This window comes from Sander lucioperca, chromosome 14, assembly GCF_008315115.2.
Source record: "Sander lucioperca isolate FBNREF2018 chromosome 14, SLUC_FBN_1.2, whole genome shotgun sequence".
NCBI lineage: Eukaryota > Metazoa > Chordata > Actinopteri > Perciformes > Percidae > Sander > Sander lucioperca.
In genome coordinates this window covers 16,502,452-16,574,540 of record NC_050186.1, presented here as the reverse complement: position 1 = coordinate 16,574,540, position 72,089 = coordinate 16,502,452, and the positions used below count along the sequence as shown (strand labels likewise).

General features: G+C 39.3%; 3 long non-coding RNA genes across 3 annotated transcripts in view; 1 reads left to right on the top strand and 2 right to left on the bottom strand.

Annotated features, from left to right (window-relative positions):
* Nucleotides 1-27,466: 27,466 nt before the first annotated feature.
* LOC116047295 lies at nucleotides 27,467-44,257 on the top strand. The gene is made up of 3 exons (XR_004895094.1): nucleotides 27,467-27,646; nucleotides 31,988-31,989; nucleotides 44,247-44,257. It is a non-coding gene; the product is annotated as an uncharacterized LOC116047295 (long non-coding RNA).
* LOC116047296 lies at nucleotides 36,550-37,162 on the bottom strand. The gene is made up of 3 exons (XR_004104366.2): nucleotides 37,150-37,162; nucleotides 36,988-37,020; nucleotides 36,550-36,630 (listed from the first exon to the last, which is right to left on the bottom strand). It is a non-coding gene; the product is annotated as an uncharacterized LOC116047296 (long non-coding RNA).
* Nucleotides 44,258-66,668: 22,411 nt separating the features above from the next.
* Nucleotides 66,669-72,089, bottom strand: part of LOC116047511 — a 21,636-nt gene continuing 16,215 nt past the window's right edge. Inside the window, exon 3 of the long non-coding RNA XR_004104398.1 lies at nucleotides 66,669-66,804. This is a non-coding gene — a long non-coding RNA (uncharacterized LOC116047511). The remainder of the gene's footprint in view (nucleotides 66,805-72,089) is intronic.

Sequence of the window (72,089 nt, the reverse complement as noted above, 5' to 3'; positions counted from 1 at the left end):
AGCGTTAGCAAATTACCTTCAAAGTTGTAAAGAAATGACGAAACGTAAAATTTGAAGCCTTTATTTAATTTGCTACATGGTGTTGTACTGGATGGCCAGACGACCCTCCGTATATCATTAACAGATACTTTAGGCAACTCCAGCAAACACCTTGTAAACTTCATCTCTGCCATCATAACGGTCTACTGTCACTGTCTAATGTTTTCTTCCGGTAACCGGGAATGTCCAAACATCCTTACGCCAATGCGTGCATAGAGCTGTGAAGTTTGCCGGTGCTCGCGCAAGCGTAGAACTGATCAGGCAGTGCACAGAACGGATTTTACAGGCGGTACGGATCGGGTACTGACAAAGAAATAAGATTTATACACACATTTTAATTTCCGAGTTCCATCTACAAATACATCAAAGACAATCGGATAATGAGATTGTTTTTCGTTTTCCGTTTTTTAATATCAAAACAAAAAACGAATAATGGGTTGTTTTCCGTTTTTTGTTTTCCTATTTACTAATGGTAATTGGGAAACTGGCCGTTTTTCGTTTTTGTTTTTTTCCTTTCAAAACGAAAATCCGTTGGCCACCAAGTACACGGACCAGCTTCATTAATCCAGCAGAGCATGGCTTTCACGTTCCTGCTGTTCACTTGCCTTTCTGTCTCACCAAGCATACCTTTTTTTCAGGGATATGTGCGTCATAAGACCTGTGTGAGGCTAAGCTCTCTGCAGTAACATTCTCACCTCAATCAGGTGGAGTCACCAGGTTCTTATGACTAACTCATATTCTGCATCTCAGTGTGAATGAAAGACGCAGACTGAAATGAAATATTTACAGGTGAAAAACATATTCTGTAATATATATATATATATATATACATACAGAAAAGGATTTCTGGTTCTCACATGTCAGTTGTTGCCCTCTGCAAAGGTGCCATGACATTACCTGAAAAATTGAAAATCCACCAGTTGCCTCAAGCATATGATCATCACACAACCTGGCAGAGTGCCAAACACACGTACACATCCTTGGCCTCTGGAGGTTTTCTCCATCATTTGGACAGACTCATTCGCTCTGTAAACACCACCACCCCTGTTTTCTCAGATCTCAGTCAGTGACTGCAGAAAGGCAAAGATGAGAAACGTATTGGTGCAATCGCAGACAGGTGGTATCGATCAATTCAAACCAAATCACAGAGGGCGATCAGAGACGATGTAAAGAATACAAAACTTCGTGATCCCCACTTCCTGCAGAGTGAGTAATGAGTGCAGTTTTACTGACATACTTTTGTGAATTTCATTGATCACCTCTCGGTGTAGATTTCATATAGTAGTGTTTAAATTCCCTCTGCATTTGAGAATTCAATAAATCTTTCATTTTGTTTCACCGTCTTTGTCTTTCCCTCTCTCTTATAACCATCAGTGTTCAATGATGTCTGTTTCCTTTTAAATCTGTTGAAGTGCTGTCATTCATATTGTCAACTGCAATCAGCCCTTTCTCTCTCTCTGTGCTGTATATGTGCGTGATTGTGCATGCATGCATGCATGGTTAATTTGTGTCTGACTAGGAATGGAAAGGGTCTGGGAGAAATTGAGGCTGGTCTGGGTTTCTTTTTTCATTTTTTTTTTTTTTTTTACTTCAATGACGTCAGTGACATTTTAAGGGAGACAGCAACCACAGAAAATTAGCACCTACAGCAATCATTTTCTTGGTATCCGCTCACCTAGGCAATTAGAATGAAGTGTTAAATGCTTGGACCAGACCTTTTTAGAAGAAATTAACAGAAGGCTTTTCCGGACATCAACACCTTTGGGTGACTTTCCTTTGGTTAAAGGATTTCCTGTATGCAAGGTAGTACCCTGCTGTCATTCATCTTTGTCAGACACAGAAAGCATTTCACCAGCTTCTCTGCTTCCAGATCGAGCCCCTAACTTGTTGCACATTATTTGAAACTAAACTATTTGAAATAAGCATGTTTGTCCATGCTTGTTTTGTTCAAATGAATTTAATAACAAACAAGGTATTGTCTGTGAGCCAGTCTCAGCAGAAAACGTACTCACACTTACTGCAAACATGCAGTTACGCCCCCGTTTGCAAGAATGTGGTCTATTTAAAGTTGTAATTCTTAAGATTTAAATCCTGGTTCATTTGGTGACACCTGTGGCAAACACACAGCAAACACTCCTTGAGCAGCTTCTTAAAACATCAACTGGTGTATATGTTTACAGTGTAGCCAAACAAACTCACATAGTTTTAATAAAAGTCAATCTGATTTCATGCTGCACACACGGTGCAAGGGTAGTACAGTTAGTTACCTTGCTAAGAAGTTGGAACCTGCACTGTGGCTGCTCCTTCTTGTTCCATTACTCACTTGCAAAAATTTACAAAAAATGCTTTAATATGATATATTTTTGATGAACAATCACAGTTATTGCTAACCTTTAATTTTCTGTGACTGCATCACAATAAAAGCCACCCCATGTTTCACCACTTGAATGTTTTTAATGTAAAGCATGACTAAATACAGCTCTTTGCTCTGTAGGATAGGAAACAGGAAACAGTGAGACTGATATTGATGAATACCTCGTTTTAATCCAGAGTGGGAATGGTGGACTCCGCCACAAACATCAAAAAGTAATACTGTATAGAGAGAGGTAATTATTTAATCTAAATATACTGAAGAGTATTGCTGAAGAAATGCCAACCACAAATCATATCAAAAACAGGGTGTGATTTCATGAACCTCTTAGAAATCATGACTTAGCAATTTCAATCCACTGCTGCCTTTTTGTTCCCCTATGTTGCTGTTTCACTGCTAAATTTGCAAACACTGCTGCTAATTCTGCTGCACATATTATTAGGGAGCTCACCTGCCCACAAGTCAGCTCATCATGACACTTCAGAAGAGATCCCTTTATTAGGGCCCGAGCGCTGACAGCGGCGAAGGCCCTATTGAAACTGAAGGAATTCTTCCTTTCCTTTCCTTTCCTTTCCTTTCTTCCGGCAAATGAATCGCCTTTTTGAGGGGCATAACATACTCAAAAACTCAAAATTTACATATTTTAAGGGTTTCGGGAATAGGCGCACAAAAATGTCTCGCTAGCGCCCCCTACAAAGTTAAACAAATTCAGCCCCTGCAGTACGTTTAACGTAGACTAACGAAACTTGGTACACATATGTATCATGTCAAGACATACAAAAAAGCTCATTGGAGCCATACCCTGAACCCAACAGGAAGTCTGCCATTTTGAATTGAAAGTTCAAAATTAGTGCGATTTTGGCCATTTCCACATGTCGTACTTTAACAAACTCCTCCTAGAGATTTCATCCGATCAACTTCAAATTTAGTCTGTGCCATCTTAAGACCTTAGCGATGAAAAGTCATTAAAAGAAAAACTTTTCGTCATAGGGCATGGCTGTAGCAGGGCGGCCATTTTGTGCGTTTCACCATCGAAACAGGAAGTGGGTGTAACTTGAGTGTACATTGTCTAATTGGCTCGAAACTTTTCAAGAATCATAAGTGTCCAACCCTGAGAACATATAAAGGCCGATATTGACTCAAAGTCATAGCGCCCCCTAATGTCAACAGGAAGTAGGCCTAAAAGTCAAGGTGCTATACTTTAACAAACTCCTCCTAGAGATTTCATCAGATCGACTTCAAATTCGGTCCGTGTCATCTAAAGACCTTAACGATGAAATGTTATTAAAAGCAAAACTTTTCGTCCAACGGTGTGAGCGTGGCGTAGCAGCCATTTTGAGCATTTATCAATGAACAAAGAAGTTGTTGTAACTTTATTGTACATTGTCTAATTTGGCCGAAATTTCTCACGATTGACAAGGGTCCAGGCCTGAGGACATTTATAGGCCATAATTTACTTTTGGTCATAGGAAATCAGCCTTATATGACAAACATCATCCGATTTACATTAAACTTATGTGTGGTCTACATGTGATACTGAGCCGCTCCCTATACTTTAACCATGCCCACATACTCTGGCCACGCCCCCTTTCACAACATTTGAACCGTTTAAGGTAGAGTCTTGTGTGAGGTGTCATTGAACTCAGCAGAGAGTTCCTTCTTCATTGGTGATGGTTTTGCCTGCCCCCTATGCTTAAGCCACACCCCCTTTCATAACATTTGAACCGTTTAAGGTAGACCCTTGTGTGAGGTATCATTGAACTCAGCAGAGAGTTCCTTCTTCATTGGTGATGGTTTGCCCCCCCCCCCCCCCATGCTTAAGCCACGCCCCCTTTCATAACTGGTGACCCGTTTAAGGTAGAGTCTTATGTGAGGTATCAGTGAACTCAGCAGAGACTTCCTTTTTTATTGGTAAAGGTTTGCCTCGACCCCTATGCTTTGGCCATGGCCCCTTTCACAGCTAATGAACTGTATGATGTAGAGTCTTGTGTGAGGTATCATTGAACTCAGCAGGAAGTTCCCTTTTCATTGGTGACGATTTGCAGTGTCTAAGTGTACAGCACGCAAATGCAGGGGTCACAAGGAGCGGCGTCTGCCAGTAACCCCGACATGCGCAGAGGCGCGAGGGCCCGTCCAACGCTGCTTGCAGATTTAATTTTTTTAATGAATTTTTATACAGTATGAACAAAGGTTAAAGTAATTACAAGATTGAGAGGGCACATTGCTATATACATAATACACAAATATAGTGTATGTGGTATGAGGTAAAAGTACTTCCTGCAAGTACATAATTATTTAATAGAACATGCATAGCAGATATTTTCTCTAAGATCTAAAAGCTGTGTCATTATTCATTCTTTCCGGTTTGGAAATATTTGCTGAAAAGAGCCTTAGGCTCCATTGGAAATGAAAACTGCATAGAAGGTCATTGCATTTTATACATATACAGTATATATGTTTTCAGGTTCATGCTTGTATTTTGTGTTTACACACTTTATGATCAAAATACTTTATTTATTTCATACTGCCCATTGCTGCTGCACCTGTATTCCTCCTCTGCCTGAGACGCTCTATTAGAGCGCCTGTCTCTTTTAGAGCGCCTGTCTCTTTTAGCTCCTTCCAAAACAATTCCTAAGCTGTGTTTGAAACCGTTCCCTATCGTGGAAATAGTGCACTCTATTAGACTAAGTCGATTTTCAGATAATGTGACACCCTTGGGCATTTTTGAGTAAAAGTTGGCAAACAGACTTTTCTAGAGGTATTTTTTCTGGGTTAGGGTTAGGGTCATTTTAGCTAAAATGCGAGAGTCACTTGTTTGGAGTCACATGCATACTATTGTCTTTGGATCAAAGTGTGTGAATTGAGTTCGGAGTTATCCAAGAGGTTTGTTATTCTACTTTCTATTTCTATTACTTTCTGCAGTTATTTCCACACATAGTATTTTTCATCACAATTAATTTCTATATCCAAAGAGCGACATGAACCGACACAAAATATTTCCAGTTGTGGAATTGTAGCCATGAAGTTGGTCAGATTATAAGATCACCATTATGGAAGCTGTGTTTTTTGAAGCCTGACTGGTCAATGTCATTGGATTCTTGCATTATATGCCAAGAATCCAAGAAAGATAAGCTATACAATGCGACAGAACAGGGCCTTTTGACACTAAAAGCAGCTGCACAAAGTAGAGGATAAGGAATACATATGACTTCATCAACCTAGAGCGGGAAATATTGCTTGTTCCAGTTGAATTTGGACATGTCCCTTTGACAACCCTGCTATCAGAACCTAAAGAACATTCACTGATACCAAAATACACGGCCCCTGAATGGTTCATGGAATTGATCCACGCTGCATTAAAACTGAGAAGTGACATACTTGCACAACCAGCATACAAAGGTTTTGTAGTAAGCGAAGAGGAAATGATATCATGCATTCCAGAGAGCTGCTTCATGTTCCTTCGCTTAATGTTTGGTGGACAGGGTCTCTTAAAAGTGGATCATGATGATGAAGCTGCTCAAAATAAAAAAAGACGACACTCAAAGAAAGGTTCTTAGTGTTTCTCAAGACCATCAGCACGTGTAGCACTTGCCAAGGACATTGCATTTTTTGTCAAATGGCAAGATGCAGATATTAAGACAGGTTGGACCAATTTCAATCAGACAATCGGCACGACCAACTCAGAGGTCACAAGTATTGGCTATATGCCAATTGTACAAGCTCCTGCCCATGAACTTGATACACTCAACACAGTAATACAGAGATGCAGGCACATTGCAACAGCACGTGGTCCTTACAGTTAACGAAGCACTTTACAGTAAGCTTATGGAACTCAAATGGGCAAAAGATGAATATCAGGATTTTCTGATCATCAGAATGGGTGGCCTGCACACATCTCTAACCTTCCTGAAGGTGATTAGCAAACACATGCAATTGTCTGGTTTGATGCAAGCATGGATTGAAAGTGGACTTTTTGGTCCAGGTACAGCAGAACAAGTCATCCTCGGCAAAGGGAAGTCTTACTCCAAGGCAATGCGTGCACATAAAATCACGATCCAAGCAATGTGGAGAATCCTAATTCCAAAACTCATGAACTTCATCCAAAATGAAAATCAGGCTCTGAAGCAGATGCTGGAAGATAAATCAAGCAGTGACATTGAAGATCTACTCACATTCCTGGCTACCAAAGAGTTCCTTAATATTCTGTCTTCTTTTGAGAAATCAAACATGTATCCGAACTTCAAGTTTTGGTGGAGCTACATGGAGATGGTGGCGATCTTGTTGATGTTCACTCGTGCTCAACAAGAAGGCAATTGGAAATTGCACTTGCATTCCTTCCAGCGAATGATTCCTTTCTTCATGACATACGGGCACACCAACTATGCTCGTTGGGGAACAATCTACATTAGCGAGATGCATCAACTCCCCCCAGAAGTCCAGGAAGAATTTGATGAAAAGAACTTTGTTGTAAAACGCACTGACCAACCATTCAATGAAGTGGACCTTGACCAGAGTCAAGAATGGCTGAACGGCCAACCAGTGGTGAAACGACTGGTTGCATCACTGGTTGGCCATCATTCTGTGTTCGCCATTTTTTAGTGGTGTTCGAATTCTCCACAGTAAATTTCATTCACTATTTTGTCCACTATAAAATACCAACAATGCACTGCTAATTTAAGTGTACATACCCTATGTTTTACTTCCGTATACCACAATGCAACGCGGCTGTGTTTTCCCAGAGGAGAAGAAGAAGTCAACTGAAAACTGAAAAGGAAAAATGGAGCCGACTTTCGTTTCTAAACAGTGTAAATGTAACATGCAACATATATACAACATTTTACTATTCTCCTGAGTGCTGTGTCTGTTTCAGGGATGTATTAGAAGTATTTTAGTTTTGGTTTGTTTACATGATGCTGGCTGCGCCTGCCTCTGTCCCACAAACAACGGGCGCATCTCCTGACGCAAGTCACGCAACAATGTGTTTTCAGTGATTGTCCGAAATCTTTGGTTGTTTGGTCGTTACCTAAATAGTTCACTATAAACACTAGGGAATAGTGAGTGAGTGAATGAGGGAGAGGTTTCGAACACAGCTATAGTGCTCTGACTGGTCAGCGTTTCCGGATCTCTGGAGTCTCCGCATCTGTGCTCTGCTGTATCTGCCTCTCGACAGTCTGTTGCAGCCGGAGAACAGAGTATACTTTTTTACCGTGAAAAATCACCAAGCAATGCTTCACATATTACACAACCAGACATGGTCCAGCAGGAATGTGATCCAAAATTGGGGAGAAAAATATAACTTTGGCAGTTTTTACAGTTTTCCCTGGCATTAGCATGTAGCTACATGTAGTTAGCAGTGGACACTGTAATGGAGTATAGCAGCACTTTTTTGCCATCATTGAGGCTTCTAAACCAAAAACTACAAAACCGGACATGTTAGCAGCAATGTGATCTGAAATTGGGGAAAAATAACAAAATCTGCAACCAAGATTACAGGTGTCCCTGGCGTTAGCATGTAGCTACATGTGGCACTGTCTGTAACATAAACACATGTCCATATACAGGCTACATTAGAACACAGGCTCGTTATGGCATCATACGGAGCAGAATGTCAAAAAAGGTTTATACCAGAACAGTGGGAAATCTGAGGTTTTGGCTCAGTAATGAATGAATGAAAAAAATCTATTTGAAATGGGTTCAATTTTAAATCTGCACAGTAGGTGAAATTCGCTCAGGGCTATACTGTCTACACAAACCGGCAGGTTAATGCCTGCGGCTTCGGTCGAAAGGTTTCAGTAGCCCATTATGATTGCTTACAATTTTCTGAACAGACTGCCTTGATCTCCTTCCACCTGCCTTTTTGTGTAACAGATAGGAAGCATCTGATGCTGTGTTGTCAAACAACTCCTGACTGAGCAGCTCTTTTCAGCTGCTAATGGTCACTTCCGCTGTGGAGAACCAAACCTTCACATGGTGATTTGCACATCTCACTCTTAACCCAGAGAATTCCTCTGGCCATCTGTCTCTCAAATCTGTTAACCTCACTTGTATTCCTTTAAAGGACACCAATTATACTTTTCCGTATTTTCTGTTGTATCTATAATTTTACAATGTTGGCACTTGGTGAAACGTCAAGGGATCACTTAAAGTTATTATAAATGATCCTGAGGGGAACACAAATGTCTGAACTAAATTTCATGACAATCTATGATATTGTTGTCAATACATTTCAATTAAAACCACAAATGTGTCTATTATGGAATTTGGCAAAAATAGACAACTCATCATGCAATAAAGCAATAAAGCTCAGTTATTCATTTAGTTAAACTATACATCAGATTCTTATTGCTATTTCCTAGAAAATGCCTGCACATGCATGTAATACATGCCAGCACTTTCCCTAAAATCCCAAGAATGCAAATTGACAGCTTTTTGCAAGAACATATCCTGGCTAATTTAGAGTACTCAGCTTGGCACATTTAAATTCTCATCCCAATAACTCATTGTCAGTGTTGCTGCCTGAAGCCAATCATTATCACAACAAACAGCGCAGAGCTACTGTGTTGGTTCATTTTAAAACAACCTTGCTGATTCAATCAACGTGTGCTTTCTGAACCTGGGCTTGACGTCAACAGCCTTATTGGATTTCTATTTGGGTTTTAGTGGACTGATATCTGTCACTGCCAGATGCTCTCACTTCCAGTGAAATGGAAACAAGTACACAGAAGCCCTGAAAAATAGAAAGAAATAAACCCACAGATATTTTTGATATTGTATATGCACTCAATGTATATGGCTATGCTTGGCTAAAATGATAAACAGCATATCTGTATTATGTTTTTCAGAAGGATCAAGGAAAGAAACCCTTTCTGCAAAAATAAATTGTGGAGTAGAGGCTAGTGGAACAGAAGCCTGGCTCCAGATGGGGCAGGATACTATTTAATTTTCATTTATTTACTATTTTTTCTTTTTTGGAACAAGCTCCTAAACATTGAACCAACAACACTAAGTTTTCACTTGACAATGCTTGCCCCATAACTTCTCAGAGGAACCGGAAATACATTTTACTATTCTGCCTGATTGCCCTATATTGGCATATTAATATGAATCTCCCCATCTCCTTGCAAGTGCCAATTAAACCTTTAATTATGCATTGCTAGATCTCATAATGAATATGGAGGAGATAGTGATGGGAAAGGCCTGTGAGTGTGCTCCTTCTTCAATCTTTCTTCTCAATCTTCCTCTTTTTCTTTGGGTTAGATTGAGGATTTAGGAGGTTGCAACTACTTGTGTACAGTTTGGATCAATGACACATGCGCCCACCTGATGGCTCTACAATAGCTGCCTACACACACATTCACACACGTATAAATGCGCACACACATGCACCTCAGGCGTAACTGACTCATTTTCAAATGTAAGAGCATGAATATACGGCGACATTATAACTGGTAGTATAATAGTAGTGGTAGTATAAAAGTAATAACTCATTTTGAATCTAAATCTCTGCTCAATTTGTTCAAGTCATCGGGTTTTGTAAATACAGTAGGTCTCGGAGCACAGTAGACCTACTATTGCTGAATCATAATGGAACTTATTTCAGGTTTTAATGAGGTCCAGATGGGACTTAGGACCATGTTTTTTCTCCTGCAGTAGTTGATATCACGCAACATATATTGTAACAAAGAGAGGGAACAACTAGCTAACATTTTACCATCAAAGGATGGATAACAACATTTTTGTTTTTCATCAAAGAAAGTGCGCTATGTTTAAAGCATCCATTGCTCTTGAGGCAACTGCTCAAAGCTTTGGCCAGTAGGTCTAAAGTGTCTGTCTTGGTGGCAAATCAAGAAACTGCTGGTAAACATCCAGTAATGGAGGAAGTGTTTTGGGTTTGGTCAGCTCAAGAGCTTCTGGAATCGACAGGCCAATAGGACAAAAACTTCTGTGGTGTGTGGTCACAAAAACAAAAACATGCTGCTCCAAGTGAGGGAGTTGAAGTACCTGGCCATCTTATTTATGGGTAAATGTAATGTCGTCAGTTACTTGCACATTTTAACAGCCAGACTGCATGTTGTGACACTCTCCAAGGTCCTGATTGGTCTGGTTAACCCCACCTGTCATTATAAAGCCTACGTTGTATATATGTGGCTGTCAGTGGTGGAAATTAACAAAGTGCATTTATTCAAGTACTGTACTCAAGTACAAATTGAAGGTACTTGTGAACTACTTGTTTACTTGTGAATTTTCGTTCATGCACTTTATACTCCACTACATCTCTGAGGAAAATGTTGTACTTTTTACTCCACTACATTTTTCTGACCGTTGTAGTTACTTAACAAATTAAGATTTTTGCACACTAAACATGTGACATATGGCATACACATATAACTTGTAAAATAGGATGTTTTTAATGTAGATTAGTTTAGTATATCTTAAACAATTAATGTAGGGAAAAGGAGACAGAGGGATTTTTATGTTATTGGCTAGGGTAATCTTTATAATCTAACCTAACCTAACCTTATATATAGGATCTGAACATGTCCTTCACCACTAGTGGGTGTATTAACCATTTAAAAATGTTTTGACCTGACAAAGATCTGACTGAGATTGAAACGTTAATCTAAATTAATTTATGGTTAGGAGTCAGTGTGCAGACATTATTTTTTTCATCAATATTCCAGGGAAGTATTTAGAAAAATGCATCAGTGCACATAGGGACCTTTAACCTACCATTTGCACAATCCCTACGGCGGCTTGTGTAATTGATTTAATGTTATGATTTCTGCGTTTTTTCTCGAAACTCTGCCGCTGACTTCAGAAACAGGTTTACCATAGTCAATTAACACTCACCGAATCCACAAACTCCAGTGGAATTAATTTAATGAAGTTGCTGATGGTTATTAATTAAGGTTAACTTGAATCAAGGTACAGTGCCTGTCTTACATGCAGTTCTACATATTAGTGGCCAGGTACTGTAATACAGAAAAAATAATTCCCATTGTACACACAGTATTGTGTACAGCACAAGTTCAATCTCTCAGCCTTAAAGAATGGGTTTGAACTATATTAAATGATGAGTGTCCACTGAAAAGAGGGTTTATAAACACATTAATAAAAGCAAGTCAGAAGAGGGCTTTTAGGCATGAACTCCTGCATTAATGACTTCAGTAGTTATACGGGTGCTTTTAACATGTTGGGTTGTCTAGGGTTCACTGGAGAATCCTTTCATTAATTGCCCATTAAATTGGATGGACCCTCAAAAGTGCATTTTAATTCTAATTCTAATTTGCTGAATAATACCTCTCATTTTGTACAAAATCAGGCTCAGGTAATGGATCAAATAAAGTTCAAAGTTTGAGACAAAATCAGTAAGTGATGTAGTAATGGAAATGTTGATAAATGTGTTCACAGTAAACATAAAATAAATATTACATTATCTCCTTTCCAAGGCTGTTCCAGCTCTGACTCACAAAACCTATGCAACCACTAATACGATAATAACCACTTCTCTTCCACGATGGACAATGGCACCAATTTCTCCTGCTTTCTCTGTAATTGACTACTTAGAAGGATATTGGTTCTAAAAAACATAATGATTATAGTTACTCAGAATTGTTTTAGGTTTTTGCTGTGCTGTCTGTAGGGACAGCTATGTCAGTTGATTTTTTTCTTTTTCCTTATTTCGTACAATTCTATTAGTGTGTAACTTTTTGATATTATTGTACGTCCGTTACATTCAAGCTATTGCCAAGTGAGTTTAGCTCCACACAACTCTCTCTGTATTTCTCAGTATGGCTATGTTCAGAAGATTGTGTCGTCCGGTGACTTTCCCGCACAGAAGCTTGAGTGAAGATAATTACCTCTTCTGAAGAGTGCATCATGTTTTTTTAATCCTCCGTGTCGTCTTTGGCTACTAGCAACTGGGGGGGAGGAGGGGTGGGGCGTGTGCACGATCACGGAAGGCTTGTATCATGTGGACGCATCGACAGTGTTGTTGTCATTATTTAGAATTCCTCATAGGGGTGACAGAAACTCTGCACTATAGCTTTAAATTAAAGGATACATGTCGACCCACATCCATTGTGGGTTTTCATTCAGTTTTTTCTTTTTTCATTAAAAATGCACATATAGGCTAAAACAGGTGGAGGGATTGAATCATAATGACTTTGAATCATAACTTTGAACTTTGAATCATAATGACTTTGGTGATCTCCTGCCTAATGCCACCCACAGGTCAAAATTTCCACTTGTCAAACACTTTAGTTCACAACAGGACACCTTTAATAACCAAATTCCTGTACTTTGCAAACATGCAAACCTAACTATGCTAATATGCTAAAATAGTAGTGGATGTATTAGGCTATAAGACCTGGATACAACACTCGGGGCAGAGCTCAGTGGCGCATACACCAAAAGGTTTTTAAGCTTCCGGGTTTACTTCTGTGACATGCGACCCACTGAATATGCACAGTAGTGTTTCTCCATGTGGCCCAGTCCACAAGTTTCCCCTCTGCCCATATAGACTTTACACTGTGGTGACGTCACAGGATTTTAAACCGCTTTTCTTGACTTGAGGGACGTTTTTTCAAATGTAAAAAGTCCATGGATTAAAAATTCAGAATAGGAAGAGTCATAACTGACATGATTTGCATTTTGAGGTGTCATGGCAATAGTTTACAGATGTCTCTTCTTACAATGGTGGCCTGTGGGAAAAAAATCCTCTCTTGGTCACAGAGGGATTTTCCGTTGCAATACCGCAAGTGGCCACTTGTCAAAATCAATGGAAAGGCTGAGTGCTGTTCCTGGGGGCTGAGAGGAACACACAATGGTGGGGTATTGACACACATCATCACTGGTTGAAGTCAGGATTACACCACTGTCCTGTTTCCCACCATCGCCAAGCGTCAACTTTCCAGAAACGCAACCATTTTATCACATTAGCTCCCCAAATCGGCAGATGCCATACGAGAATTCTAAGTAAGCTGGTCATAGCAAAGGACCTGGCAGGTTTTATCCCTTTGTTTTCAAATTTTGTGGCTACTCTTGTTTAAATTTGGTTCACGGTTGAACCTTTTAAGTGTGCCTGTAGCGAATGACTAAATGGGGCATAAATGGGGACCATGATAATTGTCTCCGCACCACGCTGTTCAGAAATGGTGCATCTCTCAATTAAAAATGTATGTATATATGACTATTGATTAATGACTATTTCATTACTTCAGTAAATTATATGTTCATGTTTATGTTACCTCATAAGTTGATGACAAATTAATTGCACAGCAACAATAAGAAAATAAATTGGATTCTTGTTATAATAGTAATTAATCAAAAGTTTTACCAATACATTTTGTTTGTCTTTTATTAATATATAAATAAGTTATGTTCCCAAAGCAGTTGTTTTTTTACAGACATTAAAAAGTTGGAAAATATATTCAATACTTTGAAACAAATGAGGATTTGGATTGTTCAAACATAACAAATACAGCATTATTAATATAAACTTACAAGGACATAAAGTGGAGATGTTTGAATTCAGTATATTTCTTTGCTTGCTTTTTATTTGTTTTTGTTTCTTCTGCAGTATCTTTGTTGCAGCCAAAGATGTTTTTCTTTATTAACAATAATTTACCCAGCCAACTCACACAGAATATTTCATTAGTGTGACTACAGAGTATGTGTTGATATTTATCATAGACTCTGAACTTGTAACTCTCTGCAACACAAACTTTAAGGTATACTGTTTGGTTTTCACTCCAAGCAAACACATTTTTTGACATTCAACAATTCTCAACTAAAGACATTCTTAAGACCAACAAATAATGATTGTATTGCCTCCCTTTTGTTGGCTTGTTATAGAGAACAGCAGAACAAGTTATTCGAGGACAAGGTTGGCTTTGTATGTATTGAGCGAAAGTTCATAGGGATTTAATGTTCTTGCTAACCACAGCATGTAGCCTGTTTTTTTATGATAGTTAATTCTCTCTCCAACTTTAAATATTGACATTTTGTTATTTTCTTCCATAAAACATTATAGCATAGGTCTACCTATCTAAACAATTTAATTGCTTCAAAATCATTGATTTGGACCTCATGGCCTCATCATTTTCAGCAAGTATCAGTAGGGATGTGGCAACATGAAGCACTCTAGGTGGATGTAACTTTCATAAGCCTCTGGGAGGGTTAGTGATGATCATTGCTGGGAGTAACTCATGCACACCAGTTTAAAAGCTTGATAAGCAAATACCCTGTTAGGTGACACAGCAGGACACTGAAAATCCATAGTTTTTGTGATGTGCGATCAATATTTTGATTGTGACAACTAGTGATCATGCCAGTGTTTCCATGTGTGGTGAGAGGTAGGAGGGAAGGCTTTGGAAATTATGACTTCTCTGGTATATAGACTTCTCTTTTCCCAGTATTCTTTGAATTTCTCGCCATAAATTAAGTTAGATTTTTAAAGGAATTGTTCGAGATTTTGGGAAATTTGATTGTCCACTATAAGGAAGATGAGGAGTTGGATGCCACTTATGTCGGTTAGGTAAATACAAAGCTACCGCCAGCTGGTTATTTTAGCTTAGCACAACAGTGTAAAACATGACATTGTTCTTTAATTCGGGGCTGTATTTATGTCTGCTTTACACACATTTCTACTTAACTAGTCCCCTTTCTCTGTAACCACCTGTTTTTTTGTTTTTAATTGATTATTTTTTGGGGCTTTTCCCTTTTATTTTGAAAGTGGATAGACATGAAAGGGGGAGAGATATGGGGGATGACACGCAGCAAAGGGCAGCAGGTTGGAGGCTCTTACTGGGTGAGCTAGAGGTCGCCTCCCTCTGTAACCACTTTGACATCAGTTTAAAATAGTTAGGTTTGGTGATCCAAACCTAACTATTACAAGTGATCCAGGCTAGACAAAAAAGTTTTAAAAATAAAGAAATAAAACAAAATAAGACTAACTGAACATAAGAACTATAATTGCCATTAGTATACAGTGTATTTCTCGTATTCAGGGAATCACTATGAGTAGGCAATTGAACCTGATGCAACTGAAGACTCTTTTTTTTCCCACAGCCCTTCTGGTTGCTGAGAGATAAAAAGCAATAATCCACTTCCCCCTCAGCCTTTGGAAACCAGAGCCAATAATGACAAACCACTAAGGAAGGTAGTGATTCACAGTCACCCCTGACCCCCTCCCTCAACAGAGGAGAGCTCCTCTGCTGGTGGCCCACAGTGAAATGGTGAGGGAATAACGTCATACACTGAAAAACGAGTTCATGCTGTCGTAGGTTGGAAAATGTGTTTATGCCTGTACGTGTGTAGATGTCTCTCTGCATGTCCATCTGTCTTTATGAGCTGGTGTTAATGCATTGTTGATCAAATTGTGTTTTAGTCGTGGTGGGGGGGTTGGGAGGGATACTCTTTCTGTGCCTCAAAGTCTGTTTGTGCAAACCCAGAGTCCTCTCTGTGGGTATGTGGGTGTGTGCTCCATGTGGCACATGACTTGTTAAGAATAGTCTTAACTGCACTGTATATATGCATTTGCATCATCGTGTACGTAAGAGCAAATTGTGCCAAGCCAAGTATTTCTGTACTCTGTGTACCCTCCCATTTAATCTAAAAACTGCAGCGTTATTTCTATTTCAGAATTTCTCACAGTGCATTTCTGCTCTCATTACGCATTCTATTATATGTGGTTAACAAGATTTTCATCACTAATATTTTATAATTTATATATATATTATTTATTAATATTTTTCCCACCTCCACTTGCCAAAAAGGCTCTGTCAACACAGGTTGTGTTCCATAATCTGAAACAGGAAACACATGTGGTATCAGCCTGACTATGTATGCTAGGGATAATGTATTTCACATTGTTTTGTTTACCAACTTTACTTTTGAAAAAGACTGAGCTTTAGTTTGTTGCAAAGTAACAAAGACACCAATAACAATGTGAAAGACCAGGCAACAGCACTGAATACTACACAAAACATTTATTGTAAAAGCAATAAACTAAATGGCACAAACCCTTACGGGGGTAATTGTACCAAAGAAATTGTTATACCAAACTGAAACATCCCTTCCAAACTAAATGAGTCTTGCAGACTTTGTAAAGGCTAGAGCAGGCTTTAATGAGGAACACAAACAAAATAAATGCTGATTCATCCACAAAGGAACTGAGGTCATTTGATGTGTCACTTCCTCTAGTAGATGAATTCAGAGTGAATAAAAGCAGTGATAAAGCAGTGTACTATATACTATACTGTACCAACCTCATCTTTGGTTCTGAAGACATAGATGAAATTAAACGCAGAAGGACATTTGACGCAAATTCTGTTAATCATTTTTGTTAATGTTGCAATATTAGTGCATGATTCACACAACAATTGCTTTGAAGGTTGGGAGTCTTTTTGGTTAAGGACTCTGACACACCTCTGGCATAATAATAAAAAAAGTGCCTGGAGGAAAATGAAGAAGAAATAATTGTGCAATTGATCCTTTTCACGTACACGTCTAGGTGGCAATTAAACTTTCCATGTAAGAGAAAACCGTGACACACCACAGCCATCAGCAGTACATGGTGAAATTCATTGCCCTCAATGCTATGTGAAAGTACAGGAAATTGATCCACCTCGTGATTGCGGCAGCACATTTACCTAGAGGCCATTTACCTCTGGGATGCTTCATCTCTGACCTTAAAATCAATTCATATGAATGATATGAGAGCACCTGTCAAGCTTAACACAAAAGATGGGTCTGAAACTTTATTTAAACTGAAACAGTGGTGTGTTGAACACTGTCTGCCTGTCTTTTACATACACGTTGCTGCTGATTGATTGGGTAACACCTTTGAGATAAAACACATTGTTTCGAGTAAACATGTCATACAACCTGTGGAAACCGTAGCAAAACGGTGCACATCGCTCTGAGATTGAACGTGCCCCTGTTCACGTTCCCAAATCACCCCTACCTGCTGACACACATGCCTCTCATTCTTTTCATCAGTGTATCACCAGCCCTTTTCCTTTTTCAATGGAAATAGTAAAAGCAGAGAGGTATACAGGCCATGCCAGCAATATGCATAACACATTCCACCTAAATCAAGGATTATGTAAAACAGCAACATTTTCCTTCAGGGCAGTTTGTAAAAGACCTATAAATGTATTCAAAGAAGGGAGTACTTCTGAGGTAATGAATGATTTTTGCAGCTCATTCAATGTCCAGGGTGCATGAAAACAGAAAACTGTTTTACCAAGCTCTGAGTGCACCTTTAAAAGAATCTGATTTGTAGATCTAGTGCTATAGTTGCTGGTATGAAAGGGTAGAAGGCTGGAGATTTAAGTAGGTTGTTTACCCAACAACGTCTTGGTAATTAATGGCAACATGTGCATTTTTCTCCTCTGGTACAGAGATGACCATCCTAAAGATTCATAAAAAATGCAATGGTGAGTGCATGAGCCTGTATTTGGTACAAAATGTAATGGTGTAATGGTGATATGCAGAATCCAGTTTTTTATGAAGTTGCATGTATGTTAATCACATCACCATAGTCTGTTACAGTATTGCAGTCAGTCTGTATTAGTTTGTATTTTTTTGGCCCAAGCTTTTTCAACAGATTAACAATATGCACCTGTGTTCCTGTTGTGAATCTTCCACCTGTGTTTTGACCTCCCTGCCTGCACTGCCCCTCTGGATTTGTTTGCTTGTTTGGACTGCCTTCTCATGCCTGACTGTAAGTCTGTTCATTTTAACATTGCTTTAGTAAAGTCCTTTTCTTCTTTGACCAGTTCTGCCTCGATTTGCATTTGGTCCTCAATCCTTTTGCCGGGTATACACAACTGTAACCTAAAGTCACTACTGTACTGTACGTGTACATTTGAACATTTCTGACTTTGGTGCCAGTGGCTGCAAGAAACATTTAAATTGGATCTGATTTCACCAAAGCATGAATAATATTGTAAGAAGTGAGCTCTAGCACATAGTAATATAATGCAGTGTATGTCTCCTGGTCAGTAAGTTCATTATTTTACATTTTTAAAGTAAATATCCTGTACAAATCCATCACATTTATCAACATAACATAATTCACATGCTGTAGGCAATATCAGGAGCAATTTAGCCTCAATCCTCCTGCTGTGCATTAATGTATGGGGAAAGTTTAGAGAAACCAGGAACAACTCTTTGAGAACATGCAAACTCCACACAGAACGCTTTGAAGTATTAGAACTCAAAGCAAAGTCCTTCTTACTTTGTTGTGAATTACAGAGCCACTACTGTATGTGCGCCTTATTAAGCAACACTATATATAAATCAAGAAAGATTCTGCCCACAGAAAACAAGAAGAACATTTCATCCTCCACAGTCTTTAAATAGCCTCTCTGTGAATCATGTTTCATTCATTAAGGATTGGGTCACTGTTTCTGTGACTGACAGGGTGACAGCAAAAAAACAGACAGATGACACATTTGAAGGCGGTGATGGAATATTATTGAATTGAAGTTTCCTTTTTGTTCTAAGTTGATCCCACTTGATGTGTCAAAATGAACTTGGAAAAACAACAACAAAGACAACTTGTGCTATAAAAAAGAATTCAATGTAAAACTGTTGAACCTCTTACATGTCTTTAGGAGCAAACATTACAGATTTTAAAGATACTACAATGATTTACTAGAAGGTAATATAACAGTGTATCATATGGGGTAGACACAATCAGAGATAGGGTAAATATGAGTAGTTTTTTGAGGTGGACGACGGTTCTGCGTAGGCAGCATGATCAACATATGTGGAGAATGCCACACTGAAAATGAAATTAAGGCCTGTGATCCAGTCTGATGCAGAGAGCAGCTACAGGATCATGTACAAGAAGAGAACAAAGAGACTGGTTGTCTTTAATGCCAGATGAAGAAGAGGAGAGCTGTTGTTTTGATTATTTTTGTTGTGTACTATTTTAGTAGTGTATGACCATGTATATACATAATGTAGATCGACAACTCCATAAATTCTGACCTCCAGACCTGGCTACAGAGTTCCAAAATATGTTTTTTTTTACCCAAGAGTATGATGAAAGGTTTTGGTTTATTAAAAAAACAAGATTGACAAAAAAAAAAAAAAGAGTACTTTAGCATCATCATTGCAATATCCAAGTAAAATGGGGTAAAACATAGTGTTTTGTATGGTTTTGATAGTTAATCAGCCATCTGAGCTGCAGAGTGTTGTTGCCATGGTGTCCAGAATCATTGAAATACACCAGTGGCCACTGACCTGAAATAATTTACTGTACACGTGAAATATGACAAAAACCTCACATCCTCCCAACATATTGGACCTTTGCTCCTAAGAATATCTATCTTGTCATGATGAAAAAAATCCCAATAAGCAACATGCAAAATAAAGAAACCAAAGCATTATCAATCAGACAATTTTCTTTTGCTGCATTTAAAACAATGCATATCAACAGAACTTTTTGTGTAATTGTTTTCTCTTGCAGAGTGCATCTGACAAAGCAGACTTGATTTTAAAAATGGGTATGCTCCTCTGAGCTTCATTAACTTTTATGGCAATGACTGCATTTCATGGTCCCAAGAGGGACAGAGGATGACGCTCCCCCGGTGTTCAGGATAGAAGAGGACGTCACAGACAGTCATACTCAGGCCTGCTTGTCAAAATTAAATGTGCAGAATAAATGAGAAACTCATAAACACCTACTAATGGATGACACGATTTAAGAGAATAATAGCATTTCTGCAACTGTAATAGAGACACTTTTGGAAGTGGAAGTTTATGTAACAAAGGTCAATGTTATGATGCTGGAAAAGATCATAAATCAAAAATATGATCTAGAACTGTCAGATAACAATGTTTGTGATGTTTTCCTGCAGTACATCCTGTTCAAATTGACCTTGAGAAAGATGCTGAAAAATGCATCACTTATTTCACACTGTAAATAAGAGTTCCAGAGTTCCAGCTACAGTGAATGTTTAAAAAAAACGTAAATGTAATCAGCCAATCACTGTCACTGAATGCAAATAAATACAGGAGAGAGAGAAAATCAGCGCTAATGAATAATATTTACAATAATCTTACAATGTAACAAGATGCTTTGATTGTGGCTTGCATGAAATCAAGCTAAAAAACCTGCGAGAACAGCTCTCAGTAGCTTATTCTTAGCTGATTATAGCTGATTATTCTTTTAGTGATCTTAGCATATACCACTGGCTTTAAAAAATAAAAATAAAAAGTCAAGATAGAGGCCTCTGAAACAGCACTCACAATTTAAAGAACTCTTCATTGAAACAGGCAAAAGAAAATTAGCTGGGCTACTCTGATTAGTCAGGGAAGAAGTATCAAGTATCTAAGTATCCTCTCTAGTGCAGAATGAGAGCTATTTCAATCCCATGGCAGCCGTTTCATAACACCTTCAAACCTGTCTATGTGATAGCAATGCAGATATTTATGTTGTGTGCAGAACACACACACAGATATACATCCGACGTCCGTGTAGTCAATGAAGTGTTGACTGACTGCGGTCTCCTCCTGCTGTAATCTGTTTGATTGTGGTGGTGATGTGGTCATGCAGAGTGAGAGGAGTCTGGGATTGAAGGACTGAATTTACGCTAAGCTTTTGTTGTCACTGTCATCATGCTTCATTTTTTTGAGCAGTCTTTTATAAACAACTAAAGCCAGCTCCGTGTTTTAAATTGTGCATTATACTAGCGCTACTCTATACAATTGGGCGATCTTATAACTCCTACGCTGCATTATGTGCATCTCCGACCTTTAATGCATTATTTCTCTTTATGATGGACAGTTGCACAGATTAGGACAGCAGATATCACTTCACTTCATTTCACTTCACTGACTAGACTGTGATGCTGGACATTACTATTTAAGGAATGGGAATTCTGTGTTTTCAATAACTTAAAATGCCCTTATTCTTATATACGTACTGTTGCCTGCAGCTGTAAATGTTCAGCAAGACGTAGTGATACAACCTGAGGGGGGAAAATGGATATAATAATAATAATTTAATAATGTTTGCAGTGGTTGCTGACTTCTGTTGAAGTTTATGGTCATTAAAGGAGAAACAAGTTGGTGTGCCAAAGATGAATCATGTACAAAGGACCCTTGAGGATGAAGAATGTTTGATGCTTGTCAGTCGTCTAGAAGATCCCTTATTTAAGAAATTCTTCTGCAAAGCCTTTCTGCAAGTGACCAGGCAATCAAAGCAATAGGCCTTTCTGTCACAGTCCTACTTTGTGGCCAGTGGTTTTAGACTTTTTTGTGTCAGTATGACAGTATGTCTTTAGTTGCCTTCATTCGAGTATCTATTTCTTGAGGGTTTGGGGTTTTCTGTTCATGTTCCTTGTTTCCTTCATTGTGTTATTTTGAGTTTTCTGTGCCTGGCCTGTGTGTTGTCTGTAGCCCTGCATGTCTTCTTTTGTACCTGTTGTTCCCTTGTATCTTGCACCCTAAATACCTGTTTTGAGTCTAGCCTTCTCAGCCTGCCTTTATGTTGCCACTGCTTGTTGTCTTTTTACCCAATCAGTGTTTCCCTCGTTATTCCTGTTCCCTGCCCACTCCAGCTGTGCCTTGTCTTGTGATTAGCTCCATGTGTATTTTTACCTGTCTGTTCTTTGAGTTCTTCGTTTGGTTTTTGCCAGTTTCTTTGTCATGTTTCCCTGTGTTGCTCCTTGTGTTCATTTTTTTAGTTGTACTATTTTAGTTTTCCAGTTTGTTTATCATTTTGGAGAATAAAATAGTTTGCTCTTCAGTTCCTGTGCCCTGTCTGTTGCTGTCTTGCCTGCTTTTGGGTCCAAATCTGCACCAACATTGACACTCTGAGGGAAGCAAGTCTTGATCCTTAACCAATTAGAACCACGTCTATGGAAATTAAATTTTCTTTTCTTTTTGAAAGAGCACAGAAAGAGATCTGAAGTTAAAAAAGAAATAAAAAAAAAAAAAATGAAACAAACTGCATGCTGTCATTTATTCTCACATCATACATTTGTATGGTAGCCAGGGAGATTATCAACAAATACAGAAAGCTGCCATTTCAAACCTTTTTGCAAGTTCAAGAGCCAAGATACAACACCAAACAAGAGGCATGGTAGCAGCAAATTTGGCAAAAAAAAAAAAAGACTGAGCAAACTTGATTGGCAGCAGAAAACAGAATTTAGCAGCAGCTGTTTCTATCGTCTTTTTTATACTTTTGTTCAGCTGTGAAAGCTTGAAGTGCAGTGTAATGACTTGAATTCAAGATAACTACAGTTGCTCTTCTTTGTAAAAGAGGAAGCCGTTACCTTACACAACCACCTTTCAAATCTGCAGGGGGTGAGCCTTTGCAAAGACAATTTTGAGTGGGGTATCTATTTAGTGTTTGTTGTATTTGTGCTACAGATGGATGAATAAAAACAATAACACATAAAAGTGAAAAAAGAAATGAAAAGAAAAAGATAAAAGCACATCATTTCTGTGTACCTATCAGCCATTACAGCTGTCCCTTTTGACATTTCTGCATGTGATAAAATCAGCTCAACAATGAATACTATATACTGTACAAATATGATAATTTCCTACTAATTAAAGTGTCAATTAGTGGGAATTCTTCTGCTTCAGAGCACAAATGATACTATTATTTGTTATTTGTTGACAGGATTACTACTGAATACCAACAGCTGTTTATCCTTACTGTGTTTGCTGGTGTTCAAAATGATTATATTCAATAAAAGAAAAAGAAAAATTTGTGTAGCCACATGACTTTTGTTTTGCATTTAACCAGTCAGTGAAAGCCTAAATGAATCAATTTTCATCTCCCAGGCTAAACATATTAGTTATATATTGACTTTCTCATCATTGATAAAATAAGGGCCAACTCCATAAGTATTGGTGGCGCATGGAGAGTTCAGCTAAGGAACAAATGCATTTGGGGTTTCTTTTTGGGATTACATGTAGGTCCAACCTCTCATACACTGAATGTATTTGAAGGAGATCTTAGGTATTAACGCTTTTAGACATCCAACAGTGGAGAGATAACAAGAAAGAGAGATGGGAAATGACATGCAACTGGCCTGACTTGAAGTTGTGGTTTATGGTCAATGCCTTAATCCTTGAACCACCAGGGTGCGCCAGCAGGCTCAAGATTTTAAACATTACAAATATCCTACAGTTCACATTTTAAAGCCATGTTTTAAAAAAAGTGAGTTCACATCTACTGGCTCTGTGAGGCTGTGCTTAGTCACGGCAGTGCTTTGAGCTAAATACTAAAATCAGCATGCTAACATTCTCACAATCACAATGCCAACATGCTGAAGTTTAGCATGTATACTATTTACCATGTTCACCATCTTAGTGTAGAGTGTTTTAGAGCATGTAAACATCTAGTTGCATTAAGATGAATACACATGTGGCTGATAGAAATGTTATTGGTATTAGACAAATTTGACCTGATGGTGGCGCTACATAAAAAGTTAGAGTAACACCAAAGTGATCTCATCCTGAGGGGGACATGAATGTCTGTAACACATTTCAGGGCATTTAATCCAACAGTTGTTGAGATATTTCATTTAAAATAAATTCTTTCTTATTTTAAAACCACCAGCCATGTGCACATAACATAATCTCCACAGAGGCAGGGAGTCTAATCTTCCATTAAACACTGCTACAACTTGACATGATTGAATTACTTGGCAGAGTGTGAGCACAATTGCCTTGTAACTTACTTGAACTTCAATATTAGTATGGATATCAACAATATTTACAGTTAATTAGTATGCAGGCTCCAAGTATCATATTTAACTTAAGTAACATACGTGAATGTATCTGATATTTCATTATATTCACGTTATTCCTACTATTTCTCTGTCTTTCTTCCTCTCTTTGTCTGTCCGTCTCATTACTTCATTTTATTTTCTTCTCCAGTGAATTGCAACACCATCCACCCACTACAGTCACCTTTCTTGCACACTCTCCATAAAGCAGATATTAGATCTATCTGTTGAAGTATACCTATATCAGCTAGGGAGGGGAGGAGGGATGTCATGATCCTGTGGATAGCTTCAACATGTGCAGTTTAGGACAATGAAGGAGCTGGTTGTGGATTCCCAACACAGCAAGACGCTGCTGACACCATCCAGGGCTAAGGAGGTGGAGATGATGCAGGAGCTACCAGTACCTGGGGATGCACATATGTAAGCAGCTAAGTATACCAGAGGGATTCACAAGTCAGAGCAGAATAAACTTTTCTTCAACTTTTTCCTCCCAGATCCTCTTGTTTATTTTACACACAACAACACCAAGCTGTTGTGCTTGACATGATGTCTGTTGTGTTTACAGAAGTCTGCTTATTGATGCAGCATGAGAGTGAGGCAGGCATGGAGGCTGCTCTGTCACTGTGCTGAGCCTGGAAACATCCACAGCACAGAAGGGAGGAAAGTAAACTCCATCTTAGAAAACACCTCCCACCCACTAAGCTAAGCTGATGCAGCTAAAGATCTCATCATCAGACTTGGCGTTATTCCCCTCAAGGTGCAACATGGAGTGCTTTAAGTATTCATTTGTGATGTAGATTGTGTAACACTTCCTGTACAGACAGCCTCAGCATGGATGAGTTATACTATGGATGTTGTACATTATATACTTTATATTCTCTTATTATTAATTAATTTAATTATTATTATTAAATTAGTTTATTTACTTAATGCTGAGTTTCTATGCATAATGGATTGAATATAAAATGTCTGCACATTGCACATCTACATGCACTGTACATATAGATGTGGATAGCACATTTTTAACATCCTTTAAATCCAGTGAACTGTTTATAAAAATGCATATATAGTCATTCTCATTTGTCTGCCTTAGTAAATCCAGTGATCCTGCTGCTGCTGTTTTTTTTGACCTTTTCAATTTCTATATGATCTTCCAGAGAATATTAGCTTTCATTCTGCTATGACAGCTGCATTTCCATGTGCACGCACAAATGTATGACTTTGGTAATCAAGTAAGATTATTTTACTGTTTTGCTTATTTAGCTCTGAAGTCCCTAAAATGTAAATCTATACAAAATATGACTTCCTTCTTAACCAACATTCAAGTCACACAATATAACCAAGTATCTATGTGCCTGTGTGTGCAGATGTCTCTTTAATAAAAAGCTGGGAAATTGAGAGAGGGAGGAGGACTGCACCACCAGAGGAATACAAAACATGAGGATAACCGGAAGTGTTGCTACTCCGAGTTCAGCCTGAGAGGGGCAGAAGAGAGCTGGAGATGACCTCTCTGAGCACACTGACTGAGGAAAGTATAGGTTGTGAGGTTACTACAGGACATCTCAGCTGTTTAGTCATATAACTACAATTCATGCATTGATTCTAGACTGAGTTTCCTCAGGTTTCTCTAAACTCTCATATAACAAAGGTGACTCAGCCTGTAATTAAGCAGACACTGAGACAGTGCAACATGGCTTTAAGTCTAAGTAATGCAGTTTAGTAAGTGAGAGTGAGAACTTTTTCATGCAGTGTACATATGTATTTTGTCTTCATTTGCACATGTGCTGTATGGACATGTGCAAACACACTTCATGACAGAGCTTCTGAGTAAAACATTCATACCAAGACACATATCTCTCCATATTGAGGATGACATCAATACTTTTAAGTCACATACTGGTCTGACAGTGATTCATCACATTAAGGGCTTCTCAATAATCAGAACAGAAGTGAAAACTAGATAAAAGGCTTTCTTTCAGCTTTCAATACCCTCCTACTGTGGTACTGTATGCTCAAGCAGTTCATCTAACTTGTTTAAATATAATAATCACTTGAATAAAACTTTAACTTTTACTGCATTGATCTGAATTTATTTAATTTTATCTTTGCAGATATCTGCCAGTTAATGTAAAATACCTGAACTGTTACACTCTTTTGGTAACATAGGCCTCTTTCCCTGCAGATAAACAAAGCTGGTTTTAACTTAAGAGGGCGGTAACAGTGTGGGGGAGTGAGTGTGTGATGGTGGTGAGTGTGCAAGGCTGCTCCGTCTTTGTGTGTGGGGGGGTGTGACAGTTTTTTGTTGGTTGGGCAGTATGTGGGACTCATTTTCAGCCCAAGAGCCTTGTGCTTCAGACCTGCCCATTCCACAGCCTACACCAGGGCTTGGGGTGGGAGTGGATGTTGTGTCAGTGGTTACTCATTCTAGGATTTATAGTGGTGGATAAATAATCAAATAGAAACATGACTTCTGGTTGTCTTATTTTACTAACTGTGTTCATCTCCTGCTATGAAGCGGTGATATCACACAGAAGGCTGGTGGTAGTGGTAATGTTTGTATTAATCGTGGCAACGTATGGTTTAAACTGTCTGGTGTTTTGGCACATTGTTACAGTTGGTACTGAGTATTACTTAACAGTGCTAGGACTTCACAGAAACAAACACTGAGGTAACGAGCATTTCCTTGCAGAGTGGCATTACAGCCTCATAAAAAGAGGGAGATCAAGGAGCAGGGGAACACAAACACAAGGCTGGAAGAAAGTTTGTTGTGATGAGTGAACTCAATTTAACAAAAAGGAAAAACAAATATCTTATAACTTCAGAAAATCACAGTATTGTACATGTGACAAAACAATCTCAGCTCAAGGTCCATTTAGCAGCTGTTGTGGACGTTTCGATCATAAATGTCATGAAATTATAGAATTTCCAGTTTTCTGGGCACTTTAAGGACTCCTCGTCCATGCTGCCTCAAAAGCTGAGATTGAAATTTATTTTTGACTTTGGAAAAAGTAGTTGACAATGTTAACTGGCAGCTGTTTTGAGCTTTCAATTATAACATAAAAGCACATAATCGACCGGCGGGGGAGGGTGTATAACTACATACACGGCACCCCTTCTCTTCTCAGCTTCTCTTCATAGTCGTCAGATTCATCTACCAACCCTTTTGGAGCTGGCTCAGGTTTGCCTTGGACCAGCTCTTAGGCTACGTTTAGACTGCAGGCAAAAGTGGCCCAAATCCGATTTTTTTTGGGGTCAAGTGACCAAGGCGGATTTGATGCGACTTTTTCCTCAATAACCCTCGCTGCGCCCTCCCTCTCCCCAGCGAGGGGCGGGGCCCCCTGCTCCCGGTGCGGCTGTCAACCGGGGCGGACTGTCCTCAGTGTTCCCCAACCGCGTCGCGGCACCAGGGCGGGGATCGGCTCACGTAAAAGGCGTCAGGGGTCTGCAGCGATGTCGGCAACCCACCCGACCCGTCTTGAAACACGGACCAAGGAGTCTTAACGCGCGCGTGAGTCAGTCCCTGTGGCGCAATGAAAGTGAGGGCCAGCGTGCGCCGGCTGAGGTGGGATCCCGGTCCCTTGGGGCCCGTCTCGCCCGCACCGTCGGGGAGGTGGAGCGTGAGGGCGTGCGATAGGACCCGAAAGATGGTGAACTATGCCTGGGCAGGGCGAAGCCAGAGGAAACTCTGGTGGAGGCCCGTAGCGGTCCTGACGTGCAAGTCGTTCGTCTGGTCACACAGACCTCTGTAGTGAATTTGCAGCCATAACCCCGCAAAAGGCCAAAATAGCCAATTTATCTCATTATTCTTCTCTTCCTCAGCACCTGCTCATTAATGTTATGGCTGCGATTACACAAACATTTTGAAATAAAAGCGAAAATGCTTCCTCCATAACCTCCCTAACTTTAGTGCAACAGCGTGCTGCGTCTGATGTCACTGTTATTGTTCTTTTGCGCATGCGGGTCAGTTCGAAACCGCAAACAGTTCACACTGGAATCTGATATAGGCCACATTTAAAGGTAAAGGTAAGATAAAGGTAAAAAAAAAAATCGGATCTGAGCAAAAATTCTGAATTAGGCATTAAGACTTGCCGTGTGAACGTAGCTTTAGTTATGCTGTTATACATTTAGACTGCCGGAGGACTTCCTTTGACACACTGAGCTCCTCTCTCCTCTCTCTTTCCATCTGTGTGCACTCATGCCCCAGAAATGCTTGTTACTAACTTTGCTCTGGGGAGCTTATTCCCCCCAGTCCTTATATTTTCTAGCTTTGCGGTTTTCCTTGGATTAGTGTGGCACCTAAATCATGGTTGCTGCTGCCGCCGTGGTCCTGCTCTTCGCCCTGCTACACCCTGCTACGCCCTGCAGTGCCCTGCTACAGTATTAACTACTACGACTACTATTTCTAGTCATAGTTCCATTATCTTTATGGTGACTATAATTGCCACTGTTCATCATACTCCCAACCAGCACCGTCAGACAACCGCCAACCAAGAGCCTGGGTCTGTCCAAGGTTTCTGCCTAAAAGGAAGTTTTCCTTGCCACTGTTGCACTAAATGCTTGCTCTTGAGGGAATTATTGGAATGTTTGGGTCTTTGTAAATTATAGTGTGGTCTAGACGTACTCTATCTGTAAAGTGTCTTGAAATAACTCTTGTTATGATTTGATACTATAAATAAAATTGAATTGAATTGAACTGAATAATCGGAAACTACACAACAGCTACCTAATGGACATTGTGTGTGGGATTGTTTCGTCATATGTACAGTACTGTATGTGAGGAATGAGGTTGTAAATCTCAAGTAATGTATGACTTTTAAAATTAGTTTACATGCAATTTAAAATGCAATCAAATATGTTTAGGGAAGCCAACTCTAGACAGCCAACTATCTACTAATCCTTCTTTCCATTTTGTCTTGTATGAATATTGTAATATGTACAACTAAGATACAGTAGATCAGTTGAAGTGTCTTGTTTAAAATGTGCATGTTTATTGGCAGTAAAGCATAAAAGAACACACTTCACATTGAGGTAAGTGTGCATATGGTTGTCTTGACAGATCTGGATTAGATACATGTTGAAAACTGATTTATACACACAAGAGGAACACACAGCAACTTTTATTTCATACTGGTTCTCTGTCATGACATAATATGAAATAAGCCTGAAGATAAACACACACACACACACACACACACACACACACACACACACGTGTGCCTGGAGGCATGCTCAATATGGGAACAGATGGTTTATAACTCCTCCAAGACATCTGTGAGATATACTATCCGTGCTAGACGCTAGGCAAAAGGGGTGATGGACAACCCATCACATTCATCTCTCTGAAGGGTCACTGCTCACTTAGCCTCACAACAATGTTTTATAATAAATTGTGTTGAACATTACTGAATAACCCTAATGCTTTTCCTCTCGATCCAGACATGATGTTAAAGCTATAATCTCAAAACATCTCTATAAATATCTTGTTATATATATAGTATACTGTATATATGTACATATTTAGGAATGGCAGGATGCCCCATGTGTTTCTATAACATATGGGATTCATAAGTTCATGAAGCATATGTTTAAGCTTGAATAAACAAACATTTTTCAGTTTACATGGGTCCTGACAGCTAAAATTAGCCCAATGGTTCTGTCTGTCTGTGTTCAGAACTTATTCCTTTTTAGTGAAATGATTTTTCATGTTGGCTCTAACAGATGTTTGTATCAGTACTGTAAAAACAAATACATATTATTACTTAATTAAATCTAGTATTAAAAGCTGCACTTGTCAATATTTAATATTAACCATGGATCAAATAACTATGTGTAAGTGAAGAGAGTCACCTGTAGTGATTAACCCACAGAGAATTGTTGCCTGACTCTGCAATTCCTGTTTGCTTTATTACATGTTTTAGTTCATTGATTTGGTTTTGGTGGAGACCAAAACATAGCTAAAATGAGACTTACATTCATCAGGTGCCCAGAAACACGACTACAAATAAATACTGATGTAGCTCTGTATCTGCTGGATGTGTAAATACGCAACTGTCTGCAAACACATTGGCAACTTTATAAGGTCATTCATTATATGCCAGTGTTGTGTTTACAGCTTGTTCTGCTGCCTCCAAGTGACATAAATCAAGTAATGCTGCTTTAAAAAGTACTTATAAATATATTTCCCTCAATTCAAGTCCTATCAGCTGCTTTCAATATCTGTTGTGCTCCATGTAGACCTAACATCAGTATTGTTTTACTGTAATACATGTTTGGGTTGAATAACAAGCATCATGTGAGCAAAATAAACAAAATGCTCTCATAGAAATACATTAACTCTTACATATTACATAAAGAAAAAATAAGTAATTTGAGTTCAAATTGATGTCTATTTACGGAAACTATAAATTGTTCCAAACACTCCCCGCTGTCTTGTTTTTCTAGTGTTATGTTGAAATTGGCCATGCAAGCAAAAAATAGCTTTCATATTATGGGCAGCACTTTGCATTTCAATTTTCAGAGCACAATCAATTATGTTACATCTATCTTGGCTGAGATTGTTCAATGCTCCATGAAAACAATTACAGATCTCAGTCAGGCTAGTGCTTCTAAAAGTGGCTCAATCAATCCGTTTTTTTAAAGTCAAATTTGGGTGATATATATGCAACAGACTATTTTCTTCAAATAAGAGGTCCCTTTGTTGAGAGTTAATTGGATGTCATGAATTTTAAAACCCTCTCCTATAAAACCTGGTTTGGTAAATGAACTCTATTTTTTGCTCCATTGCCACTATGGCACAGGATTGGCAGTGAAAATCGATGACTGTCCTCATCAAGCAAAATCATTTAGTGTCATCCAAGAATAGAGTTTAGTGATAGACAGTTTATTCTGAGATTGGAAAACATAAACATTTCCTGTGCAAGCATGCTCTGGTCCCATTAAAAGCAAACAACCATCTTTTTTTTCTTCCCAGGAATCTGATTAAAGCCGCTAGATTTGGACTAAATTCGGCACAAATTACACGGAGGCAAATTTTTCTGTGATGCCTTGAGTATCACATCAGGATCAAAGTGTAATTTGCTGGTGGATACATAGTACCAAAATGAGCACTATGAGTCACAGAGACTTTGTGGACCATTGGTGCGGCACAAATGGGAAATACCCAATAGGAATTGTTCAGAAGAAAAGGCCCAATAGCCAGCTGGATGCAGTCTTAGCCAAATTCTTGTGTCAAAACACCACAAGATATACTTCTTTAACTTCTTCTGCGATATAGAGAGAGAGAGAGAGAGAGAGAGAGAGAGAGAGAGAGAGAGAGAGAGAGAAAGAGAGAGCATGAGAGGCAAAAGGTGAAATGACTGGTGTGAGGTTCTGCAGAGCTGTCATGTAACGTGCTCTTTAGTGCATCCTTTAATTTGACATTTGCATAAGTGTTTCTTGGATCTCTGCAGTTGCTTACTTCAAAGCAGCATTCTTGATCAACATGGCTCCAAAGCTTTAGAGACTGTACTTTTGAGGGGATGAAACATGTTTCTCTGCTTTCTAAGATTATAGCTCTACATGGCTCATTTTCCATCTTCAAAGATGCATGAATATCACCATCATTATAAGGCAGGTGCATTTATCCAACACTTGGATATAACCATAACCATTGAGAGCAATTTGGTGTTGTTTGCAATGTCAAATAGGTTGATTTTGTGTCCTTCCTTTAACCAGGAGGGGCACTCTCTCTAGTTTGGTTCTGATAGATTAAAGTGCAGACATTTCAATATTATAATAGCCAGACATTTACAGCACCACTGGAGAATTGTAATAGGAGTTATTACCCTTTCACATAAATACGTACTGTAGGTTGCACATTGTTAGTGTGAGTCAATGGACCCAGAGACATAAAACAAGCTGCTAGCTTGACAGTAAAGGTCAATACTTTCTCACAGTAGGTATTGGATTTGCTGTTGAGTATCGAACACCAACATTTTTTCTTTACAGACTTAAAAAAATGCTTGCAGAGAAAAGTGCAGAAAGGACAGAGCTCCAGCTTTGGATCAGTTTACTTTTTGGTTCTCTTCTTTTTTTATGAACCCAACCAGACACCTCATTTCTTCATGTTTTTATTTTATTGCATTACAATATTTTATTGTCAAACTACTTTTTGCTTAACATTTTATATATGTTACCTGAACTCGTGTTAACGTGAGTGGAATGACTTGGCAAACAAATGAAACATTTGTTCATGCATGGCACGTATAAGATATCAAACATGAAATATTTCCTCATTTGATGTACTGATAATGATGGTAATTGCAATCACCTCCATTAAAAGTGCAAGTCTGTTTTGTGGCAAAGAAAATGGCCATCACTTCAATACTCTTCTTCATATTGGAATTTAATAAGGTCAGAAGAAGAGAACAAACATTTCAAAGGAAAAATTGTTGATTTTGCAGTTATTATTATTGTTATCAGACATACATACAGTATTGGAGTCTGTGACGATGAGGAAACAATTAGGAAGTAAAGCCAAAACACAAAGGTTAGACATTTACAAAAATGCATGTCTGCATTAACTGGTTACTGATGAGCTGGTCCTTTAACCAACTTGTAGTAACTGATTCCATAATTAAGTCCCTCACAGATGCCATGGACCAAGCAGAGACAGCAGTGCACATTTACTTGAGCTATTAGCGTTAGAGCGATGAGATGCAGCGCCGCATACATTAATGTAAGTAGTTGACTGACACAGCTGTTTCCAGCTCAAACTTTCTTTGAATTTCTCTCTTTTGTCTCTTTTATTTCCTGTGAGATCCGATTAACCTGTCGGAAGTGGAAAATCCACTGCTAATACAAGTCCTCGAGAATTCACCACCTGCCTCCTGAATGATTTTCTGTCTCCATGGAAACCTAATCAGCTGGGAGAGTGACAGAAACAGTGTGCAAGACAAAGAGGATGAAAGAGAGGTAGAGGGAGAAAGGTGAAGGTGTTTATGGGATGCAAGGAGAGCACAGACATGCTTTAATTGATTTATCATCAATTCAGACTGTTACAGTATTGAGTGAAAAGAATGATGAACGCATGGTTTATTGTATTTTATTAATTAGAAGGAAGTAATGCATTAGTGTCTGTGTTTTATGAAAACTCCTCCATCTCTACCTTTTGATTAGATTTGTATAAAAAAAATAAAGTTTGTGTTTTAAAGGAGATGAATGATATGTGCCACACTGTAATTGTAAAGTCTGGATAAAATAGCAATGTACTTTGTATTATACTAAAAAAAATTACCATTATGTACACCATGGGTGTTATTATTTATTTTATTTTTTTCTGCCTAAATTTAAGTAAAAGTTACATTGATAGATTTTTTTAGCCCTTTTGGCCACACACCTAGCTGTAAACACAACACTGACATAATATCACCATATGAAGTTGTTATGGTGAATATCTAAGCAAACATTTTTATATTTCATATTTACACATCCCGCAGACACTGTGCAACATTAAAATTTACTTGGAGTCATGTTTCTATAAGTCCATTATCAACTCTCCTTTTATCTCTATTTTGGTCTCCACCATCTCCTGAGGGAAAGATCTGGCTCTCCAGCTGCTCCACTGTGTTTACTAGCTAGTCGGTAACTTTAGTCTGTCTGCTGTTTGGTGCTGAGCTTGTAGTGTACAGTGGGTTTATCGGAGCCTTTTTGCTAAATACAGCTGCTTGCTGCACCTGCAAATGAGTCTGATAAGAGTGAACTAAAACAGTACAACTAAAGGGAACTGCAGAGTTGAGTGATCATTTGCTGTGGGGTCTTGTTTGACATTACAGTCATTTAATCAATTGTTCATTGTCAGACTCAACGACTACTTCTACAATGGCAGGTAGACACAAGTGTCATCTCTACACAGTGAAACTATCATAAATATTCCTTCAACCACATATAATGTAATTTGGCAAAATCAAAACCATTTAATATATTCTTTTCATCACCCTTGAGTAGGTTTAGAGACTTTCACGCCTGCAAGACATAACATTCCCTCCCCATCTCGTCTTTATTCAATTGATGTCCAGGCATAATACATCTGTTACAGAGAGTGACCTCTCTGCCAGTGAGCTGCTCTCAACCTTGATGAGCTCTTTGTTTTGATCCCCCGACACCAAATTCTCATCACCTCTCACTACATAGCTTTCTATCTCTGCATGTTGCTCCCTCCTCCTCTGCAGCAACTTTACTCGTATCACTACTTTTCTATCAGTCTTGCACAAACTCAACATATTGTGTGCGTTTGTCTCGCCCACCACTTCCGCTCGCTCCCGGTTACTCTCCCTCCCTCCCTTTCTCCCTGCATCTTTCTCTTTTTGCTTTGGCTCTTCGCTCACAGCCAGGTTCACGTCAGCATAATGTGAGGCTGTTGTGTTTCTACCCACAGCTGAAATCCATTTCTTTCTGCTTTACCATTTCTCTTTGATATTGGCCTTGCTTACTGTTCTCTCTCTGAGGCTTTCCTCTCCACTGTCTCTCAGTCCCTTTTCACAGTCCTCCATTGGAAATATTTACATGAGAAACCTTCTTCCCTCAGGCCACAGTGACTATCAAACTGTATTCAGGTCAACACTGATTGCTTTCAGCCAGACAGACACTGACAGAAAAACAGCAGATCATCTGAAAATTATATTACATTCAACAGCAAAGCACGCTATCTCAATTTGCCACTATCTTCACAGCTACTGCAGGCACAAAACTAAGATGTGCCAATAAAGCATAGCCTACATATCCCAAGTTTTTATATCAATAACAATAATTCTCAAAATAAAAAAGCAGACAACCCTTTGAAGAATTTATTAAAATTTTGTGCACAAAAATTACTGACTTTGCATTTAGAGATTTTTGATAGAACCTTGTGCAGCAGGTGACTTTTTTGGAGTCTGTAAATGGTAGCTGTCAGAGAACTGCAGCTTTACAGCAGATTGCCTGCTGTCTTCCACACTGCATTCACCACTTTCACTTCACCCATGGTGGTCTATACCTACTAGATTAGCACGAGCAGGCTAGTCCTCTAGGCTAAATGTTTACGTTCGCTGGCCGACTGTCAACAGCAGTCTCGCTGGGCCGGGGCTAGCACTTAGTGAACAGTACAAATAATTAAACAATGCAATCAAATGGTTCTCGTCCTTATGGTGTATGGTAAGCAGCAGCATTAGTACTTGTACCGCCAGCATAGTTAAAAGAAAAGTTGCATCTACCTTAACTGATCATTTAATGCACCACCCGGACAGCATGCTAGGTGACCCAAATCAAACCCACCCACGATGAGACGTCCTCAGGTAGGCTACATGCTTTGCTATGCTGACATGCTTCTGTTTGGGACGATAAACTCGTTCTCTTAATACATCCATGTGATAACCCAGCTAACAATTTTTGGTTCCCAGAACGTTGCGGGAACGTTCTCTGAAGGTTATGGTTTTGATTAGGTTTGGTTCCCATGGAAAGTTTTCTTAACGTTGGTTACATCGAACTTTCCGGGACGTTCTGTGAACGTTGCAACCTTTAGGGAACGTTCCCCTAACGTTGTAATCTTTATGGAACGTTTCCCTAACGTTCCCCTAGCGTTGTAACTTAACTTTAACAACCATGGTACTAAAAAATATAAAATATATATAATAATCAACAATATAAATATAGGCACATAATATACAAAAATATAAATAAGCCATAATATCAATACAAGTACACATGGAGTAAAGTACAAAGTAATAGTGCAAATGTAGTGTGCAAGATGCATATTGGAATGATAAAGTATGTAATGTGTAGGTGAATGGCCAAAGAGGGGATGACCCCACTTATCAACAGTTCAGGATAGTGATGGGAGTGGGAAAGAAGCTGTTCTTGTGTCTGGTTGTTTTTGTGTGCAGGGATCTGTAGCGCCTGCCAGAGGGGACGAGGCAGGAGGATGGCAGCAGTGTAGAAGATGGCCAATAGCTCTTGTGGTAGGCCATGCTTCTGGAGTTGCCGTAGGAAGTACATCCTCTGCTGAGCCTTTTTAAGGATGGCGTTGATGTTGGACTCCCACTTCAGGTCCTTGGAAATGATGGAGCCCAGAAACTTGAATGAGTCCACCTTTGACACTGGGCTGTTGGATATTGTAATGGGGGGGGGCACTGTGGGGTCCTCCGCGTCTGCTGCGGTCAGCGTGGGGAAGTTTTTCTGGGAGGCCGCTAGAGTAGAAGTCAAAATGAAGCAAAGTTACAAGTCAAATTAAAACCTCTTATCAGCCAAGCTAAGCATAATACTGATGTAAACAATAAAATAACACCTGCCGGTTATAACCCTGCAGATTGTCAGGTCCTGGAAGGCCTTCTTTGCCTTTCTACCCCGCTACGATTTTAGGACGTCATTGATTCCCACTCGCAGTAGCATGCGACGGATGGCAGTACCTCCGGTCGAACCTCCAAGGGTTGTCAGGAAAAGTTGCTGTAAAACATATAGAAATACAAATTATACATGTAGAACAAAGTGGAGAGCTTGTCCAATCTCATTTTGTAAGAGAAGTCAGTTCAGTTATAATTATATTTGAATTTATGTAATTATATAGTGTTAATCTTAGGGCAGGGTAGGGCAGGACTATGGTCACTTAATTACCATTTTGTGGACCGAGACTCATGTTGAACTGGCTGGTTTCCTGTGTGGTGTTGACTCATCTAAAAAGAAAGTAGATATGAACATTGGTCAGTTAATTTATGGTAGGTTTCTTGCACATGCCATTGCAAAAGATGAACCTATGCTGTTACATTAGACAATCGCTAAAAAAAAAAAAAAAAAAAAACTTACATTCAGGTGGTGGAGGCAGTGATGTCTGCTGACCTGAAAAAAGGCAGGAAGAGACAAACGCATCAGAACTGTCACATGATATGCACCAGGTTGAGTGTCAGTAGTTCCATGGTAGGAAATATGACTCTGGTTTCTTAAATGCATGCATAAATGTTAACTTACGGACAGGGCTTCCTGTATGCTTCCCCATTCACTTAAATAGGAAAATTGCCGATAACTGCCAAAAGTGTGTTGCAAGATGGCCGCCGAGCACACATCGTGCACAGCAGCACAGCAAACAAAGACTTAAAGGACAATTCCGGCCAATTTTTACGTTAATCTCGATCGCTATAGCTATGCGAGTACTTTCGAAAAAAACCCGACCCGAATCAGTACAGGCAACACGGAGAAGTATGGCGTTATATATGTCACATTCCTGAGCGAGTAATTGTATGTTTTGAGCACAGAGAACTATATTTTGCAAGCGCATTACATTGCATTTTGAACAGAAATGTACACTCGCAAAAAATAATTCAGTTTGAGTAAACAAAAACCTATTTCGTGCAGAATAAATGTATTTGCATGTCTTTCTCTGCTCGCAGGTAGACGCTGCTGCGCTCCGGTCATGTCTCCCTCGCTCTCAACTCTAGACACGCTCGCTCAGATTTTCACAGCGTTACAAGTGTGCCACAAAACCAACCAATCGCAGAATCAAAAGGTCAATTCTGATTGGCTGTTCATCTCCAATTAGATCGCAAGTAGCAGGAAAGACATCTACAGGGAAACAGTCTTTGACGCAACACCTGCCGTGATGCCCCAGCAAGGGGTATCTCTGCTGTAGCCAGTGGGTACTTGGAAAGATTGTGGAGCATCTTAACTAATTAAAATAATTGAATTATGATTAATTTAAAACAATATATCAGCTAAAATAGCTCAACACATGTTTAAACATATAGCGAAGTAATCAATGGTAGAAATAAACAGCTAACAGTGGCCTACTGACTTAACTAACAGTTGAAATGATTAGCTAAAAGTAATGGATGAATTTTGAAACATTAACCACACTTCAAGTAAAAGGCCTAGCTAGCTAGTAGAATTTCTGACCAAACCAACCTAAATGTTTACAGTTCAATTGCATGAAAATGTAAGAATATTCACTTTAATATGATAAATAGTGTGAATACATTGGGAATTGATAGGGCGGGGTATGTGAGTTTATATGACAGGGCTGTGGGGGAACCTCAGACCAGAAGGGTTGGAAAGCACTGATCTACAGTATTTTATATTCTTGACCAACCGGTATATTACAGACATGCCTTAATAGTTGTGTTAATCACAATACCGTTGTTTGAATTACATATCTGTATCTTACGTATCTTAGTGTGTGACTAACGTCATCCTTCACAAGCAATCTAACATTAGCCCAGCATGGATAAAGTCTATGCATCCAACGTATTCATCCGAACACACCTAAAATGTCACAATCCAGCCACTTGTAAGAAGTTTGTAATACTGGTTACATAGTTATCGTGTTTTATTAACCTTAATTCTGTTTGCCAAGGCTATATATTTTATTGGCTTGCAAAGTAGCTATCCGATGCTAACGCTAACGTTAGCTAGCTAATTTATGTCAAAAAGCAGTAGCTAACTAATGTTACTGCCAAGATATGGTTTCATTGTAAGACAGTGTCAACACATGACAACACTTGAGTCTTACAACACCTCTCTGGTCTCTAGTGAAATCATATCTTGGCAGTAGTTAGCTAACGTTTCTGCTTTTTGAGATAAATTAGCGTTAGCAACGGATAGCTCCTTCGCAAGCTAATATAGCAACATAATTCAGGTTAATAAAATACGGTAATGTAACCAAAGTATTAAAAACTACTTAGCTACATGTGGCTATAGTGTGACAGGTCTGCTGCTGTTCAGTCTCGCATTGCGAGACCTAGCTAACTTAGCTAGTTACAGTGCTGCGAGGCCTGTTCAGATGACATGTCGGCTGCAGTGTGTGAACTAGATTGCTTGTGAAGGATGAGTCAAACTAACGTTAAACACACAAGGAGATATAAGTCAAAGAAAACAACGGCATTATAGTACACACACATATTAAGACATTTCTGTGATATGAGTCAATAAAACAAAATACTGACCGAAATGTGTTTTAATCCAGTAACATTAGTCGAACAGCTCCACTGTAGTCAGTATTTGCTGTACCAACAGGTGTTAACTGAAAAAGACTGTTCCTCCTAGAATTTTGTTTCCTGCTACTTGCGATCTAATTGGAGACGAACAGCCAATCAGAATTGACCTTTTGATTCTGCGATTGGTTGGTTTTGTGGCACACTTGTAACGCTGTGAAAATCTGAGCGAGCGTGTCTAGAGTTGAGCGCGTAGAGAGAAGAGGTTGAGAGCGAGGGAGACATGACCGGAGCGCAGCAGCGTCTACCTGCGAGCAGAGAAAGACATGCAAATACATTTATTGCGCACGAAATAGGTTTTTGTTTACTCAAACTGAATTGTTTTTTGCGAGTGTACATTTCTGTTCAAAATGCAATGTAATGCGCTTGCAAAATATAGTTCACTGTGCTCAAAACATACAATTACTCGCTCAGGAATGTGACACATATATAACGCCATAGAGAAGCTGCAGCTACGTGTACAAGCGTCCCCTGAACTAAAACGGCAGTTGTCGGGGCAAGTTTTAGAGTGCATTTGTGCCTCTTAACAGACACAAATGCAATTAATATGTTTGTGCCACATAAACATGGCCCTTACGTGTCAACAAGATGCGTTTTCAACTCAGACATTGTTTAAATTCACCTACCCTGGTCCCTGTCTCGATCCTGCCGGTAGCTAGCTTGCCCTGCTAGCTGATAGCCGTTAGCTGCTAGCTGCCGTCCGGTGAGTGTATTCAGACAGGCTTCTGTGATAATCATCCCAATAACAATCCACGGAGCGGCGGTGGTGTGGCTATGTCCTCCTGAGGACAGGTCATGTCACGTCTCTTCACTCTCCACACACTACGCTCTGATATACACACTACTGTTTACCTTTTCCTGCTACAACTAAATTCCCAGGAGACAGCCCAATGCTACAGCTAAGCTTCAGTAACGCTATTACTGTGCAAGCCACAGACATCGTTTATCCCGTTTCTATGTAGTTACATAGTCACTGATATGGTCATAACCACTACAGTGCTCAATTACCTATTTTTGAGGGGGAAACAAACTTAACTTTTCGCTGTGAAGGCATGATCTGTCCTCTGCAGGACATCCACCAGACCACCGGGCGCTCGGGGGATTTTTGTCGGCTGCGGGAGGGGGACGAAGGCTGCTTGCCTGGCTAAGGAAACTACCACACAGATCAACACTGACAAGCCTACTACTCACCAACACCACATCGACCACACACAAAATGGATGAGCTACAAATACACATGGAACTGCTGTGTGATGATTTTTTACAAAAGCCTGGCTGAACACATTTATCTTGGACGGCAGATAGCAGCTAACAGCTAACACAGCCCAGTCTCATGGCAGTTCGTGAAATGGTCACGTTATTTAATCTATTGATACGTGTTCACAGGGACGACGTTTTTCTCGTTTTTTTCGTGGTGGCCAGCACGAAAATGTGAAGCAATGTATTTCAATGGGAAGCATATTTCGTGGTCACAGCACAAAAAATGGTAGGGAGTAGTATAAAAAGCCGAAAATCTGTGTAGGGAGGCTGTTCGGGGTGGTGGATGGGTCAAACAACACAGGACTTTCACCCGGGCGAGCAGGGATCGCGTTTCCCGTAGTCTTCCTAATCACAACCGTCCCGTTATTGTTGCACGTCCCCCGTGGCCGTCTCCCGGCGTGTGAAGCGCCCTTTCCCCGTAGCGTTTTTTCCTAAACCCAACCTCCGCCATCCCATTATTGTGGCGCGTCCCCAGCGGCCGTCCCCCGCGACCGTCTCCCGGCGTGTGAGGCGCCCTTTCCCCATAGTGTTTTTCCTAAACCCAACCTCTGCCATCCCGTTATTGTGGCACGTCCCCAGCGGCCGTCCCCCGCGGCCGTCTCCCGGCATGTGAGGCGCCCTTTCCCCGTAGTTGTGGCCGCCTCCCAGCATATGAGGTGTCCTTTTCGGCCGTCTCCCGGCATGTGAGGCGTCCTTTCCCCGTAGGGTATTTCGTGCTGGCCAACACGAAAAAAACGAGAAAAACGTATCCCCGTGAACACGTATCAATAGATTAAAAATAACGTGACATTTACACGAACTGCCGTGAGACCTGGTTGGCTAGCAGCTAGCAGCTAACAGGCCAAGCTACCCACCGGCAGGATCAAGACAGGGTAGGTGAATTTAAACACTGAGTTGAAAAAGTTTTTTTCTATCGAAAGTACTCGCATAGCTATAGCGATCAAGATTAACGTAAAAATTGGCCGGAATTCTCCTTTAAACAAAACGCAATATATATGCAAAGTGCACTATATATATGCAGTCCATTTAAAGCGTAACTCTTGCCAAAATGCAACCTATGGTCTTTTTGTGAATGTACCCGAGTCAAACTTTCGTTTAAAATCATATTTAGGACAGAAGCGCTACTTTTAAAATTTTATGTATTCTCGTTTTCGGGTCAAATGGCCTTTTGAATGGGAGAGCTAGGGGCTACTATGATCGCATCAAAATCACTATTTTTAAAACACTAAGAAGTGAAACTTTGCTCGAAGTCTCACCAGGGTCTCTACACATGAACTCAGCATTGAGAACATTGTTTGTGTACACAGAGTTTACTAAAAAGAAAGGTTTTGAACAACTCACTGCTTCACTGGCAAGATGGCGACGAGGGGGAAAACAATGCTAAAGTGAGTTGTTCAAAAACTTTCTTTCTTTCTTTTTGGTCAACCTGATCAAAACCGGAATATAACAAACCCCTACGAGTGAAAGGGCTTAAGGTTAAACCCCAAACCCTTGCATTACAACCACAACATCATGAAACTGCTCAGTCACATCAGGAATTAATTCCTGATGTGACTGAGCCTTATTCAGCTCAAAACATTTTGAATTTGAGTAGTGCAGTGGGACAGTGAGGCCGAGTGGACTGGTTATACTGGGACAGAGAGGCCGAGTGGACTGGTTATACTGGGACAGAGAGGCCGAGTGGACTGGTACATTGTGCTTTGAGAATGAACAAGCAGGGAGCAGATTGAGGTCAACTTCGCGGTGCACAAAACTCAAACAGTTTAGTACAACAAACTCATTAAGTGTGTGTGTGTGTGTGTGTGAGTGAAAACTGTACAGCTCTTTTGGCTGCAAGTAACGATTGTTTTGTTGTTTGGTTTATAAAATGTATAAAAGAAACTAGAAAATATTCACATTTAAGAAGTTGGTGTCAATACTGAGGAACGTGGTTGTATACTGATAATTAGTAGAATGAACAGGCTGCAAAGGGCAGTCTGAAGGAATTTACTATTGGTTTGGACATACAGTATAAGGGCTCCACATATCCTCCCTCCCTCCTCCCTTTTATACAAAGAAAAATGTAAGCAGTAACATTTACCAAAGTCCATTTTAACCAACCTACTTTTAACTTTTATCTAAGTACATTTTTACACAAGTACTTTACTAGAGTACAATGTTGTAGTAATCTCTGGACAACAATACAGATCACAATGATGGTTTGTGTTTGCAGAGGGTTTTTCTGACATAAATGTCCTTAAGTTTCCACTAATTTGGATTTTTGGAAATGTTATTTTAACTCAGCAGGAGGCACTTTTTCATGTACTGACACGCTAATGCACTACATCAACAATATGTTAGCTGTAGCTTCACAATTTCAAACGCACCCAAAGCAACATCTCATTTACCTTGGGGACCGTTCGGTATTTATGGAATGGACCACCGGAGGAAAATAGGGGAGGGTCATGTCGTTTTACTCTTTGATGAGGAGAGGGTCACCTATTCGGGTATGCTAAAATATACAATGACTGAGGAAGCCTAGTGACAAGTCCATAGCAACCAGTTCATGTGTTGAATTTGTTATTACCCAGTGTGCTTTCTTCAGTGTGGTCTTAATGTTTTATTGTTTTATTTCATGTGAATACTAGTTTACTAGAGAAGTAACTTAGTATTTGAAGTAATGCAGGAAGTTTGCATTTAGTTTCCATGCTTATTGTGTTTCCACAACAATGTTAGTGATTAAAGCTACTGAAATGGCCACCATAACAGTGGAGTGCGATGTGTAAGATGAGAAAGCAGAGGTTAAGGCATGCATGTCGTTGTAAAAATACAGTAGCAATCTGTACATCTTTGCAAAGCGCAAACCAGTACAGAAGGCATCAATAAATTGTTGGGGAGGGTCATGCCTCTTTTCCCAATCATTTTGGAGGGTCATAGAAAAATTTATTGCTGGCGAAGGGAGGGTCAAGTCTATTTTGACTAAAGATCCCAAAACTCCTCCGGTAGCCCCTTAAATGAATAACGAACAGTCACTTGCACGACAGCTTGATTCTCGCAATATCACTTGATCACGTGAGATCAAACACAAAAATCCATCTAGTCAGGCGTCAAGTAATGCATTTGTGTCTGAACTACCAGCTTACCGGACCAATCAGCATCCGGTGAGGAGCTGCTTGCAGCTACGACTGTGGTTTAGGTGTTTGACGGATTTTGTTGATAGTGTTTGTTCGTTCAAAACAACGGACGTGATAGATCGATGGTTCATCCAATCACCTGCCAGGAATTTTTTTGAAAGTGCCCGCCCTTTTCCAAACAGTTTCCAATGACGGCTTCTCAGCTGGTTCTGTGCAACAAACCATCTGGCTTGTCTGGTTAACGTGTAGGCTGGATGAATTTCACCTTAATGCATCACCATCATATGAATGTTGCAAAATTTAAAGGAATAGAAAACATTTATTATATGTTGAAAGGAATATTTTAAAATTATAGAGTGCAAATATTTTAGTTCATTCAGGCAAAATACGATGGCTAGCAGGAGTAAAAAGAAACTAAACAGGATTTATTTGTGTTGGGACAGCATCATTATGTCAGCTACATAGTATATGAATATTAAAATAAGAAAAAAAAGTCCCAACCATAACTCAAGTGGACTAGTAGTGGGTTATATAGACATATTACCCCCAGACATTTGTGTTCCATCAACTCCGTCTTTGGTGCTTTTCATTCAAATACATCTACTTGTATGGCCACTCCCCTGTATCGCTAATGGATCTCAACAAGGTGTGTATAACACAGTTGCACCTCCCAAGCCACTTCCCCAAGCTGCTAAATGGGGAAAAGAAGGATCAGAAGAGATCACATGAGCTGAATGGGTATAATGGAGCTACTTGTTGGCTTATTTTTGTTATGAATAGCTTCCGTACAGTATGAAATGTAGGAGAGGAGAGTGAATGAATGACACCATATTTCCGTATTTATATTTTATGCTTTACATTCTCTCTGACTAAAGGGGGGATAAATAACTATTTTGAGAAAGCATCTAAAGATGAGTCAGTGATAGTTGTGTACTGTATGTCTTCTGTCGCTCCCCACTTTCTCTTCGAGAACAAAACCCACATTCTGTCTCTGTGAGTGTTCACGAGTGGAAAACTGAGCCCAGCTGACGTCAGTAAGATTTACACCTCTATTTCTGTCCAACTAGCCCGCACACCTAAGGAATACATTGATGAAATAATGTGTTTAAACAATGAAAAAAAAAATGTGTAGCAGGATAATTTGGTTGACTCATCACTTCATTTCCAAAGTATCATACGAAATACAGTACAGTGCTAGTGGGTAAAAGTAGTCAGTAGTTATTTTTTTAATTCTTTTTTTAGTGCTCATATTATGCTCATTTTCAGGTTCATAATTGTATTTAGAGGTTATATCAGAATATGTTTACATGGTTTAATTTTCAAAAAACACTATATTTCTGTGGTACTGCACATTAGAGCTGAAGATCTTCGGTGGGGTTCGGTCTTAATTTCTTTTATTTTACACGGGCTCAGGCCGGACTCGAGCTTGCGCTCCGGGTTGCGTGGTAAATGAGCGGTCAGGTGATGCATTTCGATTAGTGCGAAAATGGATGCTGAGGAGGTGAAACAGAGGCTGGCCTCTGGAGGACTTATTTTATTTCTTTGTTCCAACTTCCAAGTGGCCTATAGCCTACGCTAGTTATGAATAAATGATGTTAAAAAATTAATAAATGACTCATTCTTGACAAAAGGCAAAATAGTTGTGTAAACAGGTTTGGGCTTTAAAAAAGCTGTCAATCAAAATATACTTGTCGGGCTCAGGCCGAATTCTGTCGGGCTCGGGCCTTGTCAGCTCTACTGCACATTGCTGCAGCTCCTCTTTTCACCCTATGTGTTGAGCTCTCGGTTTTAGCTACCGAGTGAGACCTCTCACTTCTGTTCCATCTTTGTTGGGAGTCGCACATGTGCAGTAACTAGGTAAGGACTACTAGCTAATCAGAAGCAGAGTATGAGGGCGTGCCACGCTAGCAGCTAGGCGAGCATTATAACGTGTGTTACAAAGTGACGCACATTCTTCACGGAAGTAAAGGCTGGACTACAATAGAGCTGTTTGGAGCAGTTTGTTTTCTGTTGGAGATGGTAAGTCCCTTTGGGGTGGACTTTGGGCTTTTTCACTTTGTAAACCTATTACATGCACAAAAAATATATAAAACACAATAAAGGAAAGGGGGGAAAGCCAAAAAGCATAATATGAGCACTTTAAGTTACGTTTACTGTTAATTAATTGTTGTCATTTGTTTCAGTGCATATCTTAATTCTCAATAAAAAATGTATCAGACAGAATCCCAAATAGCCTGCTGCCTTTCATGTCCTGCTGAACATAGGGATGGGACAATACTAAGTTTTGTTTTTTTAAGTATAAATACCAGTGTCCAATACAGTGATACAAAATAATAAATATGTTGGGCACATTTTTGCATCTTTGCAAATGTAATGTCATCTTCTGACAAGACTGTGACGTTAGATTCTTTTTGGGCCTGTAAACATACTTCTTAGTGCAGCAGTCACCTTATTAGTTCAGAGAAGGCACACATTTTGGTAACACTTTACTCAATATCAGATACAGAGACTACATCATCTTGTGGTATCAATCATTCCTAGATGAAAGGCCAAACACAGGCGGTGAGCAAGAAAACTACCTTTTTTATCGATTGAAACACGGACATTTACTTTTTTTTATTGATATTACTAACACTGACCACTTAAAGAGCTAAACAAACTGTACTTATAGCCTATATAAAGGGCATTTATACCCCAGGTATTCCCCTTGTAACTATACAGGCCTTTTCGCAAAGGGTTTACACCCTCTCCATAAAATCACAAAATCTTTTCCTGTTGACTCTGTTCCACCTTGAGAAAAAATACTAAAACTGGAAGATTTACAACTCGGCTGGAACACAAACACCCACAACAATTTCACTCGTCAGATATTTCATCCCATTGGCTATAATTACTTTTGGCCTGAACATGGGCCATAATTTTATAATAAGTTGAGTCTCAGAACACCTCTTCACTTTCAGTGACGTATTGCAGTTACATTCAAAGTTATTTAGGCCCTGTGTGGATCTCTGGAAGTGCTGCTTATGGACATGTAATGATAAAACAAATCAGTGTAGCTTGTGAATGAAAGTCGACTGTTAAGCTTGTGATAAAAAAATTCGGACTGTGAACCTAAAAATCCTACACACTGTTAATCACTTGTCAATCACTATATATATATATATATATATATTAATGACATTTGGTCCTCAGACCTACAGTACATTATAGAGGTGTCAATCAGTGACGAATGTCGGTACCAGAGAGCGCGTAAGCATGAGCTTCTCTGTTTCACAGAGAGCGGGACTCAGCTCCAACACACACGCAGGAGGTACGTCGCCTTTTTGTGTTAACATTGTTAAAGTCACAGTGAGTCACTGAAATGCCGGTAAAGTGGACACACTGCGGTTACAGTTTTCAAAACTTCACGCAGACAGCGTTTGCTGTAATATAGTATAATGGCGAGATCGCCATGCAGTTAATGTACACTTCCGAGACAGACCGGTCATGAAAATAAAACAGGCTAAAATAGAATAAGATACAAATACAAGAATAAAAGTTACAGCGCAGTGTAAGAAATACATAATTATTTGATTTAATATGTTGTAGGGACGGGTTTGGGAGGAGAGAGTGTATTATAAGGTCTGAAGAGGTTAGTTATAGAGAGAGAGGCCATTTGAGTTTGTGGCAAAAACTTTCACAGTGCTCATTTTTCATTTTGTGACTTTCGATTGAATAAAAGACTATTTTTCAAGTCATATTTCTTCATTTAAGTTTTCTTTAAAAACACTCGTCTAATTCTTCTGAACCCAATATCGTGTCTCGTCTCGTGAGCTGAGTGTCTCGTCACACCCCTGGTAGCCTACATTAGGTAAAATTCATATGAGTTGATAAGCTAAATGTTGTTAATAAAGTTAGTACAAGTGAACAACTGTGTTTTTCATTTGAGTATAGCTTTGTTCATACCTGTGATATTAAAACTGGTTTCCATATTAATTTATCTGAGAAATTGTAGTGCATTTACTCAAAGTGAATATATACAGCTCACCAGAATAGCTTGCAAATATTAAACATTTCCTCCCTGGTGAGCATGTCCAACAGAAGAAATGTTTTAAAAGGCAATTTCATAGCAGTTTTGCTTTTCATAGCATTGTATACTATTTTTGCTTTGTTAGGGAAAAAGTTAAATAGTTGGAGTAAGTGGATACAGAAAGCAACAAAATTTCCAGGGTTATTGTGAATCTGTGATGCTGCATTTACTTATTAGCTTATTGATCAGTCCCAAAGTTGCCGTTTTAGAAACATCTGCCCCCTGGTACTTTTATATTGACAGTAAGGCATTGCATATACTGCTATAGTAAATGTTCTTTGTTAATAACACGTTCACCAATGATATCATAAAAAAAGTGAAAGTACATTTAAAAATCTCAGTTAAGCTTGAAGGCATTCCAGAAAATCATTGTTTACAGTTTTTGACGTGTTGCCTTGAGTAGAAGTGTTTGTGTATCTACAGTAATAGTAACTGTGTATGTAATGCAATTTCTGGCAATAAGTGACTTACTGTAAAACAGTTGACTCAGATTGTTGGGTACTGTAAATATATTCCAGTTTAAAGGTAACTTTTAAAGTTACAATTTCTAACTCTGTTTTGTTTTTTTCTTCCAAAAAACACTTTTCAGATTGGAGTGGAATATGTGCAAAATGCATTCATTTCTGTTTTTGTCACTGGCAGTGGCAAGCAAGTCCACGTGTGAACAAGGTCTGGTAGATTGTGTAAACAATGTCCTGTTGAAATGGTACCGGATGATGGTTTGGCTGAGACTGAAGGTTTGCTTATTCAAATGTCAAATATTTTGTCTCTGTTGTCTCTGCTCACATGTACTGTAGAGTAGGCTGGCAGTCTGACTAAATGCAACCTTTGACAAGATGATTGAGGCTGCTGTTGAGGATGAATAATCAACTGATAAACAAGCTGTTTTGACCTTTTGTAACTCAAGGTTCTCTTGTTCTGTGTGTCAGGAGTTAACTGTGCATTGTTTAGAGCTGCAAATAACGATTATTTTCATTGTCAATTAATCTGATGATCATTTTCTCGATTAATCAATTAGTTGTTTTGTCTATAAAATGTCAGAAAATAGTGAAAAATGTTGATAAGTGTTTTCTAAAGCCCAAAGTGGCATCCTTAAATGTCTTGTTTCGTCCACAACTCAAAGATATTCAGTTTACTGTCACAGAGGAGTGAAGAAACTAGAAAATATTCACATTTAAGAAACTGGAATCAGAGAATTTTTACTTTTTTTATTATAAACAATTACTCAAACCGATTAATGGATTATCGAAATAGTTGGCGATTAATTTAATAGTTGACAACTAATCAATTAATCTTTGCCGCTCTAGTATTGTTTTTTTGTAGAGGATTTAAACTTGGGATTCATCTTGTGATCTTACATGTCATCTTTATGGATCAAAGTTTTACTTATCCGCACTAGCAGGGAATATTTATTTGCTAAATAGAACCACAAGTATGTGATTCAGAACAGAAGGCGTAGTAAGCAGCCAAGACTTTTAACATATGGTCCATCTGAACTTTTACAAATAAGGAATGCAGAGTACAGCCTGAGAGCTGCAAAGAGTTACTCACTGGGAGCAGATTGGGTTAGAGGTGTGTGTGTGTGTGTGTGTGTGTGTGTGTGTGTGTGTGTGTGTGTGTGTGTGTGTGTGTGTGTGTGTGTGTGTGTGTGTGCACGTGTAGGTCTGCACGTGTGGGTCTGCACATGTGCATGTTCACACATGAGCGGCTCATACTTGGTCACATACACCATCATAATCTTGCTACACACCCCCACACACACTCTACTTACAGTACATGTACAATCATACTCTCACTCACATCAATGTTCAAGCTACTGGATAAATTATACCTTCCCACACATACATTTACACTTTCACTTTCACATACACCATTATACCCACTATAGCAGTGCATGTTTGACAAAATTGTAACCTTTTGTTCATGAAAGTTTTTCTGAGATCAAGAGTCTGGGTGTCTGACAGTGGATATAGGGATAGGAATTCTGCAATGCAATCTTAAAAACAAACAGGATATTAAAATCAGCTGTGGAACTCAAAGTAGGGCTGCTCGATTATGGAAAAAATCATAATCACGATTATTTTGGTCAGTATTGAAATCACAATTATTTAACACGATTACTCATTGACTTTTGGAAAGATGTTGCAATTATTGAGTGAAACACTTAAAAAATCAACATTCAAAACACCTTGAACTGTGACATTTCCGTTAATACTCTTTCTGTTTGAATTTCTTTTTTTTATTCAGAACACAAGACAAAATAACAGTTTATCTGCAAAATGTAGTGTGCAAAATAATCGTTTATCTCGATTATTCTGTTTTTGTGATCATTAGTAGCCAAAATCAGACTCGCGATTAAAATTTTGATTAGATGCACTGCTGTAATATAAAGCCATTCCAGCAAAGGACTACACAAACCTATTGTGGAAAATGATGAGTAGAGTATGTAGTATGTAAGTACAGTATGTATGAGCTGGTCAGTACAATATTTATTTTAACTTGATATGCAGAAGAATGCATATACATATGTAAATATAAACTCATCATAATGGAAGGTAAAGGTAGAAGCACCTGAGACCTTGGCTGCTGTTATGCCTGAAAGTCTAAATTAGTTGCTGTTTTAAACACTTTTTTATTGTTTAATTATTAATAAGAGTTATGCTGACAAAGGTTTCCTAAACATTGACGACAGATTGTGCTTGCATACCATCTCTAACTGTCACCTTCACAACTGCAGACTCACATGTTGGTCTTACAGACCCAGATGGCTTCAGGAGACGTAATCTCCCCATCAACTCCCCGAGTGGACTGACAAACGGAGCAAAGGACAACGCAGACTGAGCATGTCTGGATACGCAGCTAATTCTCTGTTGACACAAATGGCCTTATCCTCACTAGAACACTCAATCCTGCACAGCGGTCCAAAACTCTGCAGTGGCAGACTGCAGTTCCTTTATGCAACACATTTGTTACCTCTGCTAAAGAGGTTATGTTTTCGGTTCAGTTTATTTGTCTGTTTGTCAACAGGATTACGAAAAAAAAAACTACTGGCCCGATTGTCATGAAATGGAAGGGTGTAGCATGGGCCCAGGAAGAACCCATTACATTTAGGAGTGGATCTGAATCGCGGGCAGATTGACAAATTATCATTTTTTACTTTCGTTAACATTGTGGGATGGCGGAGATCTGCCCTTCTGCGTTTTTTCTTTTTTGCTGTTTTGCTCATTCATGTAAAAAAAAATGTCCAGAGAACACAGAACATGATTTCAGTTAAAAATGATTTCCGCATAACTCACCAACTCATTTAACGAGACAAACTGTAAGTTATGTTGGCCTGGCTGTTTTTGGAAGGTGACGTTTTAGAGGCTGCATTGCTGAAATTCCAGTGTCATCGACATTTATTCCTTCCTATGTTATTTTAGAAGCCATGACAATGGGAAAATCTACCATATCCCACTCCCTAAGTGATTCATGCTTATTTATGCATATTTATGAGGGAGTAATCCCATTAAACGTGGTGGTAATGCTCCACTGAGCTATTTTGAATATATTGCACACAAAAAAGATGATTTTCTCTAAAATATGCAACCTTTATTTGTGATGGGAAGGAACACAGCTAAAGGTATCCGGCTGAAAAATGAGACATGGCAGACTCTGCAGGGATTATGTTAATGGGAGTAGATTATAAAACAGTATGGAACTCTTGAATAATTTAGTTCTCAAATCAGTTACAACTCAAGAGGCATGACTAGAACTGTCAGTCTCTACCGGGAGCATTGTATCAAGCCGTTTTAATTACTTTATCTTTAAGTTATCCATATTACTTTATTAATATTTTCTATATGATGTCCCTCGATGTCAGTGACAAAAAATAGTAGTGAAAACTTGTTATTGTCTAACATGTTTACTGCACACAATTTAGTGTGTTGTGCACTTTCATGAGCATGTCAGATAAGTGAACATTTTTATATTATTAACAGGGTGCGATCTGTGAAAAAAGCAGAGGGGGGGATGTTTTTTGATCATGCATTACAAAACAAAACATGCAATAATTAAATCTCCCTTGCAATACCATGGATATAGTACCACTCAGCCAGGTATGCCAAACACTTAAATATGCATGTCAATATTCAATGGGAAATACCGCGCTTTCGAGTTGGAGAGTTCACTTCGCAGCGAAAACAAAATACTTTCACCCAGGAAATGCTTGTTCTTTCCTCGGGAGTGTTTTAATCCAAACCACAATCTTTTTTCCTAAACTTAACTTGTCGTTTTGGTGCCTAAACTTAACTGCAATCGCTGCATGATGCTCACTTTTTCTAGCTAAACTCAGCTACCATGGCCCCTGAAAGGCAGTGCCTGTAGCCGGCTCGCAGTCACCTATTGGCGGCAGAACAACTGCCGCTTGTAGCTGGTTTCCCAGAGCTCTGTAGTGAGCTTTGACTTTTCAAAATAAAAGCTTGCGTCTGGTTTCGTACGGTGTTTTGGATGTTTTTGAACTAAACAGTATGGCAGTCATGCTAATGAATAAAATTAATTTTTTCAGCAGATGTCTTAGTTACAATACGATGGAGCTAGCAAAGCAGTTTTGTGTTTATATGTGATGATTTATTCAGTTTGGGAAATCCGACGGTCTCTAAAGCTACAGCTCAAATTGTCTGGCTGACTAAACAAGGAGGGATCCATCTGCTAGCAATAGGGGCCGAAACTGAGAGAGCTACATGGAGCTACATGGATAAATATGCACCAAAAAAGCCACTTTGAAATGTTGCTGTTCTCATGAATACAAAAGTTGGGTGACCACCCCCCTAGACTAAAAAAAAATTGGATGACCCTCCCATCAACAAAGAATAAAAAGACATGACCCTCCCCAATTTTCCTCCAGTGGTCCATTCCATAAATACCAAACGGTCCCTTATGGATTATTTTAGACTGTTTTAAAAAGCAACCAATGCTGTTGAGGTAATAATCTTAACATTAATAAAGGTGTCCTTAGGAGCATATAAACAATTTATAAGTACAGTATGATTTATTGTAAAGTGCCCTTTATCAGCAACAGTTATAAGCAATAGCAAAAGAAATATAGATTTAATTTAAACACGACTTATTTTAAAAAAGATTTGTTATTGTCTCACTTGTCTTTTTCATTCCCATTGGACTATGAATATTGCTTAGATGCATGCCAGTACTCGCTATGACGCATGTAAGCTCTATAGAGCAGTAGGGGGTTGGCAGACTGATGGATCCTAGGCTGTAAGTGGTAGCCTGATTTTAAAATTTGACGCTATTTCCAGTCGCCAAGTCCAGACAAAGTGCGTATGTGTGAAGGTTTAAGGGAGATGATATAAAAATGTGGGCTACAATGTTAGGCGCTGTTCTTGGTTGAAGCCAATATCCTCTTGGCTGGTATTTGAAAGAGACATTAAGTAGTAAATAGGATGGATCATAAGGTTGGTAGATGATACACAAAAATGCTGTCAGACGATTATTCATTTTACAAATCTTGTAACTGGAACTGCACGCCATCATTTACTGTCAGCTTTGTATAGCTCAGAAGAATACCAATGATAGTTTAACAGAATAACCCATGAAGCATGTACCTGACACCCTCATCCAGAGTGACGTAAAATGTGTGAGACAATAAATTATTAAATTCCTAAACCAAGGAACAAACCGAGGTGGATGTGTCAGGGGTTAAGGACTGTCATGATTCTCTCTGAACCAGACATTAAAACTATATCAGTCATACCATCAATACTTACCAGGATTATTGTGGTCTGCACCAGGCTTTATTTTAGGAAATTTCTGTTCTGACCCATAAACCACAAATTGTATAAAGCATACCACAGTTATACTTAGGAGAATAGCTCCCCCAGCAGCTATCAGTTTCTATTCATTGCAGCACAGGATGGGAATATGTGCCAGACGTTTGCATTATTCTTCCCCTTTCATTTAAAAAAATCTTCTTTGATCTGTGTATCATGTTCAAAAAGAAATCCAACACTTTGAAAAATCTAGTCTAATCTCCAGAAATGAATCCATAATGCATCTTTTTGGACATAATTAACTTGGTATGTCATGTCAGTTATTAGATTGCACATGTACTTCAAGCTGTGCCTATACTGTATATATAAAACTATAAAATTTGATTACCAAAAGAATAAGAATAAAATGTAAATACTTGTATTATTATATATATAATTATAACAAATGATCAAAACATGTTCAGTTTGAGAGATGCTTTGAACCATATTAACTAATAAGTTTGTTACATCTGGCTGCCATTTTTGTTTCATGAATAAAGTCTAAATATGCAATCGAGTGTATCAGCATTTTTAACAAATTATGTTGTGCATTTAAAAAAAAACCACATCATCAGTATCCATGGTGACGAATGCTTCCTGCTTGAGTTGGATAATGTTGAGTGCACCCCACAGTTTACCTGTTTATTCATACGCTCCCTTTTAATGCAGAGTCTTACACAGTTGCAAGTGTGACTTCATGCAGAGTGATACTTTGCAGTGAAGTGCTGGTAAAAGGAATCCGTATTATTACAAACTGGTCATTGTGATAAAGTACCACATGTCATGTTGACTTTCCTGGCAAACTAAAATAAATGGAAACCAACAGATGCCTGGAAGGTGGGAGGTTATTCTGAAAACCTACATTATTGCAACCTTTGGAAAATCATTGGTAGTAATATAAAGCAATTGTGATTTGTAATTATTGAACTAAAATATGCACAATCATTAATATGATCCTTTGAGGGGAAGGTATCGCTCTCTGCTGAGCATGAATGCTTGATGAAGCACTAATGAAAAGTTGTGGTTTTACAGGTGGTTATGTGCAGGACTATTTCTTGGCCAGGAACAGTGAGGTTGCCAGGCAACCAGATATACCATGTTGATTAGTGAGCTTTAGAGGTGCTGGTAGGCAGACTTTGTAAACTTTGGATGGAGCCAGACTAGCTGTTTTCCCCTGTTTTAAGTCTTATGCTATGCTAAGCTAACCATCTGCTGGCTGTAGCTACATAGTTAGCATACAGACATGAGAGTGTATTGATCTTGTCATCTTATTCTCTGCAAGAAAGTCAAACTATTCCTTTAACCAAGTATAAGAGTAGACAAGAAGTATAAGACATTTATTTTGACAAGGACAGCAGCCCCTCAGATACAGTGCAAAGGAACAGTCCAAGACATACTGTAGTCATGGCTATGGGTATTATATTACCTCTGAACTCCACACATGTGCCAACCATTCAGACTCTAGTGCTTTGATCTCGGTACCACCTTCCCAGTGGTTGATCTTGCAGCCCTCCTTGTCCCCTTCCTCCACTCTGTCCACTTCACCCACATTGAGGGCACTTTGTTCCCCCGCTTATGAGTAGGGAGTAAGCATATGAAGTGTGTGCCAAGCAAAGGATCAACAAAGTCCACATGGCTGCCTACTCTTAGGTTTATCCGCTTGTTGACCCTAAGGCAGCGACATTACCGATGGGTCCCTCTAGGTGAGGCTTTGGTACAGCAAGCTGGGCAGCAAGTGATAATGAGATAGACCAACAAAAAGAGGCAGAGAGAGAAAGAGGGATCCAAAAAGATTGGTAGAAAAATACATCACTTAGATTTGAAAGGACAGGAGAGGAAGAGATGGATATTAAGACAAAGTGTTAGTCACTCTGTGCCCCCTCTGTCACAATCATAATTAGGCAGGAAAAATGGCATAATGAATATAAATTGCAGTGAAAGACATTAAGGCAGCCCATCTATCCCACACACTGCATTTGCTGACCACACACACATATTAATGACAAGAAGACAAAGGTCGTCTAGTGTTTTGTTTTGTCAGGCCAGTGAGTATGTAAAAGGGAAGGGGCGTCGGACATTGAACCTGGTCTTTGTGATCCATGAGTCATCTAACTCCTTTAACAAACTCTTTTCCATTTCAATGGCATCTAATGTGCTCACCTCTGCAGTCTGAATGTGCTGTTGTGTGTCAACTGAAAGCTGTTGAGGCACAAGTTTGGCACCATTTTGCTTTTAGTCATTCATTTTATGCAACATGTGTCTGAATCCTGATATGATTTGACCACATTGCATTTACACTCAGCTGTATCTCCACTTAGCTGAAATCCAGTTGTCTGATTGCCAAGTAATGTACTTGCAACATTCAAATCAGAAATGTCATCAAACAGTCGTTTCTCATTTTGTAAATGGTGATAGCTGCTTAATTTTCTTAAATTTAGGCAAGATATCACCAGAAAATTACTTAATACAATGTTAAATGAAGCTGTGTGAAAATGTTTTTAGTGATAATAAACTTGTCAAACAATAATTTACACCCAAGCTTGTGATTGTTTGGATTTTTTTGAAGACTGGGAGGAGTGGATATTGGTTGTCATGATAACAAAACACAATTTGACAGTTTGATGATGTTACGTTTTTGTAAATTCTATAAATGTATGAATAATTATTGGAAATGGACAAAAGATTAGAGAATAATGGTGAAACAACAGAGCCCTTGCTGAGTTTTTCCGTTTCTAGAGTTCACCTGACCCAGTCACCTGAATGCCCAGCTGCTCCTCATTCACAATCAGATTACTTTGCTCATTATGCTGCTAAGTTGCTTTAGTGTGTGTGCCTCTTTTCTGCCTGTGGCCTGCTGCTTGCTTGCTAATTTTATGAGACATTTGTCTGGTCTGACTGACTTCCCGCTGACAATTGTAGACTTGTTTTTATTTGACCTCTGAATCTTTTTTCAAAGCACTTTACTAAAACCCTATTCGCACGGGACTAGTATTACCTGGGGACCTCTAGAAATTTGTAATAATTGCAGAGGTCGTCTGTGACATAACAGTAATAACATTAGTCCCGTGCAAATCGGCATCTCTGTGATTCAGGGTTGAAATGGCTGCGTTGGCAATTATAAAGGAAAGACTTCACATCATATGTGCTGGATAATGTCAGTTAATGGGTTTCCTAGATTTCCTATGTGAACTCTGGAAAAAAGGGGGTATTATAGCTTGTATAATTGTTAAATTTCCTATGACATGCTGCTTTTTGGATGCTTTTATATAGGCCTTAGTGGTCCCCTAATACTGTATCTGAAGTCTCTTTCCCGAAATTCAGCCTTGGTGCAGAATTACAGCCACTAGAGCCAGTCCCACAATGAGCTTTCCTTAGTATGGGCCATTTCTGTGTCTGTAGCTTTAAATGCTATTGAGGAGGAGAGAGGGGGGGGCAAGGTGGAGGGTGGGGGTGTGGCCTTCACCAACTGCCACTTTGCTTGTTTGCAAGCCATGATGTCTCTCTCTTTCTCATGGGTGGGCCAAATTCTCTGGGCGGGCAAAGCAGAGAAAGGGGAGGTAACCTTGCTCCTTCTGACCTCATAAGGAGGAGATTCCAGATCGGCCCATCTGAGCTTTCATTTTTTCAAAGGCAGAGCAGGATACCCAGGGCTCGGTTTACGCCTATCACCATATCTAGCCACTGGGGGACCATAGGCAGGCTGGGGGAACTCATATTAATGTTAACAAACCCCATAAAGTGACATTTTCATGCCATGGAACCTTTAAAATCATACTCAAACAATCAACAGAAAATGTACCCTCCAACGTCTTCTCTATTTTCTGCGTTGCAGTAATTTTAGTAGAAGTAACTGTTGTTCAAAGTTTCTTAGCTCCAACATGACCCGCTCAATTCAGTCGCTATTGTTTGAAGTACCTACACAAAGAAACTCAACAGTGACATAGAAACCCCACCTTAATTGCACACACCAGCGCACAAGTATAAATGCTTACAACCACATAGGCCACTTGCGTAGAGCCTACATACAACAATAAATTTGCCTTTAGGATTGACAGATTATGTACCTGTTGAGATCAGGCTGGTAAAAATCTCTTCACAGTAAATATACTTTAAATAAAAACACACAGTCTTTGTATCTGAGTAGATTTTCATGCCAGAAATGTTTCCTTTTTACAATTTCACCAAAGTTCAAAAGTTTTCCCACGTCAATCATCACATACTGCACTTCCCGGTTCTTATCTAATATTTCAATACTGTACTCAAACTCAGCTTGTTTACCACCAGATTACCGTGTTGCCTGAGAGATTCTCATATTCTACTTGAGCCATCTGCTCTCTGTTCATCTCTACCAAAACCCTGACAGTCTGAGCAGACTTTGCGATGAGCTTCAGCGATTATCAAAGGTTGAAAAGTAAACAGGCCTTGGAAACACTGTGTTCATGAGTGTGAGTGTGTGTGTATGCATGTTTGAAAGGCAGAGAACGATGAAACAGCAGAGGTCAAGTGAATCAGACATGAGGTGTAGAAATGAAGGGACTATGACAGATGATCACATTTGCAAACATCTACTGTTTAGAATGAGGGGACCTGAACTGTGAGTTTTAAGTGTTAGTCTGAGGGTGGGAAGGGTGTTGCTTCTACAAGTGAGTGTGAAGGGTGAGTCTACTGAATATGCCGTATGGCTCTAGTCACCAGGCAGAGTGTGAAGGTCTTGTGGGAGTGTCCAGATGTTACTGTGAGAGAGACACAGTAAAGGGTTAAAAAACCCAGACATATCCCCCAATGGAGTCTAGACACTGGTGGTGGCGATAAAGGGGCACGAAGACCGGAAGGAGTCGAAGGGAGCAGTCAGCCGGAATAAGACCGAGAGTGCCGCGGGTAAAGATGCCTGGAGGTGGAAGGGGAGGAGGATGGTCGGACTCTTTCCTGAAATGACAACTGACAGCCGCAGAGGAGAGAACAGATTTAAAACATGGATGTCATGCTGTGATTGGCTTGTGAAATACACGGCAGATTCTGATTGGTTTAACTGAAAAGTGACTCCCTCGAAAACAGCTGATCAGTTTAGGAGAGAAGTGATAAAGTTATTGAAGTCTCCCTGAAAGAATTTACGCTGAGCTACATTTCTCAAAGGAAGATGATGATGATTAAAGTGTCTTGGATGTCCTTTGTGTTGTATCTTAGTAGATTTTCATTTCATTTCCATTTTCAATTTGTTGGGATTAGCATGAATTTCAAATTACAAAGATGATAAAAGTTGATGTCTCTTTGTGCCATCACTGAGTCTAATTAATAAGGACCCACTCGAGGACCAAGCTTACTGAGCCAAAGGTATCTAAGAGGCTCTTGTCCACCTTAGACTCCCTGAGACTCTATTGTCAGTGACCAAAACTCATCTGAGAGTAAATAGTCTCTGATCAGTCTGATCTGTTCAAGTTTCATTTGTTACCCAGGCGCTGCATACTGTAAACAGTCACTGTCCACAAAGTAAAGTGAGTAAGCAGGGGGAGATTTAATGGATAATGAAGGAAGTTGGTGGAAAATCACCATCTCCCATAAATCCACTTTCCCTCACTTTTAACTTCCACACATTTTGCCTATTGTAGATCATCAGGAATACATTACTTTAAAAGTGATTAAGGAATTAAGAGATAATATAACTGACTTTTCCAGGGTTAGTCCATAAAGCATTCTGACAACTCTGGAAATTAAAACTGAAAAGCTGGCCAGAGTGTAGCTAAGTTATTTGCTATTGATTAGGATTGCATCAGGAGCTTGGAAAATGCCAGGGCACAGTCATTCTACAATTGGCGATAAGTGGTCTAATCAGAGCACCAAGTACTGTGTTACATCCTGTTCCTGACACTAAGTTTATTAGATGACTCAAGCTGAAGGGCAAGCGTTCCTTTGATTTTTTACTGAGAAAAAAATATTGCTGTGAGACGAAGGGACTCGGTTGACGCCATTCCGACGCAGGTGCACGGCGTTGTCATGGTGATAAAGGGATTTCCTGTTCCCCGCTCAGAGCCCAGCACATATTACCATCTGACAAAATCTGCACTTCCACAGGTGATCCCCGAAAAAGTCTCCTCCTACGTTCACATGCAGAAAAGAACACTTCAACAAATGGACAATCCCAGTTAGTTGCCATGGACGTGATGCAACAACAAACCTTTTTTTTTATGTGTTTCCTTACGTCCTTCCACTGCAGTCTGTTTGGCAATACCAAGGTTCATTAATTAAATTATTATTTGTTAGCTTTGCTTTAGTCATTCCCGGTGAAAAACACCTTAGTCATTCACCACTTTGCTGTAAACTCTGCTACCTCTTGTAACAATGGACAACCTACTTGTAGTATCCACTTTTATGCTTATAATTGCAAAGTAAGACAAATGCAGTGATGCAATTCAAATGAAGCCGTCATGTACTGTACGTAAGTGATAGAGCAAGATAAATGTGGAAATCAGGGTCAGCTATGCCCAGGGGTGGAAAGTAACAAATGACATTTACTCAAGTAACTGTACTCAAATACAATTTTGAGGTACTTTTTACTACCCTAAATTTATTTGACAGCTATAGTTACTCTTTAGATTAAGATTTACAGTCTAATAAACACAATGCATTGTTACAGATAATACCAGTGCAACCTTTCTGGCAGTGTGTAGTTGGGTCTCTTTATGACATTTCAGATGTCTGTGAGTTTTTCACACTTCCACCAAAGAGACTTCCTCTCTAATCATCTCAAAGGGTTTCATTTAAATAACAGTTTAATTCAGAAAGATGTACAATCATCTAATATTGAACAAAAACTAAAGAAAAATCAAAAAAATCTAAACAAATTTTTTAAGCAGACCTTTAGGTTTTTTCGTATCTTCATTATCATCTCTGTAATTGTTGCATCAGTATTAACAATCTAATAATGTAATATATTATATATCACTGACATGCGCAAGGGCATAACTTTGGGTTCAACATTGGGAAGGTTGAGATCTCCACTTTTGAGCAAAATTGAAACTTTGAAGGTACAGTTTTTCCCACAGATTGAAAAGCAATTTGTGGCCGGGGGGGGGGGTTAAGAGTAAAAAATGACATAACATTATTTATTATACGTTTATTTATTCCAGCTGCTATATAGTGTTTTGACCTCGACAACCCAACTGCATTTTACCGCAAACTTGCGACTAGTTAACTTTCTAGAGCAGGCACAATCGCTTGTTTGCTAAGAGTCGGGTCGGTGATTGTGAATGTGTGATTGTGTAAAGGCATTTACAAGATAGATACCAACCTTTAGTGAACTTGTGAATTTCGCCAGCCGTCTTCTCTCCTTTATGGAGACAGAGGCTGTGTGCACGGTGGGCTCGATGGTGTTTTAAGCCTCCAATGTCACCTTACAGGCAGATAACCCTCACCTTAACCAAGGGGGTAAGCTTCGCTTCAGAACTCGAACCTCCTATGGCGCCATTTTAATGCTACAAAGCGATCACCCCCCGTTAGCATTCCATTGACTGCCATTCATTTTGGCGCCACTTTGACAGAGAATAACTTTACATCTGAAGCATTTAAAGACTCTATTTGTCCAGTGTTTATTTCTAAAGAAACACGACAATGTATAAAAGGCTCCATTACCTTGTACCTCACGTTATGGCTCCGTAGCAGAAGTTTTTGTAAAAATAGGCTAACGATTGTGTCATAACCACGCGACTTACTGTCGCATAGTAGAGAAATTACCGTATAGTACAGGAGAACCGCGCAGGCAGTTTTGTCTACATATACCTACGCTCTCCGTCTCTGCAAGATTGGGAATGATTGAGATTTTTCTTGGCACAGCTACCAGAAGACTTACAACTTTCAGACAGGTTGCTCACGTCACATTAACGTCGTCTCTCTCAGTTGGAGGCTGCGCAGTAACGCTCAGCGCTCACCAGAAAAGTGCTTCTAACAGCCTTCACTGGTCTCCGTCCAGAGCAATGGGATCTGTTGGTCCATTCTTATATACAGTCTATGACACCGCATGGTGGGAGGAGCTGTGTGTGTGTGTGTGTGTGTGTGTGTGTGTGTGTATGTGAGCGAGACACAAGTGACAGAGAGATGGAGGAGAGCAGGGAAAGGAAATGCAGAAGAACGTGTTTTAAATAGCGTTTAAAAAAAAAAAAGAATAACGAAATGCAATGTGCGGCAGCCGGTGTTGATAGTGAGGCGTACCGCCACACATTAGTCTATGTGTGGGAAACACTGGGGTATCAAACACTTCATTTCCTGCATTCTGGTGGATTTTTCTGTGACAATTTGTGCCTTTTCTGCATCAAGTTAGGATGCAAATGTCTTTATTTATGTAAAGGAAATTATAATAGGTGTTTGGGGTGGGTTGCACTGGCCAGTTTTCAGTATTGGGGGGTCGTAACCCCCCATCCCCCCTGTAAATTACACCTATGGACATGCGCCATTCTTCTGTGAAACAAGTACTTTTTCTTTTGATACTTTAAGTATGCTGATAATGCTCTTTACTTGGACTTGAGTAGGATGTTGAATGCAGAACTTGTAGTGTAAGTTTAGATTTGTTGTAATGTTGTACCTTCCCCCTCTGGCAATGCTACCTACCTGTAATTAGGCAATATTTGGGCTTACTGCATCACATTATTGCAGTGCAAGTCAATAAACTGACTAAAGTCATTTCAATTTGTTTCAGCTTTATGAAACAATGCATTTTAAAAACCCAGATCTTTTTATGCTTTTAAAATGATGCCACTGTAAGATCTGACCTCTTTTTCCAAGAAAATGTTATTGCAGTCATTATACTCTTAAGTCGATCATCATGACTAGAAAAAGTAACAGGAAGTGAGTTATGCAGCTGGATGACACAACCACTTTTTTTCCTCTGAGCTCTAAATCATAGCAGTAGTTCATTTATGCAGCAATAGTCAGTCTGAATACTGTATTTAAATTTTTAGTTGGAATTGGTATTCAAATCCATCTGTTAGTACCAGTCACATTTGGTAACCAGGCCTTACAATTACTATTCTGTACAACCCCAAATGTTCCGCTGCTGCTCTCATTTTGTAGCATCCATTAACATTTAATGGAGAGGAAAAGCCTCTTGTGAAATTTGGGATGCATAGGTATGGTAAAAGGTCAGGGGGTCAAGGGAGGCAGTGTTGTGGAGTTTATCAAAAATGTTTACTTTGTGCTCTTCATGATGGATAGGTGTTAGCAGCACGTCTGATGCCAGAAGATCAGAAATGCTGAAAACCAGACTGTGGTACCAAACACTTGTCTGCAACACTCACACAGGCACAGACAGAATTAATGACCTGGCAGAGACCGGGCATGTCTCTCTGCCTGGTGTTCTCGTGAAAGACCTTCTCACTTTGCCTCAGCTTTTTTCTCTTTAACACTTTCTTCTCTCTTCTTTTCCCTGGTAAACCATTTGTTACAGTGTCCTGCCCTGGTGCAAACACACCAGAATAGATTTTAAGTCATTGAAAGAGGGCGGTTGGTTGTGATTTGGGTGAACTTTAACCATTCCTGCACGATTCAAGATGCACATGATTTGTTGTGGTTGGTTATTTTCACAAGTTGAGTTAAAGCGGCTATAGTCGATATTTTTATAGTAACAATGGATCACAGGACTACTTCAATTTATGGCGCATTTTAGCATATTTTACTTGCCCAGCGGCAAACAGTAGACCAACAAAATGTGAGGTCTTTGGTGTTTTTTGCCCCCAACGTCTCCTCCCAGGCAGCGTGGCAATGGTTATGTTTAGGGTTAAGGTTAGGGTTAGCAGCCTGGAAGGCGCCGTTGGAGGAAAAAAACACCATTGAGTAAAATGTGAGACTAGCTGGTGAATATAGTGGAGCATTTAGCAGCTTAAGCAGATATTTTCTCTTCTATTAAATCTTCTATTTTTTCAGACATTCATTGGGTGGCTAGTAACAGGCAACTATTTGCTAACATGTTTGCCATATCAACTTTATAAGGTGGTAATATGCAAGGGGGTAAGCGTCTCCTCACAACCCGAACCTCCTATGGCGCCATTTTGATGCTACCAAGCCATCACCTCCATTCATTTTGGCGCCACTTTGACAGCGAATAACTTTACATCTGAAGCATTGAAAGACTCTATTTGTCCATTGTTTATTTCTAAAGAAACACGACAATGTATAAAAGGTTCCATTACCTTGTACCTCACGTTATGGCTCCATAGCAGACGTTTTTGTAAAAATAGGCTAACGATTGTGTCATAACCACGCAACTTACTGTCGCAAAGTAGAGAAATTACCGTACAGTACAGGAGAAGCACACAGGCAGTTTCGTCTCACATTAGCTGTTTAAGTGTAATTACTAATGTTAACTAGCATTTTAGTTAGCAATAATTAGCCCGTGCCTATGTTATCTCCTTACATATACCTACGCTCTCCGTCTCTGCAAGATTGGGAATGATTGAGATTTCTCTTGGCACAGCTACCAGAAGACTTACAACTTTCTGACACGTTGCTCACGGCACATTTACGTCGTCTCTCTCAGTTGGAGGCTGCGCAGTAACGCTCAGCGCTCACCGGAAAAGTGCTTCTAATGGCCTTTACTGGTCTCCGTCCAGAGCAACGGGATCTGTTGGTCCATTATCATATACTGTCTGTGGCAATATGTCAATGTTGTGTTGGCCTAAACATAAATGAATGCATGTTTAAAGTTAAAAGTTAAAGTGAAGAACAGGAATTTCCATCACTATAGATAAAGCTTCATTAAAATTCTAAACATAGAAATTCAGTGAGAACGATCAAACTGATTAAAGTCCGGGTAAAGCAAAATAAGTGATTTCTTTTTGAACACATTATACATGTTAGAAAATACCTGTTAAAAACGTAAAAAGACTGTTAACTGTGTAGTACGTAATTGTGGCGTTGTGACCAGTAAACAGTTTTTCACCATTTCTGTGGCCAGGATTCTTTGGGCAGCCTGAAATCATTGTTTGATGATGCACTGGAGTCATATAACATAACCCCTCCCCTACTATATGAAAACGATTTTACTACTAACGTTAGAGCGTATAGCATCAGTGTTGTTTCATTCATCCCATGTGAGTAGCACAAGCTTGCTACGTTCCACAAGCTCTCGTAGCTCTTTCAGTCTAATAAACGCATGAATAAACAACTCCACAACAAATGCCACAATCACATAAACACAAGCAAAATAGATGTCACTAACGTACATAACTAACGTACGTAACTAACGTACGTAACTAACGTGTCTTTCAGCCCGAATCGGCAACCCGGCCCGCCAGTTGCTGTGGGTGTGTAAATGGGCCTGGCTGCTGTGGGTGTGTGCCAGGCTGTGTGTGCTGTCCTACTATAGACTGTGTGTCATTTTGACTGGACGCTTCAGCCACCATGTTTACTTAAAGCAGACATATTATGCTCATTTTCAGGTTCATAATTGTATTTTGATGTTGTATTTTGAATAGGTTTACATGGTTTAATTTAAAAAAAAACACCATATTTTTGTTGTACCGCACATTGCTGCAGCTCCTCTTTTTACCCTGTGTTCAGGTCTCTGTTTTAGCTACAGAGTGAGTAACTTTGGTCAGTTAGAAGGTAGGATTAGCCAGGAGACTTCTTCTAAATGAGGGTGCACTTCCAACTTAGCGTGGAATACCTGCAGAACAGGGACATGTAAGTAGTTCTTTTGTAGATTATGTTGAACTTGTGTGTGTTTTAGGTAGCATGCTAGCGCTAGCATGCTAGCGCTAGCATGCTAGCGGTTAGCCACCTCGTCTCGGCTACTGATGTAGAAAGCCGTGCAGATTTTGAACAGCTCACCCGGAGACTGAAGGCAGGACACATTCAGAAACCCGTATCTCACTCAAAACAGCATGGATGTTTTTTTTTCCAAGTTTGTATGTGTGTGGAAGCACCAGAGACACAAAATAACACCCCAAATCCCAGAAAAAGTGTTTTTTTCATAATATGGACACTTTAATCCTATTCAAAACAGTCAGGAGTTAGAACCATGTGATTCTTTAGTATTTTTCATAAGTTAACTTTGGTGTTCCAGGAAGCTCTCCTGCTGATTCACCTCGTCATCAAGTTTTATTTTTACATTATTTTTGTCCCGGTTGGCTTAGCAACTGGATTATGAATAACATCCCAGCAGTTCTTTTTAATGGACCTACCCCCAATGGTATTATGATGTTGCCTAGCAAGAAGTATAAAAAAAGAGCCAGCGAGTCATTTTTCACTCTTACCAGATGAGCTATCTCAAAAGCCTCAAGTTTCCAATTGATAAATCCTTTGTGTCTAACAGTGCATCTAAGCAGCTCTGTAAATGGAAAACCCGTCGTAGAACTTTGATGTGCATCATTAGTAAGACCAATAACTCTATTTACGCAAATTCCAAATTTAAGCACTACAGTATATCTAATTTGAATTACTCAAATTGAACAAATGACACATGGTAGCTCAGTACTGCCTCAAAGCTAAAAAAGAAAAAAAAGAAAAAAGGCCTGAGTTCAAATTACCCTAGGGCTGACTGGGGGATGAAGCCCTTCCTTCCTGTCTGAGGCCAGTCACTGACTTGGTAAATTGTGCTGCACTATGACTGCACACTGCACATTAGGCTGCAGTAGGCTACGTTCAGACTACAGGCAAATCCGATTTGTTTCTCAAATCAGATATTTAATACAGACTGTCCGCACTGTTATTTTCAAGTGATCGGATCAGATTTGTGTGTCCAGACATCACCAACCTATCTGCATGGGTTGCTGTGGTAATGACGTAAGCGTCAGTGTAGCTACGCTGGAGACATGGCTTTCCAACAAGGAAGTTTAAGAAATGGGGGTCCATCATTTTCCCCTTCAATAGCACTGTCAAGTTGCGTTGTAGAACGGACTGTTGTTCTCCTCCATATATTAAGGTATTTGAGAAGTTTACATGACTATGTCTTTGGTAACTCCACTTACTGTAGCTGTAAAAGTTTATTTTTGAAAAACATTTAACAGAATAAGTGGCGTTTGTATGACACGCCAATTCGTATGCCATTTTGGTATGTTATCAAGACACATAATCGTTTTTTAGCGTGTTTATCAACGCCGTTTGGCCTCCATTGACCTACATTACATGTGAATTATCGCTATAGCGAGTAGTATGAAAGGATGGAGGTTGGTTGGGGTAGCAAATGGGTAAAACACAGGACTTTCACCCAGGAGAGCCAGGATCATGTCCTGCATGTGGCGTTTATCAACATTTTTTTTTTTTTTTTTTAATAAAGCCTTCCCCAATGTTCTTTTCCTAAACCCAACCGTTTATTGTTTTCGTAAGCGTGTGATGTTGGTCACCGTCGTGTTTTTGTTGTTTTTTAGTGTTACTAAAGCCTTTCCCAATGTTCTTTCCCTAAACCCAACCTTTTTTCTTTTTTTTTTTACACGCGTGTCACGTTGTTCTCGCGACAGCACGGCACGTTCTCGCGATAACACCACGTGGCGTATGTTTACATCCACTGTATACAGCGTAGACATACACGTGGATAGCTCAAAATGCGTACAGATAACACACCATTTGGCTTTAGGAAAGTGGCGTGTATGTTTACGCAAAGTCATGATGCCATGTTGAAAAAGAAAAATTACAATTCACACGTGATCCCCTTCTGAGATGCCTTCTGGCTCTCTGCCACCATAAGCTGCCAGGAAAGAACAGGAATTGTTCATTCTTAATGTAAACTTGCCAGTTCCTTAAACATTTGCCATGCATATATCTTAAGACGTTTTCATGGTAATATCAAAAGATAAACTATTGTATTCCATTTGCATTTCAGCATATCAATGTTCCACATAGAACATTGATAACAGATATCAGCAATAGGAGGTTATTATGAATGAATCACCAGAAAGCTCCCGCTCTACTGTTGGTTGTAATGTCCCTGTGCTGCGAGGGCACACTGTTATGTCATTAAAGAAGATGACATCACCAGGAGATTCCATGACAAACTACTGAAGGCCATCTTCCCCTCCCACAGTCTATCTGTCTCTCTTTCCCTGTTTCAAGTGGTGCTCCACACTACTTCTGCTCCTCCACACTGATTGCTACATTAGCACGTAAGCACTGAACCTCCATGTGGCCCTCATCCTGAAAACAATCAAATCACTCTTTTTCCTGTTTTTCTCTTGCTCACATTTGTAGTCCACCCTTCACACATTAATATATAATGAAAACCTATTTATTCTTAGTAGAAAGCTTACAGACTGTAATATCTTGTATCTGCTGTATAGATCCCAGTGTGTGCCAGCTGACCCCTTCACCTGCCCTCTTTCCTCCTCTCCTCCGCCTACCGCTCTCTTCAACCCGGTAAGCCTTTGCCTGCCCTCGCACTACATAGTGGGCATATCATGAAGGAGACCCACACAAAAGTCCAGATATAGTTTGCACACATGTATGACGAATCGCAAAACAAGACACCTCATTATAAATGTATGAATGGAGGAGGGTGTGAGGGGAAGACAATCTATGTATCACCCTGGAATTGATAAGAATTTGTATTAGCCGGAAATCTCTTTGTATGGTTGAGTCTCCTACACACATTCTGCTTTTGAATGACTCGTGTGTGCGTGGAGGGATTCCCAAGCGACTATTATTAGTACTGTATGTGTATCAGATAAATCACCAACTCCCTTATATTTGAAAAAAGAAATCAAGCTGGGGTATTGTTATGTAAATGATATGTTGACCTGGAGTAAGTAGGATGTGACAATTTGCACCTTGAGAATACAAGTCATTTTGTTTATTGGTTGTACCGTTAAATCAATTTATATATTTCTCATTTACCTTAAATGTGTTCTTATTTGGAGTTTTTACAGTTTCCATAAAATGAAAAAAAGCATAATGCAACAAAAAGAGCTGGGGTGTGCATGTGTGCCTGTGATATATTGACATAAGCGTCCCAATTTCTCACTAGGTACTATTTCTAAACAGGTTTAGGGTATACACTTGGGGGGAAAAAGGCTTCTTTTTTGAACGTGCTGTTGGTGTGCAGTACACTCTTATCCCACAATGCATTGCACAAAGGAAATGTAGGATCACAGCTTCATATAGTAAAATTTAAATTAAAATTTCCGTTGGTGATGTAAAAGCTCCAAAAAGATCTTTATGTATAAATGATTAAAGGTTTGAAAAAACATTTGGCTTTTTCTGTGTGACTTTTAACCGGTAGTGGTGTTTTAATGTTTTATTGACATCTATTGACGCAAATTACACAAAGAAAGTTCGTTCTTGGGTCCTTAATGAACCATTTAATATAGTCAGACCCATTATGAGTCATTTGCCAATCACAGATGCATCAGACATTAATTTTGCAAGCACAAATGATTTTGAACTCCCAACATGCATTTAAGATATGACACATCATGTTCTCATAATGCCACACTCTGTGTTTTACTGCTAGTTAAAGCCCCATGGGAAAAGTCAAATTGCTTCTGATGCGCTAAGCACTGTTTATCTTAAACTGCAAAGACGTGTTCTCTACACCCACAGCTGTGAAAAGTGTGATATTTTTGACACAACTGGGGAGGATAACTGTAGCAGCGTGGTAGAGAATGGACTCCCTTCTGAGGTCCCAGTGCTGCTTTAGACAGTTGCTGAATTTGATATAATGGAATAAGTCATTTATGCTTTGACTTTTCACTCTTCACCTTTCACCCATTCACATGAAAATGATTTTGATTACATAAAGGTCTGTTAAGTTATTGCTCTAAAATGTAAATAATGTGAAATTGTCAGGTCACTTCTCATTATTATAATTATGACATGACACTTTTCAAATAGAACATGTATAGACCATCCTCTTTAAGGTGGTAAGGCTGGCAATGCATTATCTTTATTATTAATAAATCCCATGAAATACAAACCAACATTGAATTTATCCTACTAAGAAGAATCCATTATAATCCAAAAACTAATAAGAACCCATAAAAGAGACACATGCCTCATTTTGGAGACACATTCCTTCATTAAAATGGACCTGAGCACACAGTTTGGCTCACACAGAGCTGCTCCTCAGAGATGGAACATGTTGCAAAAACAACAACATTGACCATGTTTATTGTAATTAGGGAATATATATTATCTAATGCAGAAGTATAGATCTTTTAATGTTTGTAACAGTTCTTGGATGACAGCAGAGTTCACGGCTTTATATGGCTTTTGGCTTGTCAGACAATATGTGTAACCTGGATGAATTCATTGTTGGTTTTGGTCTCCTCTGGGTGTTTTTTGATGAAACAAGCCAGCCAGACTACTGCTTTAATAAAGAGTTTCGGGCTTTCTGTCAATCAAAACAAAACAATGAACTTCAGATTTGTTGTGACGGAGCCACACGATGTAATTTAGAGCTTAGTAAAGCCATTTATCAAAACTGGAGGAAGTAAAATCATGCATGAATATGAGATTAATTCAAGTTAGATTCATTGTGAACATGATGATATCAGCATGACAGCTTTATTATTCTTAAATCAGAACTAAAGTCAAACGCTTAGAGTTAATAACGGTGGCAGCAGATGTGAATGACTCAGGCACTGATCAATGGCACATTATGTTTGCTACCGCTGCATTTGGCTTCTTCATTAGCTTTTGATAGGACAGACTCGTTTTGTCAATTGGACAGCACAATGGTAGTGTTGTACATCACATATTATGACTTGGCAGTTGGTTTGATGGTGCATTGATAACAAATATGGAAAAATACAGGGCCAGATAGATAATACCACTAGCAGTGTGGGTCGTGAGGTTGGACTGTCAAGAATTATTTGTGGCTTTACTGTATGTGGAAGACCAGCAGCTAAAATCAATGCAGAGAGTATGTCATTGCTGATATTTTGCACAACTCCTAGAATAAATATCATTAATGCAACAAAATCCCAATGAAAAGGTAAAATCAATGTCTGAGCCCTGCAATCAGACTATTTAAGACCATTGTCAGTAATCAACTGCCCAGGAAAAGTGGATTGTGTCTCATTCGGCAATAAGCAACTCCATTACAAAAGAAGCGCATAGACATCACAAAAAGACAGAAGTCACGAACCAGGGAGAGAGAAGGTACCCAGGTTTCATACAGCACAGGTTTGATATCTGCACCACACAACCTGTAATTCAAGCACACAAAAGCAAAATCATTACAGGTAATCTTGGTGTAAGGGCAGCCGCCCTCTCAAAGTCCCAAATACACTGACGTAATTACATCAATTACTTTGTACCACTAAAAAATCTCATTTGATACTTAGTTTTAAAGGTAAGCTGTTGCACATTTGAAGAGATCTGTTTTCCAGGCACATTAACTAAACCTGCTTTATTTTTTCTACTAGCTTCTTAACATTTTTTAATCCATCCGCCTATACCTATGACTCCAGCAAATGTTAATGTGTCTTGTTTAACAGAACAGTTGGTGTAATCAACTTCCACATCCACACTTCACTTAGGTTTTTGGCAAGAGAGTGTAATGCAAGGTGCGCAAACAGACACCAAGCAAGAACAAGACAAAGCAAATAAGGTCAGCCAGCTGTGGAGAAGAAGAAGAAGCCAAAAGGATTAAAGAGATTAAATTGCTAAGCTAGAGTCCAACTGCTTCTTCGCCTAGTAAAATCAACTGAATCAAAACTAAGTCTCTCCAGTGATGGCCTTTAAATCTTTGCTTCAGTGTTTGAGTTTATTTTGTGCGTTATGTGTGTAGTTGGTTGCATGAGTGGGTGTAGGGGATTCGTGTAGATATTCGAGTGTCAGTACGGAGGTGTGCACAGGTGTGGGTGTGCAGGTACTGTAGGTTAGTTTGCATGCATCAAATACCTTTTCTTTTAAGCACAATAAGACCAAACAAAGTCAACATGCTTTAGCCAAGGGGGGCTGCCTACCTAAATTAAAACTAGTGGACTATGTTTGATTGCTAGACCCTTGCAATTAATTTGAACATTTGATTACACTGTTGTAGGACTTTTGTGGTTTGTATCCTATCATAGTGTATACTAGGGGTGTAACGATACACCAATATTATCGATGCAAAGTGAAAATATCTGTAAGATGCATCTTTATTTCAGATTCCCATTTTATATGTATTTTTTTATTAAAAGGAAAAAAAATTTTAATTTAAATGTCTGGAAGACCTCAGTAATAAAATTGTCATCCTATTTATAACATCATATTTAAGTTGCTTTTTTTGAGTTGTTATAAATGGGGTTATGATCTCATATTGTTTGCAGGCCCCTGAATTTAATCAAATTGAAATTGTATCGTGACAGACTTTAAGATATCAGCAAATATAGTTGTCCAAAGAATCAATATAAGACAGTATCCTGATAAAACTTGTGATTTACACCCCTATCATCTACTGGCTTGACCTCTGTCAGTTCATTCTGAAAGCAGTTACGAGCACTCGGAGAACTAAGCGACACGAAGCAGGATTCAAGTTCACAATGTTCTAAAGGTTTATTGAGACACACGGATATATACATTTTCTAACAATCACTCCATTCACTTCGATGGCATGAGAGTAGACAAGAAAGAGGTACCAAAAGAGAGGAGGATTGGTTCAACAGTGTAACAATTTATGATTCCAATTAAAACAGATAAGCAAGGCTTTGTTCAGAGTTATTACAGAATGGAATGTGACATATTCACAACACACAGTTATATTTGTGTAATATTTCAT